Genomic DNA, 72,089 nt, shown 5'->3' on the forward strand with positions numbered 1-72,089 from the left:
AACATTGTAAATTAGTAATTAAAGGGCTCAAGCTAGCATGATGAATGAATTGCATGAATCATGAAGCAAACCACATACCCAGTTCCGCCCGAACTGATATAAGTTGGAGCTGCCTTGATGGTGTGGCACACCTTCCATTTGGGCACGTTTGTCCTTGGCCTCGTTGTGGAGGGCTAGCCATTCTTTTGAGCACCACTCATTGACCAACACCTCCCAACAATCCATCCGATCCGCACACCATCTCGGAGGCGCCTAAGTTAGCAAATAGAAACTTGAGCGCTACGGCTAAGAATTACTAAATGAAGGAACTTAAGTAGAAGGCCTTAAGAATTACCTTCATGTACTGCTCCTTACTCAGGAACTTATCGCGGCACGCTGGCTTGGTCTTCTTGATACCACGCAAGGCGTAGTAGTCTCGAACAGCCTGCACCCAAGCCTCGTGCCGTAAGTTCTGTAGTAGGCGCTTGCAGACGTTCTCGATAACATGTGCCGCGTCCTCCTTGTATCCCTCCTCACACCTGTAGAATGTCTGCAATCAAATGAGACAATATTGATTAGTACAATTAATAACTAGCTAGTTGAAGATTTTTAAATGTGTAAAGGAGAAATTACCCAGAACTTTCTGATCACCACGTCTGCCCTCGTGTCGCACAAGACACCGTCGATAATCTCATCCGGCGGGGCCGGGGCAGCCAAGTAGTGCTCCCAGCTCAATCCAAGCTCTGGAAGCCGACCCTCACCAGGCAACGTGACAAACCCCGGGAAGTTTTGCCAGCAAAGAACTCCAAGGACGAAGTTGGGCCGGCGGACACTATGATGGTGGCCCCAACCCCTGCAGCATGACAAGGCCAACGCATTAGTTATTTGAAGAGACGTGAATGCAGAAGGTACAAAAATATTAAATGCACTTACCTCTCCCCATCAGGGAAAATCAACCACCTCTGCTCGCGGGTCGCCGACACGGACGGGAGCCGTGTAGCACCACGCTGGTAGACGGTGCCCCCCTCCTCCTCAATATCAGTCGGCTCCCCGCCATCATCAGCATGGCCACTCGGCTCCTCGGGCTGATCCGGCCAGGTACCCCATCCAGACGTGTGCTCCTTCGGGGTCTCGTGGGCCGAAGGCCCATCGACCCGAGGCTCGTGGGCCCAAGACCTGTGGACCGGAGGCTCGTGGACCGGAGTCCGTGTAGCCTCCTCCTCGGACGAGTCCACCCTAGCAGTCACGTGCTCGGGTGAAACAGCTGGGGGTGGCGGCGAGGAAGGCGCCGTAGCAGTCACCCTACCTCCTCTCCCGCGACCACGTGCCCCACCTCCTCTCTTCCTACCTCGTCCCCTGCTGGGCACTGCGGTCGACGAAGAAGGGCCCGGCGGTGTCGCCATACTATCCAGCAACGCTCGGCGGAGAGGTGCGTGTGGAATGGAAGACCTCACACCACGCGCCGACGAAGAAGGGGCCTTGGCGCGCTCCCGACCACCGCCCACAATCTTTCAACACCTGCCATGTCAAACAGTAAACGAAATTAGTACAACATAAAAAAAGACTGACATGAATAATAATATGTGTATCACTTAAGTGTATCATCATCAAGTACAACATAAAAAATTTTAATACCTGACACTACTAATAATCTCGATCAGTATCATCAATAAATGCATAATCATCATCATGACTATAATCAATGATGGGCTCATAGGGTTCAGTGGCATCAACATGTGGAAGGCCACCTTGACGTAATCGGTCAAGCAATGACAGGTCATCCGCAGCAGTAACCTCTTGTTCCGGCTCTTCTTGTTCCTCCTCTGGGGTGATGTCGGATTCACTGTCGCTGTCTACTTCAATGTTTTAGGGTGAAGTATAGCGGTTCTTGAAACGCTTTTTGGAAAGACATGTCTCTTGGAAGAATTCTCCTTCATATGTGTCTTGGTTAATGTGAGGTTCATAATCCTCTTCCTTTGGGGGAGATAGTCTAGCACGTGGCGGCACTTCATAAACGACATCCCAACCTTTCAGATTTGGATTAGTTTGGCAGGCCCACGGTAGATAGAATACTTGGGTCGCCTGTTGAGCCGTAATATAGACATCAGGAACATCTAAATGGGTGCTTTGGTTGCTTTCAACTAGCCCTATATGTTCATGAGTCCTTCTAGTCTCCTTCGGCTGAAACCAATAACATTTGAAGACTACGACATTCGGTGGGTTTTCACCATAGAATAGAAGTTCATAAATTGCTTCAACTCTCCCATAATACTCGGTACCTCCTTCGCCGATAGCAGATACACAAGAATTTGTAGACTTTCGGTCGGCCATAGATAGCTCTTTGCCATAGGTACGAAAGCGATACCCGTTGATGTCGTATTTGTCAAATGAACGGACCTTATAGTCAAAACCATTAGCGACTTGTCTCAATTCGGCGTCCATCGACTCTGAATTAGCCTACAAGTTTAATATGAAAGGATTGTTGCATTACGCACAAATTAGCGAATGAAATGAAATTGTCTAATAGAAATTACCGTTTGTTTGAACCAAGAGATGAAACCGGGATAGCTGCCATCATACCAAACACACTGAACCCATCCGTGCTGATGCCGACTCGAGGATGCCTCGGATCTGCCGCTTTGTCAGCATGTAATTCATCAAACTTTTTCCACGCAAGACCATCCGATGTGTGTATGATCGTCAGATTCCCATCTGCATCTAGTTTGGTTCTTTTGCCCGTTTTGTGCCATGTCATCTGTCTGGCCGTCTCTTCGACCATGAAAAGACGTTGAAGTCTTGGTACGATTGGCATATACCGAAGAACACTAACGGGGATTTTGGTCTGTGTCTTCTCACCCATACCGTTGTCTACCACAACATACCTGGAAGACTTGCAAATGGGACAATAGTTCAAGTCCGCATAGTCAAGCCTAAACAAGACACATCCTTTCTCACAGGCATGTATCTTATCATAGGGCATCTTCAGTGCACGGAGGATTTTGTCCGACTGGTACAGGTTTGCAGGCATTACATGGCCTTTGGGTAGAAAGCGTCCAAATACTGTCATCATTGCATCGTAGCATTCTCTGCCCAAGTTGAACTGAGCCTTCAGAGCCATTACTTGTGAGATGGCATCCAACTGACAGAGCTCAGTGTACTCATGGAGCGGACGTTTTGAAGACTCCAACATTTCATTGAAGGCCTTTGCAGATTCCTCCATCTCCTCGTCCGAATCCCGAGCATCATCGAACTCTTGCACCATGTTTTCCATCCCGGTACCATGCTCGTCGGTGCAACGACGATCCACCTCAGCTCGGTCACGTTGGGCAGACTCACCATGAAATATCCACACCGTATAATCGGGCGTAAAACCACTCTTCTGCAGGTGTTTGCCCATTTCAGCCTCTGTCCTCTTTTCCCAATTGCCGCACCGTAAACAGGGGCACCAGGTTTTCCTCTGGCCATTTGCAAATGCGGCTTGCACAAACCCCTTGGTTTTTGTGAACCATTCAGTGCTTCATTTGTTCTGACCAGTGTGACCGGTGTACATCCACGCACGATCACTCATCTTGACTTTCAGAGCTACTAGACACACAACAAATATATATATATATATATAATTCACCATGTATATATTCATTAGTTGATCTACTTTGTCAATTTTATTACGTCCATGCAACCTACACTCTAATAGGTAATGATAGGTCCTAATCCCACCCGAGTATGTTTAGATTGGGTTCATTTTCCCATGCTATGCTCCGGATCCTACGCAAAATTTCGGCAGCACCTCCCCGCTGTTGTAACACCCCGAGAATCATGCTACAGTAACTCTCTGTGATTAAGCTAATCATGTTGCTAAACAGGGCTTGATCACATTTGAATCACATTTCTTTTCAAACTCCTAATTCAAACTTCAATTAAATTTAAAAGTGGAAAATAAAAGTTTTCAGAAATTTAAACAAAAATGTTCGGGCCATGCCAGAAATTGCACTGATAATTATTGTGGAGAAAACACATTTTTATAAAATGCCTAAATACTTTTAAATGAAATAAAACAGAAAAGAAAATAAACAAATAAAAAGAAAATACAACAGAAAACAGAACAGACAAAGAAAAAAAAGAAAAAGAAGAAGGAGAAGGCCCCCCCCACTGGACCCCTGGCCCAACTGGGTCGACCCCCGGCCCAGCCGGCCTAGCCCACCTCTCCCACTCGCCCTCCCCTTCCCTGTTCCCCCGACCGGGGTCGGAACAGGGGCCGGTCCCCGCCGCACCCCCTCGCCGGCGACGGGGAGGATAAGGACGCCAGCGCCCCCCGCCTCCTCGGGCCCCTCTCCCACTCGCCCCCGCTCACCTCTCGGCCTCTGCGCCTCTCTCTTCCCCCCCAGATCCACGCCGCTCCTTCCTTCCCCACGCCCGACGCGGTCGCCGCCGTTCTCCGTCGTTCACACGGCCACCGTGCCCACCTCGCCGCCCCACGGTGTCTCCAAGGACTGCCGTCGCCCGCTGCTTCGTCTGGTGCAGCCCGTTGGAGACCGAAGCCCCTACAACGAGCACACCGAGCTCGTCTTCAACTTCGGTCGCCGGCGACCCCTTTCTTCCCCGGCACCGACCTGCTGCTCCTAAGCCTCTCACCGGCCTCCGTGTGCCGCGCGGTGAGCTTCTCCCCCTCCTCCCCTGTCCTTTCGCTCTCGCGCGCCCCCTAGCTGCTTCCCCATGCGCGCCCGAACGCAGCGCCGCGGAGTTCGTCGCCGGCGGGCCTCCGGTGACCAATTGGTCATGGGCGTATGCCCGTTAGCTTGACCGCATCATGCAGCACCCGCCTAGCTGGTTAGTTTGGCCGCTCGCGCGCTCTAACGCCGCACCCGCTCCAGCCCGAACTCCGGCGCCGCTTTTGCTCGTCGCCGGCGCCGTTTCCGGCAGCTCCAGCTCCGGCCGGTCTCACCACGCGACGCGGCGGGCTCTCCCTGTTCGAACGCACCCACCCGCGCCCGTGTAGGCCCCCTGTAGACGAATCCCGACGGGGCCGAGCGCCCTCCGCCGCGTTTTCGTGCTCGCTGGCGTTCAACCGCCGGCCTGCTGAGCTGGCACACCTGGGGCCACCCTGGGTCACTGCCACTGGGCCCCGCAGGCCCCGTTGACTGGGTCAACCCAGTCAACGTGCTGACTGGGCAGGCCCAGCCACTGACATGCGGGCCCCGCCGCATAATTAACAAAAAAAAGTTTTTATAAATAAAACTAATTAATTAACCTGATCAGTCACTGACAGGTGGGCCCAGTAGTTTTACTAACTAAATTTAGATTAGTTTGAACTCTGTTTAACCCACTGTCTATGACAGGTGGGTCCCCCGTGTCAGTTTTGACCAGTCAACCGGACTGTAGACCGCTGACGTCACTCATACGTCATGTTGACGTCATATCCCTTTTCTGTTAATTAAATAATTCCAGAAATTCAAATAATCTTTGAAAATTCATATCTTTTAAACCGTAACTCGGATGAAAATGTTTTCTACATGAAAGTTGCTCAGAACGACGAGACGAATCCGAATACGCAGTCCGTTCGTCCACCACACCTCCCTAACCTATCGAACTAGCAACTTTCCCCCTCCGGTCCGTCTGTCCGAAAACGCGAAACATCGGGAATACCTCCCGGATGTTCCCCCCCTTCGCCGGTACCACCTACTGTCGCGTTAGGGCACACCTAGCACCGCTCATTGTCATGTCACGCATCGTCATGCTTATGTTTGCATTGTATTTACTGTTTCTTCCCCCTCTTCTCTCCGGTAGACTACGAGACCGACCCTGCTGCTGCCCAGTTCGACTACGGAGTTGACGACCCCTCCTACTTGCCAGAGCAACCAGGCAAGCCCCCCCCTTGATCACCAGATATCGCCTATTCTTCTCTATACTGCTTGCATTAGAGTAGTGTAGCATGTTACTGCTTTTCGATATCCTATCCTGATGCATAGCCTATCCTTGCTACTACTGTTGATACCTTTACCTGCAATCCTACATGCTTAGTATAGGATGCTAGATTTCCATCAGTGGCCCTACATTCTTGTCCGTCTGCTGTGCTATACTATCGGGCCGTGATCACCTGGGCGGTGATCACGGGTATATATTTATATACTATATACATGACACATGTGATGACTAAAGTCGGGTCGGCTCGTAGGAGTACCCGCAAGTGGATCTTTGTGGCGGAGCGACAGGGCAGGTTGAGACCGCCTAGGTGAGAGGTGGGCCTGGCCCTGGTCGGCGTTCGCGGTTACTTAACACGCTTAACGAGATCTTGGTATTTGATCTGAGTCTGGCCATTTGGTCTATACGCACTAACCATCTACGCGGGAGTAGTTATGGGTATCCCGGCGTCGTGGTATCAGCCGAAGCCTTCTTACGTCAGCGACTGAGTGGCGCACGCCGGATTGGACTGGAACGCCACTAGGCTAGGTCTGCTTCCGGCCGCGTACGCAACGTGCAGGTGTGCATAGGGCGATGGGCCCAGACCCCTGCGCGCATAGGGTTAGACCGGCGTGCTGACCTCTCTGTTGTGCTTAGGTGGGGCTGCGACGCGTTGATCTTACGAGGCCGGGCATGACCCAGAAAAGTGTGTCCGGCCAAATGGGATCGAGCGTGTTGGGTTATGTGGTGCACCCCTGCAGGGAAGTTTATCTATTCGAATAGCCGTGTCCCTCGGTAAAAGGACGACCCGGAGTTGTACCTTGACCTTATGACAACTAGAACTGGATACTGAATAAAATACACCCTTCCAAGTGCCAGATACAACCCGGTGATCGCTCTCTAACAGGGCGACGAGGAGGGGATCGCCGGGTAGGATTATGCTATGCGATGCTACTTGGAGGACTTCAATCTACTCTCTTCTACATGCTGCAAGATGGAGATGCCAGAAGCGTAGTCTTCGACAGGACTAGCTATCCCCCTTTTATTCTGGCATTCTGCAGTTCAGTCCACTGATATGCCCCTTTACACATATACCCATGCATATGTAGTGTAGCTCCTTGCTTGCGAGTACTTTGGATGAGTACTCACGGTTGCTTCTCTCCCTCTTTCCCCCTTTCCTTCTATCTGGTTGTCGCAACCAGATGTTGGAGTCCAGGAGCCAGACGCCACCGTCGACGACGACACCTACGACACTGGAGGTGCCTACTACTACGTGCAGCCCGCTGACGACGACCAGGAGTAGTTAGGAGGATCCCAGGCAGGAGGCCTGCGCCTCGTTCGATCTGTATCCCAGTTTGTGCTAGCCTTCTTAAGGCAAACTTGTTTAACTTATGTCTGTACTCAGATATTGTTGCTTCCGCTGACTCGTCTGTGATCGAGCACTTGTATTCGAGCCCTCGAGGCCCCTGGCTTGTATTATGATGCTTGTATGACTTATTTATGTTTTAGAGTTGTGTTGTGATATCTTCCCGTGAGTCCCTGATCTTGATCGTACACATTTGCGTGCATGATTAGTGTACGGTCAAATCGGGGGCGTCACAAGTTGGTATCAGAGCCGACTGCCTGTAGGAATCCCCCTTTCCACACTCCTTGGCCGAAGTCGAGTCTAGACATTACAAAACTTTTACTAACATGGCTGTGTGTCTTACGGGCCCACGTCGCCATTGGGTGGTACTAGGATCTTTTACTCCTCGACCTTTACTCTAGGACTCTGAACTCTCTTCTACTCGGGTTAAACGAATTTACTAACTTTAACACTAGGATCCCGTGACCACATTCACCCCAAAGTTGGATAAGCCATAGTTGTTTCTTAGAATAGTATTTTGAACAATTCACACACTGTCATTTGACTCCTTTGAAACGTCTTTGCTTTCAGATGGAACCCACGAGGCAGGTCGTTCGCCACACGATGGCCATTGGTGCCTCGGGATCACCTGCGGTGCTAGCTGAGATGATGACCTATCTGGGTTATCGCTGGCACCCTGAGTACACCGTCTACGAGGAGTACCAGGACTTTAACCAGGAGCAGTACCGTGCCATCGTCCACCTCTACTCTCGGGAGTACGACTCCACTACTGTGCTGCACACCGCACATGGTGTTTGTGTGACCATCGATATGGCTGTCCACAATGCTGCCTATGCTGCTCTGACACGTCTTCGTGGAGAGTATCGGGAGTTGGACACCTCCCCTTTCAGGCACATTGCTATCGCCTCTGATGTTGGTGCGGAGGGATACTATACTGCTGCCTACTCCACTGTCACCCGAGAGGCTTCTACCATCAGCACCTGGTTCTGCATGCTGATGGGCTGGATCGAGCTAACCGGGCTCTTCGCCACGAGATGTACACCACCCGTCAGCACCTTTACCGTGTTCTAACGCTGCTGCACCCCTTTGTCCGATCTGGACAGGTACCGCGTACTGCGATCTACCCAGCCAGGACCGTGATGCCCCACGGTGTCGGTTGGCCAGAGGTGGGAGGCTACTCTCCCGCACTTGGTCCTCTTCTGCCACCTGAGCGACGGGCTCTACACCTGAGTATCCGCGGCCCCCAGTCTGCTGACGTGGAGGGCTATCCGTTGCCTCACTACCAGCTGTCGGGCTACGATTACCTCCACAGTACCTCTTGGGACTCATGTAGGCTTGCTTGTAGTATTAGTTGCAGTCGCCGCGAGCCTGTGTGCTGCCTATGTTGTTTTAGTCTATGTACTGAACTCTATGTACTGAACTCTATGTACTGAACTCTATGTACTGAACTCTATGCATGACCCCTTTTGTAAGTTATGCCGCTACTATGTAGTAGCTATCGTGCTCCTTTCATTTTGCATGTTTCATCATGAATGATTCTTGTCATTGCAAATTTCTCAATGCTGAACTACCCCTGTTATATATTAGCAGGATGGTTAGACCAGGTGGTCGTGGTCATGGTGGCAATGCCCCACCACCACCTGAGTACATGGCGGGTATGATCCAACAGTTTGAACTGAACCGCCAGTTCATGGAAAATATGATGGCTCAGTTTCCTCGCCCCAATATGAACCAGCAGCCAGCTCAAGTGACTCTTCAAGATTTCATACGCCTCAACCCAACCATCTACCGCAGCTCAACTCAGCCTCTGGATGCTGATGACTGGCTCCGTGACATCACCTATGAGATGGAGTCTGCTGATGTAGCCCCTGCCAGCTATGTCACCTTTGCTTCCTTCTTCTTGAAGGGACCCGCAGCTCAATGGTGGGACAGCCACAGGCGTACTCTGCCAGCTGGAACAATCATCACATGGCCAGACTTCCAAGCATGCTTTCCGTGCCCGCTTCATTCCTCAAGGAGTCATGGACCGGAAGAAGCGTGAGTTCCGCAACCTCACCCAAGGCAACAAAACTGTCGAAGCTTATCAGCGGGAGTTTCTGGACTTGTCCCGCTATGCTGAAGAAGACATTGCAACTGATGCACGCAGACAGGAGAAGTTCCGTGATGGCCTTCAAGCTGACATCAAGCTCGCACTTCTAGTGCATGACTTTGCTGATTTCGCCACCTTGGTGAACAAGGCCATCAATGTCGAAACTGGTCTGCAGGAATACCAGAGCTCTCACAGGCGCAACCGTGACACGGGCTCATCTTCGGGCCCGCCCTCACAGAAGCGTAAGATATGGATCCCGAACAGCATGTACCGTCCAAATGCATCTGCCCCAAGGCAGACCTATGCTGCACCTCGTCTGCCTCCACCACCATCTAGGCAGTCAAGACTTCCAGCTCCACCATCCCAAGCTCCTGTTCCCACTCCGAATAATGGCTTGTGCTTCAGGTGTGGTCAACCAGGACACCGTGCTAAAGAATGCAACCAGAACCAGAATCAACTGGCCCTTCCAGCAACTGGCCGTGGTAACAATCAGCCCCGCAACAACAATGCTAAGTCTTATGGTCGTGCTCATGCCAACCACGTTGATCTCAACGAAGCTCAAGACCAGCCTGCTACTGTGATGGGTACACTCCTCGTAAATTCAGTACCAGCATCCGTTTTATTTGATACAGGTGCATCGCATTCATTCATGTCAGAAGATTTTGCATACAAGCACGACGTTAAATGTGAGGAGATGAACACTTCGGTACTGGTCAAAACCCCCGTGGGACAGTGTCAAACCTCCTTGGTTGGCATCGATGTCCCCGTGGAAATCGAAGGGCTGGAATTCTATGCCTCTCCCATTATCCTGAAGTCGTCTAACATCGACCTCATTTTGGGTATGGATTGGTTGAAAGCGCATACTGCTTCTATAGTTTGCGCCACTAAAACCGTCCATCTGCTACACCCTTCAGATGAAATAGTTGCTTACCAAGCTCATCTGGTGCAAAATGCCGAGGCAAGGCTCTATGCATTGAATGCATTGAACGCTGCACCACTCGAGGGCATTGAAAACATTCCCGTCGTGCGTGAATTCCTCGACGTCTTCCCTGAAGAACTTCCAGGGATTCCCCCTGCTAGAGCTGTCGAATTCATCATCGACTTGAAACCAGGCACCACTCCTATAGCCAAGCGACCCTACAAAATGCCGCCGCATGAACTCCTTGAGCTTAAGGAGGAAATCGACAAATCTCTTCGCAAAGGATTCATTCGCCCAAGTTGCTCTCCTTGGGGAGCACCTTCTCTCTTTGTCAAGAAGAAGGATGGGACTAACCGATTGGTTCAAGACTACCGTCCTATAAACCAAGCTACCATTCAGAATAAATACCCCCTTCCTCGGATCAATGATCTGTATGATCAACTGGCGGGTTCGTCAGTGTTCTCTAAGCTCGACTTGAGGTTGGGCTACCACCAGATCCGTGTTCGCGAAGAGGATATCCCAAAGACCGCCTTCGTGACTCGCTATGGTTCATACGAGTACACCGTCATGTCTTTCGGTTTAACCAATGCTCCAGCCACCTTCTCTCGTCTGATGAACTATATATTCATGGATTACCTCGACAAGTTCGTCGTGGTTTATCTGGATGATATCCTGGTATTTTCCAAGAACGAAGAAGAACATGCTGAACATCTTCGACTTGTGCTGGAAAAGCTACGAGAGCATCAACTATATGCCAAGTTCTCCAAATGTGAATTCTGGCTACCGGAAGTAACCTATCTTGGGCATGTCATCTCTAAGGATGGTATTGCCGTCAACCCCGAGCGAGTTCAGGCTATTCTTGATTGGACTCCTCCCAAGAACGTTAAGCAAGTCAGAAGTTTTCTCGGTCTCGCCAGCTATTGCCGTCGATTCGTCGAGAACTTCTCCAAGATCGCCAGGCCTCTGACTAACCTGTTGCATAAGGGCGTCAAGTTCCAATGGACAGACAAATGTCAGGAAAGTTTCCAGGCACTCAAAGACAAGTTGACTTCTGCTCCAGTTCTAGCTCCACCTGATACTAAGAAGGACTTCGTCATTTACTGCGACGCTTCCCGTCAAGGATTAGGCTGTGTCCTAATGCAAGACCGCAAAGTGATTGCTTATGCCTCTCGGCAATTGCGCCCTCACGAAGAGAACTACCCAGTTCACGACCTCGAACTTGCTGCTGTCATTCATGCGCTGAAGCAGTGGCGACATTACCTTCTCGGTAATCGTTGCGAGATCTTCACTGACCACCAAAGTCTGAAGTATCTGTTTACTCAGCCAGATCTGAACCTCCGTCAACAGAGATGGATGGAGCTTGTTGCAGACTTTGACTTGGGTATTTCCTATACGCCAGGCAAGGCTAATGTAATGGCTGATGCCTTGAGCCGCAAGTCTTACTGCAACCACCTCCAGGTTCATAAAGTTCAGCCCTCGCTTGTTGAAGAATTCAGGAAGCTGAACCTCCATATTGTTCCTCCGGGTGCACTCGCTCCCCCTCCTAAGGAGTTTGGCAAGGTGAACCTCCACGTTGTTACCCAGGGTTCCCTCAATACCCTAGTTGCTAAACCAGATCTCGAGGACAGCATCAAAAGGCTACAGAAGTATGACTCTGAAGCCCACAAGATTAAGCGCTACCTCGCAGAAGGAAAGCCCTCATTCTTCACCATTGCTGAAGATGGCACCCTATACTTCAAGGGCCGCCTAGTGGTGCCATGTGCAGAGAAAAACCTGGATATGACACAGGAAGTTATGAAAGAAGCTCATGATACGCCCCTATGTATCCATCCTGGTAGTACAAAGATGTACCAAGACATCCGTCAGAGATTCTGGTGGTCTAATATGAAGCAAGACATTGCTCGTTATGTTGCTGAGTGTGACGTTTGCCGTCGTATCAAAGCAGAACATCAAAGGCCTGCTGGAACTCTGCAACCTATCTCTATTCCTGAATGGAAATGGGACCATGTTGAGATGGACTTCGTCACTGGATTTCCCAAATCACAGAAAGGTAATGATGCTATTCTTGTCGTCATTGACCGGCTTTCCAAAGTTGCACATTTCCTGGCGGTCAAAGAAACGATCACTGCTAGCTAGTTGGCAACGCTCTATATGTCCAGGATTGTTTCACTCCACGGTATTCCATTGGTTATCAGTTTAGACCGTGGTAGCTTATTCACTTCAAGATTCTGGGCAAGTTTCCAAGAAGCTATGGGAACTCATCTGTCATTCAGTACTGCGTTTCATCCTCAATCGCAAGGACAAGTTGAACGCGTCAACCAAGTTCTCGAAGATATGCTTCGAGCTTGTGTTATTTCCTTCGGCAAGAAATGGGAGGAATCTCTCCCGTATGCTGAGTTCTCTTATAATAATAGCTATCAAGCTAGTCTGAAGATGGCCCCCTTCGAAGTGTTATATGGACGAAAGTGCCGAACCCCTCTGAACTGGTCAGAAACTGGGGAACGTCCACTCTTCGGTCCGGATATTATCCAAGATGCCGAAGAACAAGTCCGCATTATTCGTGAGAGTCTCAAGACTGCTCAGTCACGTCAGAAGAGTCAGTATGACCGTCATCATAAAGACATGGTCTATCAACCTGGCGAAAAGGCTTATCTTCGAGTCACACCTATGAAGGGTGCTCACCGCTTCGGGATCAAGGGCAAACTAGCTCCTCGCTATATTGGCCCATTCACTATTCTCGAAAGGCGTGGAAAAGTGGCATACCAACTGGAGCTACCGCCGAACCTTTCTCAGGTTCACGATGTGTTCCATGTGTCACAGCTCCGTCGTTGCTTCAAGGACCCAATCCGAGCTGTGGATCATGAAGTGCTCGAATTGCAGCAAGACCTCTCCTATAAGCAACATCCGGTCCGCATTCTCGACCAAGCTGAACGCCGCACCCGTCAGAAGGCGATCAAGTTTCTCAAAGTCCAGTGGTCGCACCATTCTGAAGATGAGGCCACTTGGGAACGAGAGGATCGTCTGCGCGAAGAATACCCCGCACTGTTTCCTTCTACCTCCTAAATCTCGGGACGAGATTTCTTGTAGTGGAGGAGATTTGTAACACCCCGAGAATCATGCTACAGTAACTCTCTGTGATTAAGCTAATCATGTTGCTAAACAGGGCTTGATCACATTTGAATCACATTTCCTTTCAAACTCCTAATTCAAACTTCAATTAAATTTAAAAGTGGAAAATAAAAGTTTTCAAAAATTTAAACAAAAATGTTCGGGCCATGCCAGAAATTGCACTGATAATTATTGTGGAGAAAACACATTTTTATAAAATGCCTAAATACTTTTAAATGAAATAAAACAGAAAAGAAAATAAACAAATAAAAAGAAAATACAATAGAAAACAGAACAGACAAAGAAAAAATAGAAAAAGAAGAAGGAGAAGGCCCCCCCCACAGGACCCCTGGCCCAACTGGGCCGACCCCCGGCCCAGCCGGCCTAGCCCACCTCTCCCACTCGCCCTCCCCCTTCCCTGTTCCCCCGACCGGGGTCGGAACAGGGGCCGGTCCCCGCCGCACCCCCTCGCCGGCGACGGGGAGGATAAGGACGCCAGCGCCCCCCCGCCTCCTCGGGCCCCTCTCCCACTCGCCCCCGCTCACCTCTCGGCCTCTGCGCCTCTCTCTTCCCCCCAGATCCACGCCGCTCCTTCCTTCCCCACGCCCGACGCGGTCGCCGCCGTTCTCCGTCGTTCACACGGCCACCGTGCCCACTTCGCCGCCCCACGGTGTCTCCAAGGACTGCCGTCGCCCGCTGCTTCGTCTGGTGCAGCCCGTTGGAGACCGGAGCCCCTACAACGAGCACACCGAGCTTGTCTTCAACTTCGGTCGCCGGCGACCCCTTTCTTCCCCGGCACCGACCTGCTGCTCCTAAGCCTCTCACCGGCCTCCGTGTGCCGCGCGGTGAGCTTCTCCCCCTCCTCCCCTGTCCTTTCGCTCTCGCGCGCCCCCTAGCTGCTTCCCCATGCGCGCCCGAACGCAGCGCCGCGGAGTTCGTCGCCGGCGGGCCTCCGGTGACCAATTGGTCATGGGCGTATGCCCGTTAGCTTGACCGCATCATGCAGCACCCGCCTAGCTGGTTAGTTTGGCCGCTCGCGCGCTCTAACGCCGCACCCGCTCCAGCCCGAACTCCGGCGCCGCTTTTGCTCGTCGCCGGCGCCGTTTCCGGCAGCTCCAGCTCCGGCCGGTCTCACCACGCGACGCGGCGGGCTCTCCCCGTTCGAACGCACCCACCCGCGCCCGTGTAGGCCCCCTGTAGACGAATCCCGACGGGGTCGAGCGCCCTCCGCCGCGTTTTCGTGCTCGCTGGCGTTCAACCGCCGGCCTGCTGAGCTGGCACACCTGGGGCCACCCCTGGGTCACTGCCAGCGGGCCCCGTTGACTGGGTCAACCCAGTCAACGTGCTGACTGGGCAGGCCCAGCCACTGACATGCGGGCCCCGCCGCATAATTAACAAAAAAATGTTTTTATAAATAAAACTAATTAATTAACCTGATCAGTCACTGACAGGTGGGCCCAGTAGTTTTACTAACTAAATTTAGATTAGTTTGAACTCTGTTTAACCCACTGTCTATGACAGGTGGGTCCCCCGTGTCAGTTTTGACCAGTCAACCGGACTGTTGACCGCTGACGTCACTCATACGTCATGTTGACGTCATATCCCTTTTCTGTTAATTAAATAATTCCAGAAATTCAAATAAACTTTGAAAATTCATATCTTTTAAACCGTAACTCGGATGAAAATGTTTTCTACATGAAAGTTGCTCAGAACGACGAAACGAATCCGAATACGCAGTCTGTTCGTCCAGCACACCTCCCTAACCTATCGAACTAGCAACTTCCCCCTCCGGTCCGTCTGTCCGAAAACGCGAAACATCGGGAATACCTCCCGGATGTTCCCCCCTTCGCCGGTACCACCTACTGTCGCGTTAGGGCACACCTAGCACCGCTCATTGTCATGTCACGCATCGTCATGCTTATGTTTGCATTGTATTTACTGTTTTCTTCCCCCTCTTCTCTCCGGTAGACTACGAGACCGACCCTGCTGCTGCCCAGTTCGACTACGGAGTTGACGACCCCTCCTACTTGCCAGAGCAACCAGGCAAGCCCCCCCCTTGATCACCAGATATCGCCTATTCTTCTCTATACTGCTTGCATTAGAGTAGTGTAGCATGTTACTGCTTTTCGATATCCTATCCTGATGCATAGCCTATCCTTGCTACTACTGTTGATACCTTTACCTGCAATCCTACATGCTTAGTATAGGATGCTAGATTTCCATCAGTTGCCCTACATTCTTGTCCGTCTGCTGTGCTATACTATCGGGCCGTGATCACCTGGGCGGTGATCACGGGTATATACTTATATATTATATACATGATACATGTGGTGACTAAAGTCGGGTCGGCTCGTAGGAGTACCCGCAAGTGGATCTTTGAGGCGGAGCGACAGGGCAGGTTGAGACCACCCAGGTGAGAGGTGGGCCTGGCCCTGGTCGGCGTTCGCGGTTACTTAACACGCTTAACGAGATCTTGGTATTTGATCTGAGTCTGGCCATTTGGTCTATACGCACTAACCATCTACGCGGGAGTAGTTATGGGTATCCCGGCGTCGTGGTATCAGCCGAAGCCTTCTTGACGTCAGCGACTGAGTGGCGCACGCCGGATTGGACTGGAACGCCACTAGGCTAGGTCTGCTTCCGGGCGCGTACGCAACGTGCAGGTGTGCATAGGGCGATGGGCCCAGACCCCTGCGCGCATAGGGTTAGACCGGCGTGCTGACCTCTCTGTTGTGCTTAGGTGGGGCTGCGACGTGTTGATCTTACGAGGCCGGGCATGACCCAGAAAAGTGTGTCCGGCCAAATGGGATCGAGCGTGTTGGGTTATGTGGTGCACCCCTGCAGGGAAGCTTATCTATTCGAATAGCCGTGTCCCTCGGTAAAAGGACGACCCGGAGTTGTACCTTGACCTTATGACAACTAGAACTGGATATTGAATAAAATACACCCTTCCAAGTGCCAGATACAACCCGGTGATCGCTCTCTAACAGGGCGACGAGGAGGGGATCGCCGGGTAGGATTATGCTATGCGATGCTACTTGGAGGACTTCAATCTACTCTCTTCTACATGCTGCAAGATGGAGATGTCCAGAAGCGTAGTCTTCGACAGGACTAGCTATCCCCCTCTTATTCTGGCATTCTGCAGTTCAGTCCACTGATATGCCCCTTTACACATATACCCATGCATATGTAGTGTAGCTCCTTGCTTGCGAGTACTTTGGATGAGTACTCACGGTTGCTTCTCTCCCTCTTTCCCCCTTTCCTTCCTATCTGGTTGTCGCAACCAGATGTTGGAGTCCAGGAGCCAGACGTCACCGTCGACGACGACACCTACGACACTGGAGGTGCCTACTACTACGTGCAGCCCGCTGACGACAACCAGGAGTAGTTAGGAGGATCCCAGGCAGGAGGCCTGCGCCTCGTTCGATCTGTATCCCAGTTTGTGCTAGCCTTCTTAAGGCAAACTTGTTTAACTTTTGTCTGTACTCAGATATTGTTGCTTCCGCTGACTCGTCTATGATCGAGCAATTGTATTCGAGCCCTCGAGGCCCCTGGCTTGTATTATGATGCTTGTATGACTTATTTATGTTTTAGAGTTGTGTTGTGATATCTTCCCGTGAGTCCCTGATCTTGATCGTACACATTTGCGTGCATGATTAGTGTACGGTCAAATCGGGGGCGTCACAGCTGTTCTCCTGATACACGTCTCTGCAATAAACAGAGATGATGTGTACCCGAAGAACAACAGGGGAGGCACTGACGAAACTTATGCGTCAGATCCGAAGCAAAGCATATGGGAAAACGAACCCAATCTAAACATACTCGGGTTGTCCATGGATAGCGTTGGACAATTCGAAAGAATCAAGGTTATAAATATGCAAATGCATGCATATTTATAACTATGACGCTTTCGAATGGGAGACACATATTGGTTACGCATACTGATGATTCAAGACACATATATAGCTAGCTATCAAGTTTCATCGGCACGAACACCGAAACAGAGCAAATAATTAACGGGGGAGGAGGACATGTCATTTGTGCTCACCCACGAACGAAGGGGCAGAGCTCATCAAACGCACGGCGAGGTCGTCGACCACCAAACTTCGCAGCGATGAAACAACTGCACATTTAAATCTACCCGATCAACACAATTATATATGATGTTTCATAACAAAATCGAAAAATATATGACCTAACTAATAATTCACAAATATATGACCCCATCAGCCTCTGCAAGGCCAAAGAACACCTTTTCGGGAGGTGTCGGGGGTCGGGGTGTCGTGTCGGTGTCGGGGTGTCGTGTCGGGGTCGGGGTGCTGTTTCGGGGTCGGGGGGTCGGGGTGTCGGAGTGTCGTGTCGGGGTCAGGGGGTTAGGGGGTCGGGTGTCGGGGTGGAGTCGGGGTCGGGTGTCGGGGTGTGGTGTCGGGGTTGGGGGTTCAGGGGGTCAGGGGGTCGGGTGTCGGGGTGTCGTGTCGGGGTCGGGGTGTCGGGGTGTGGTGTCGGAGTCGGGGTGTCGGGGTCAGGGGGTCAGGGGGTCGGGGGGTCGGGTGTCGGGGTGTCGTGTCAGGGTCGGGGTGTCGGGGTGTGGTGTCGGAGTCGGGGTGTTGGGGTCAGGGGGTCAGGGGGTCGGGGTGTCGTATCGGGGTCGGGGTGTGGTGTCGGGGTCGGGGTGCCGGGGTCAGGGGTCAGGGGGTGGGGGTGTCGGGGTCAAGGGGTCGGGGTGTTTCCTTCTATCCTTCTTCTTCTTTCTTTCTCTCTTCTTCTTCTTCTTCTTCTTCTTCTTCTTCTTCTTTCCTTTCTTCTTCTTCTTCTTTCATCTTTTTTCTACTTTTTTACTTCTTTTCGTTTCTTCCCTTCTTCTTCTTCTTCTTCTTCTTCTTCTTCTTCTACTTCTTCTACTTCTTTTCTTCTTCTTCTTTTTACATCTTTTTTGTACTTCTTTTCTTTTCTTCCTTTCTTCTTCTTCTACTTCTTTTCTTCTTTTTCTTTTTTCATCTTTTTCTACTTCTTCTCTTTTCTTCTTCTTCTACTTCTTCTACTCCTTCTACTTCTTCTCATTCTTTTCTAACACTAACACTAACACAATCTAGCACTAACAATTAAACAGAAAAAAATGTAAAAACAGAAAAAAAGTAGTCCCTCACCGGAGCAATGGGACGGTCGGCGGGGGCGGTGCTGGGGCGGCGCCGGGCGGCGGGTGGCGGGGCGACGGGGGCGGTGGCGGGGGCGGTGCCGGGCGGCGGGTGGCGGGGCGACGAGGCGTCGGCGGGTGGGGTGGGGGCGGAGGGGTGGTGGGGCGACGTGCCAAGCGGGGGCGGGGGCGAGGGCGGCGGCGGCGACGGCGGTGGACGTTGGATCTGGTGGCGGGGCGCGTCGGGGAGGAGAGAGGGAGAGAAGAGAGAGTAACGGGCGGGGGGGTGGGGGCCGTTACTTAGTCTGCTCTTTGCCGTCCGCTAGTCTTTGTCGTCCGCCTTTATCTCTCTTTGCCGTCTGCTAGCAGACGGCAAAGAGGTGGGGCGTTAAGTTTTTCTAAATGGGCGGGGGGGTGGGGGCCACCTCTCTCTTTGCCGCCAGCCAGCGGACGGCAAAGAGCCGACAGATGGCAAAGGCCTGTTTTGTCGTCTGCCGTTTCTTTGCCGTCTGCTTTTGGGTAGCTGATGGCAAAGAGCTTCTTTGCCGTCAGCTAGCAGACGACAAAGAGCTGGCAGATGGCAAATTAGCTGATTCCAGTAGTGTAAGGATAATCTTGACCACTGTCCAGTGATCTACTACTAGATCACTATTGTACACCCTTGTTAAACTCATGGCAAGGCACACAACAGGTCTGGTACACAGCATGGCATACTTTATAGAACCTATGGCCGAGGCATAGGGAATGACTTTCATTCTTACTCTATTTTCTATCGTGGTCGGGTTTTGAGTCTTACTCAACTTCACACCTTGTAACACAGGCAAGAACTCTTTCTTCGACTGATCTATTTTGAACTTCTTCAAAAACTTTGTCAAGGTATGTACACTGGTACAACGAAGTGCTATACACACGGTTTTTAACCCCTTTCCGCGACGGCATTTGGAACCGTCGCCAAGTGAGTGTGGGCGATAGGGGGTCCTTCCCACACGACCCAGAAACCGTTGGGGATATGGAGCCATGATCTAGAGGCCTTGCAAAATGTAATAGTGTGCGATGCAGCACACACTAAATTCTTCCGCACGTGTGGGATCAGTGATTAAACGTTTCTAATGACGCAGTGAAACCAAACGGTGTGTCGTAATGAACCACTTGGGAGACAATATGTAAGGCACACGAGCCAACATATGAACTGTGTGCGATATGTGCCCCATCGCACACGATTTTTCTGCGGAACCCATCTGCCATGCAAGACTCCATCGCACACGTTTGCCAATAATTACCGTGTGGGATAATGTTCTATAACAAACGGTTCAGGAGCCCCTTCGCACACATACTAGTGCTGCACACCGTTTGTGATTTGTTGTGTATCACCAACGGTTGTGGTAAGAGTGACTGATGTCTACTATGCAACCTTCTTCTTGTAGACGTTGTTGGGCCTCCAAGTGCAGAGGTTTTTAGGACAGTAGCAAATTTCCCTCAAGTGGATGACCTAAGGTTTATCAATCCGTGGGAGGCGTAGGATGAAGATGGTCTCTCTCAAACAACCCTTCAACCAAATAACAAAGAGTCTCTTGTGTCCCCAACACACCCAATACAATGGTAAATTGTATAGGTGCACTAGTTCGGCGAAGAGATGGTGATACAAGTGCAATATGGATGGTAGATATAGGTTTTTGTAATCTGAAAATATAAAAACAGCAAGGTAACAAGCGATAAAAGTGAGCGTAAACGGTATTGCAATGCTAGGAAACAAGGCCTAGGGTTCATACTTTCACTAGTGCAAGTTCTCTCAACAATGATAACATAATTGGATCATATAACTATCCCTCAACGTGCAACAAAGAATCACTCCAAAGTCACTAATGGCGGAGAACAAATGAAGAGATTATTGTAGGGTACGAAACCACCTCAAAGTTATCCTTCCTGATCGATCTATTCAAGAGTCCATAGTAAAATAACACGAAGCTATTCTTTCTGTTCGATCTATCCTAGAGGTCATACTAGAATAACACCTTAATACACAAATCAACCAAAACCCTAATCTCACCTAGATACTCCAATGTCACCTCAAGTATCCGTGGGTATGATTATACAATATCCATCACACAATCTCAGATTCATCTATTCAACAAACACAAAGAACTTCAAAGAGTGCCCCAAAGTATCTACTAGAGAGTCAAGACGAAAACGTGTGCCCACCCCTATGCATAAGTTCACAAGGTCACTGAACCCACAAGTTGATCACCAAAACATACATCAAGTAGATCACGTGAATATCCTATTGTCACCACAGATAAGCACATGCAAGACATACATCAAGTGTTCTCAAATCCTTAAAGACTCAATCCGATAAGATAACTTCAAAGGGAAAACTCAATCCATTACAAGAGAGTAGAGGGGGAGAAACATCATAGGATCCAACTATAATAGCAAAGCTTGCGATACATCAAGGTCGTACCACCTCAAGAACACGAGAGAGAGAGAGAGAGATCAAACACATAGCTACTGGTACATACCCTCAGCCCCGAGGGTGAACTACTCCCTCCTCGTCATGGAGAGCGCCGGGATAATGAAGATGGCCACCGGTGATGGATCCCCCCTCCGGCAGGGTGCCAAAACAGGGTCCCGATTGGTTTTTGGTGAATAAAGAGGCTTGCGGCGGCAGAACTCCCCATCTAGGTTTCTTTCTGGAAGTTTGGGGTTATATAAGAGGTATTGGAGTCGGGAACAAGTCAGGGGGTCCCCGAGGCGGCCACGAGGCAGGGGGCGCACCCAGGGGGTAGGGCGCCCCCACCCTCGTGGTGGCCTCGGGGCTCTTCTGGCCCACGTCCGGTACTCCGTGGGCTTCTTCTGGTCCAAAAATGATCTCCGTCAAATTTTAGCTCAATTGGACTCCGTTTGGTTTTCCTTTTCTGCAAAACTCAAAAACAAGGAAAAAACAGAAACTGGCACTGGGCTCTGGGTTAATAGGTTAGTCCCAAAAATCATATAAAATAGCATATAAATGCATATAAAACATCCTAGATGGATAATATAATAGCATGGAACAATCAAAAATTATAGATACGTTGGAGACGTATCAGCATCCCCAAGCTTAATTCCTGCTCGTCCTCGAGTAGGTAAATGATAAAAACAGAATTTTTGATGTGGAATGCTACCTAACATATTTATCAATGTAATTTTCTTTATTGTGGCAAGAATATTCAGATCCATAAGATTCAAAATAAAACTTTAATATTGACATAAAGCAATAATACTTCAAGCATACTAATAAAGCAATCATGTCTTCTCAAAATAACATGGCCAAAGAAAGCTATCCCTACAAAATCATATAGTCTGGCTATGCTCTATCTTCATCACACAAAATATTTAAATCATGCACAGCCCCGATGACAAGCCAAGCAATTGTTTCATACTTTTGATGTTCTCAAACTTTTTCAATCTTCACGCAATACATGAGCGTGAGCCATGGACATAACACTATAGGTGGAATAGAATGGTGGTTGTGGAGAAGACAAAAAGGAGAAGATAGTCTCACATCAACTAGGCGTATCAACGGGCTATGGAGATGCCCATTAATAGATATCAATGTGAGTGAGTAGGGATTGCCATGCAACGGATGCACAAGAGCTATAAGTGTATGAAAGCTCAAAAAGAAACTAAGTGGGTGTGCATCCAACTTGCTCGCTCACGAAGACCTAGGGCATTTGAGGAAGCCCATCATTGGAATATACAAGCCAAGTTCTATAATGAAAGATTCCCACTAGTATATGAAAGTGACAACATAGGAGACTCTCTATCATGAAGATCATGGTGCTACTTTGAAGCACAAGTGTGGTAAAAGGGTAGTAGCATTGCCCTTCTCTCTTTTTCTCTCATTTTTTTGTTTTTTTGTTGGGCCTTTTTTTATGGCCTCTTTTTTTTCTTTTCTTTTTTTTCGTCCGGAGTCTCATCCCGACTTGTGGGGGAATCATAGTCTCCATCATCCTTTCCTCGCCGGGACAATGCTCTAATAATGATGATCATCACACTTTTATTTACTTACAACTCAAGAATTACAACTCAATACTTAGAACAAAATATGACTCTATGTGAATGCCTCCGGTGGTGTACCGGGATGTGCAATGAATCAAGAGTGACATGTATGAAAGAATTATGAATGGTGGCTTTGCCACAAATACGATGTCATACGATGTCAACTACATGATCATGCAAAGCAATATGACAATGATGGAGCGTGTCATACGAAACGGAACGGTGGAAAGTTTCATGGCAATATATCTCGGAATGGCTATGGAAATGCCATAATAGGTAGGTATAGTGGCTGTTTTGAGGAAGGTATATTGTAAAGCCCGGATAATCAAGCTACAGTAACCTCTGCTAATGATGCCACGTCACTTCCGTTACTATCGCTAATCTCGCGTTAGTTCAAAACGATTCGAATTCACATTTGAATTTTTGTCAAACGTCAAAGACTTTCAAACATTAAAACAAAAACATTCGGTATGTGACTTAATTAAGTTTACTAAATTAGGTACAACCTATGTATTTTTACAAAACTAAAATGTTAGGTAAATAAAGAGAAAACAGAAAAGAAAATAAAGAAAAAGGAAAGTATAAAAAAACAGAAACAAAACTAAAAAAGAAAAAGGCCCCCTGGCCAACTGGGCCAGACGGCCCAGCTCACAGGCCAGGCCGGCCCACCTGGCCCAGCCAGCCGACCCACCCCCCTCCATATCCCCACCAAGGGAAACCCTAACCCAGTACTGCTCTCTCGCTCTCCCCACGACGCCACTCCCTCTCCCCCCTCTCCTCTCGATCCCATCTGGATCGGGGAGGGGGCCGACCCCGACGCCGCCCGGATCGACCGCGCCCACCACCGCCCGAGGACCGCGACGCCGTCGCCGAACCGCCATCTCGCCGGACTGCCTCCCCATCGTCCTCTCCGTCACCTACTCGTCCCCGTCGTCGCTCGTGTCGTCCCCGTCGTCCTCCCCGCGCCCCGCTGCCACTCCCCTACGGCCACAGTGAGCACGCGGCCCCTCCTCTCCTCCTCCTGTCTCCCTCGCGCACACGCTCACGGCCACAGCCACGTCGAGCGCACGCGCGCGCATGCACCCTCCCGCGCGCACACACCTGCAGCTCGCTACGCACCCGCCATGGCCTGCTGCTGCTGCTGCCGTTCGCTGCTGCGGCTCCCCCTTGCTGCCGTGCCCGCTCGCAGCCGGCCCCATAGTCGCCGCGCTGGCCGCCCGACTCCACACTCGTCCGCCTCTGCTCCGTCCTGCCTCCGCCCGGTGGAGGCTGCACCGCGCCCCCCATGGCCTTGTTCGGCCATCGCCGCCCCCGCACCACACCGCCCTGGCCTCGCCCCCATGCCGCGTGGCTTTTCCCGTGCCGTCCCGCGGTTGCGCGCTGCTCGCGCCCTCGCCGGTGCCGCTCTCCTCCGTGCCACGCCCGATCACCGGCGCCTGGCCTTGGCGCGCACGCCGCCCCGCACCCAGCTCCAACGGGCGAGCCCTGCCTCCCTGCGTCACCGGCGCCCCGCCGCGCCTCGCCAGTTCTGCCCCCGCAGCCTGCCTGGGCAAGCGACATAACGGGCTGGCGCCCACGCCCGCTTGCCCGTCGCCCGCTATGGCCCCTGGGGCCAATGACATGTGGGGCCAAGCCCCGAGAACGATTATATATATAAAAAAAGATTAAAAAGAATAATAATGATAATAAATTTAATTAATCAATTAATTAATTAATTAATTAAATTAACTTAATTAATCCTGTTTAATTAACCTAATTAGCTAATTAACCTACACGTCAGTTTGACCCAGTCAACGCCCTGTTGACTGCAGACGTCATGCTGACGTCATGATGACATCAGCAAACACTATTCTGGATAATGTTGATTTAAAATAATTAAATAGATTCTAAAAATAATTAAAACTTTAGAAAATCATATAAAATAAACCGTAGCTCGGATGGAAAAACTTTGTACATGAAAGTTGCTCAGAACGACGAGACGAATCCAAATACGCAGCCCGTTCGTCGGCCATACATCCCTAGTATAGCAAACACACAACTTTCATCCTCTGGTCCGTCTGTCTGAAAACGCGAAACACCGGGGATACTTTCCCGGATGTTTCACCCCTTCGCCGGTATCGCCTCTTACTGCGTTAGGACACACCTGGCACCGTTGCTTGTCATGTCATGCATCGTTATGCATCTGTTTGCATTGTATTCATCGTTATGTATTCACTGGCCTATACGCACTAACCAACTATGCGGGAACAGTTATGGGCACTCGACGTCGTGTTATCAGCCGAAGCCTTCTTTACGTCAGCGACTGAGCGGCGCGCGCCGGATTGCACTGTAAGCCTGCTCTTGTATTAAGGGGGCTAGGTCTGCTTCCGGCCGCCCATGCAACATGCAGGTGTGCAATGGGCGATGGGCCCAGACCCCTGGGCGCATAGGATTTAGACCGGCGTGCTGACCTCTCTATTGTGCCTAGGTGGGGCTGCGACGTGTTGATCTTCCGAGGCCGGGCATGACCCAGGAAAGTGTGTCTAGCCAGAGGGATCGAGCGTGTTGGGTTATGTGGTGCACCCCTGCAGGGAAGTTTATCTATTCAAATAGCCGCGTCCCTCGCCAAAAGGATGACCCGGAGTTGTACCTTGACCTTATGACAACTAGAACCGGATACTTAATAAAACACACCCTTCCAAGTGCCATGCTATGCGATGAGGGGAGGATCGCCAGGTAGGTTTATGCTATGCGATGATACTTGGTGAACTTACTATCTACTCTCTTCTACATGCTGCAAGATGGAGGCTGCCAAAAGCGTAGTCTTCGACAGGACTAGCTATCCCCCTCATATTCTGGCATTCTGCAGTTCAGTCCACTGATATTGCCCCTTTACACAGATACCCATGCATATGTAGTGTAGATCCTTGCTTTTGAGTACTTTGGTGAGTACTCACGGTTGCTTTTCTCCCTCTTTTCCCCCTTTCCTTTCCTCTCGGTTGTCGCAACCAGATGCTGGAGCCCAGGAGCCAGACGCCACTGTCGACGACGACTCCTACTACACCGGAGGTGCCTACTACTACGTGGAGGCCGCTGACGACGACCATTAGAGTAGTTTAGGAGGATCCCAGGCAGGAGGCGTGCGCGTCTTTCGATCTGTATCCCAGTTTGTGCTAGCCTTCTTAAGGCAAACTTGTTTAACTTATGTCTGTAATCAGATATTGTTGCTTCCGCTGACTCGTCTATGATCGAGCACTTGTATTCGAGCCCTCAAGGCCCCTGGCTTGTATTCTGATGCTTGTATGACTTATTTATGTTTTTAGAGTTGTGTTGTGATATCTTCCCGTGAGTCCCTGATCTTGATCGTACATGTTTGCGTGTATGATTAGTGTATGATTGAATCGGGGGCGTCACAAGTTGGTATCAGAGCCGAGTGCCTGTAGGAATCCCCCTTCAAAACTCCTTGGCTGAAGTTGAGTCTAGTCATTACAAAACTTTTACTAACATGGCTGTGCAGCTTACGGGCCCACGTCGCCGTTGGGTGGTATTAGGATCTTTTATTCCTCGTCTATACTATGGGACTCTGATCTCTCTTCTATTCGGGTTAAAATGGTTTTACTAACTCTAACATTAGGATCTCGTGATCACTTCCACCCGGAGATCCCCTTGTTACCGATGACCGTCTGCTGCACCAGAAGATTCCGAAGATACTCTATGATGTGCTCTCGAGTCTTTGTGCCATCGCATTTGCGATTTCCTTCCATAGTCAACCCCTATGAAAAAAGCATACACTTGCCATTCCTGCAATCATTCCCCGTTGATCTTGTTATTACAAGATGCCCCGAAATACTCTCTGTTGTCCCGAGAATCCTCTGAGCTTACTGCCTTACAGTTCTTTACCACATGAATACCCCTACGGATAATTCCTCACACTTATCGAGTATCCGTTCATCCACAGTTGATTCCTGTATTTCACAAATGTCTTTGAAATACCATTCGATTTTCCAAAAATCCCCAACAGCCTATTGCTCTTCAAATTCTTACTTGTCTGCATTATCATTTACCATAAGTCTGGTAATCTAATTGGCATCCTTTGTCATTATCATTTCGAGTTCCTTGATTCAATATGTTGCGAATGTCCGCAATCATCAGTTGATCCTTATAATATCTATCTGGCTCAGCAGTCATTTTTAACTGGAGCTAGTTCTCGACCAATCAAATTGCCGTCGATTGTACCCCTAAGCCGGCTCAGCTTATCCATCCTAAATCAGAGCGTTTGCTTCTGATCCCTTGATTTGGAAATCATAGTTCCTTTGCAATTAAACTTTGAATTAGTCATTTGCTTCTATAATCCAATGCCTTCGCATTGTTTCTTCCTCTGGCTGTGTGCCGATGCTCACATCAGCTCCACTATGGACCTCGGATCATTTGTTGAAATATCATCCGATAGCGTCCTTCATATACAAAAACCTCGAGAAGTTCTTTCCCTGATACATAATGCCTTAGGTAAATTGTATCCTCTGTTTTTGTCAGCCATGCTCTACTATCGAGCTTGTGTTATTTACTATTGAAGCTTGTGGTATATGTTTCCACGATACCCTGATGGGTTGAACCTATGCCTTCCTTAATATGTGTGAACTCAAAAGTTTTCACGAGTCATACTCTTCTGGTATTTTGCCAGATAAAATTTCAACACTACAAATTCTTCGAAAGTGAGAAGTGGATGAAAGGTTATGCATTGGAGAAGTGGGAGTCGACCTTGAACTTTGTGTTCATGCCCATGGACACGATGTAGATCTTATCATTAAAACTTCTCTTAAATTAATTATTCCTTTGGTATAAGTTCATCTTATATCTGGGATCTGACCTTTTTCAATCGTGGTTCCGACCATGTTCTCTTTTAAATACCATTTCTCGTGCAAGTTTAAGCACTTGTCTTCTGCAGAACAATACCTAGTCCAACCTCTATTTTGATCTGTCGTTGAGTATTACCCCCTGGTATCTCGAGATTATCACATAACTGCATAACCTCTTATGAGTTCTTCATCAAGTACTACATCCTCACTGATTCCAATTTTTCACGGGCTCCGAGTTTTTAAATACTCAAAGACACCGATAACTGAACCGAGTCCACATTACAGTTCAACAACTCTTACTAATATTCTTTACTTACGAGTTTGTACCCGATCATGACATTCCTAGCCTGATCGGCTATATCATTATTGTGCTAAATCTTAACTGTGCTACCTGGTCCTTCTTCTCGGAACACAATTTTTGATGCTGAGCTAAGCTTACGTTGATTTCCTTGTCTTATCATTCCACCTTGAACAACAAGCTTGGTTTCGAGTTTGTGTCGTACCCATGGTTCCAATAACCTCTTGCTTCATCATTCCTTCGACTTGATGTCATCGCTGATCGATTACATCTTCAGGTAATCTCTCGACAAATGTGTCGTGATCATCATCAACATTCTGAACTCTTCCAGAATATCAATCAAATTCATGATGAGAATTACCATCCTTGCCCTCGATGATTTGTGTTGTCATCGACTACTTCCTTGCCTTCTTTCCAACAACAACTTGTCCGTGCTGTGGTTGTACCTTGAGTTCCTGGAAATCCAACTTGTCTTATGTCCTACCTTGAAGTAATACCATATTATATATCAAGAATGTTGTGAGAATTTCACCACCTCTTAAGAATTCTTGGTACAAGTGCTACATCCCGCCATCTTCATTAATCTGTTGGTCCCCGTGTTGTTTCTAACCGGAATACCGACGATTGAACTATGATATGTAAAATTCAAAATTACTAGCAACCTTATTGCTTGTAAGATAATGAACGATAGTTTCATTCTTTGTGTATTGGTTATTGAATCACCATTCTAAACATTGATCATGCTACCTAAGCCCATATTATGGGTACACCTTAGACCTTCCAACCAATGGTTAATGGTGTAAGTTTTCCTCGAGCATACATCATTATACCATTTGATCAGACATATGTTATCTCCTTGTTCACATAATTGTGGAAATCCTTCTTGTTGGAAATCTCGAGAATTGTCGCTGAGACCATCAGCCACCTCCTCATCCTCTCATTGGTTTAATGATGAACTCTTGTTTTGGAACTCGCTCCCAAAGTTCATTTCCCGAGAATCTTACATTGTCATCTCGTCAATTTGTGTTGCACCTTTTCTTCTCAGGCATCCTAAGTCGGAGGTATCCTGACACCAATCGGATCTGAACCTCGGACAGATATGATGGTTGGAACATATTTCCAAGAGTTATAATATTGGTCTTTATATGGCTCGGTAAGGTGATGTCATGCCTAGCGCACCTGACCGGAGGACCTATTGTTATAATTTTCCTTTTACCAAGACTATCCATTCTTCCATGAGGAAATTGTAAAACTTATTCTACAAGTTGTTCCTGATGGATCCTTCGTGTATCCGAAGTCTGACCTTTGATTGAATACCAAGTCCATGCTATCTCAAAGCATGTATGTGGTACTCCGATTTTCTACAAGAAAATTTGAAGCCCAATGCTAAATGTTTCTTGCTCAATTATCCAAACACCATTGCATGGGTAATTTCATGAAATTTCTCTCCCCTTACCTAAAGGGTTTTCTACATTATATCCTGTCATGGATACCATGCTCTGCTTGTCCTTGGGAAGGATATACCCCTAAAATATGTGTTTAAACACATTCTCCTTTCCATTAATTTGTTTAACCTTCCTGGTGATCCATATGATCTAAGCAGTAATGTTCTTCTGCTTATGTAAACACCTTGGTGTACAACCATGTCAGTAAGACCCTGTTGCATTTGTCGATAGCATTCCGATAACCACCGATGGACGAGAACTTTGCCTATTGGTCCGCCTCGTTCAACGAGCAGGAAAATGGTTCTCTTCGTCCCTCGCCCTTGGTATCGACGTTGTTGCCGACATAACTGGCAGGCTACCCTCTGACATGCCTTGCTATCATGACCGTGCAAGATGTCACCGCTCCTCCTACTTTTAATCCACATAGTGGGCCCATAACCCACAGTTCCACAGGATCGAAACCTGACTCTCCTGTACATCCCCTTGTTCCCAAAGTTATTCCTCACGCGTGGTCTCGTATGTAATTCACGAGCCATCTTCCGAGAGATCATCAATTCTGGTATCAGACAGAATAATTATTGCCATTGCTTTGAACCCCTTTCACGCTCTGTTTCAGGCATCGAACGATTGCTTGCCCGCTAGAAACTTCCCATGATACCTCCTTACTTTGCTCTCGATATTTTCTTTAGTTTCAATTCGAGAGTTACTTCTGCCACCTTCCTCGATGTAATCGACCTCGCAGAGGTCTGTTCTCCCGGAATGCCCACCCTTTATTCTATCGTAAGTACGATGGGGTTCCCGAAGAAAGGATGCCGACTTCATCATGATGACCTGAAGAAGAGAAATGAAGACATTAATGTATTGGATCAGCCTCTTCTAGAAGAGCAAGCCAGAATGAGAAGACCCACTAGATTCCTTACCAAACCTTCCCCCTTTCACTACCTCTTCAATCTCGGGACGAGACTTCTTGTAGTGGAGGAGATTTGTAACGCCCGGATAATCAAGCTACAGTAACCTCTGCTAATGATGCCACGTCACTTCCGTTACTATCGCTAATCTCGCGTTAGTTCAATACGATTCGAATTCATATTTGAATTTTTGTCAAACGTCAAAGACTTTCAAACATTAAAACAAAACTGTTCGGTATGTGAGTTACTTAAGTTTACTAAATTAGGTACAACCTATGTATTTTTACAAAACTAAAATGTTAGGTAAATAAAGAGAAAACAGAAAAGAAAATAAAGAAAAAGGAAAGTATAAGAAAACAGAAACAAAACTAAAAAAGAAAAAGGCCTCCTGGCCAATTGGGCCAGACGGCCCAGCTCACAGGCCAGGCCGGCCCACTTGGCCCAGCCGGCCGACCCACCCCCCTCCATATCCCCACCAGGGGAAACCCTAACCCACTACCGCTCTCCCACTCCCCCCACGACGCCACTCCCTCTCCCCCTCCTCTCGATCCCATCTAGATCGGGGAGGGGCCCGACCCCAACGCCGCCCGGATCGACTGCGCCCACCGCCGCCCGAGGACCACGACGCCGTCGCCGGACCACCATCTCGCTGGACTACCTCCCCGTCGTCCTCTCCGTCACCTACTCGTCCCCGTTGTCGCTCGGGTCGTCCCCATCGTCCTTCCCGCGCCCCGCTGCCACTCCCCTACGGCCACCGTGAGCACGCTCCCCCTCCTCTCCTCCTCCTATCTCCCTTGCGCACGCGCTCACGGCCACAGCCACGTCCAGCGCACGCACCCTCCCGCGCGCGCACACCTGCAGCTCGCTGCGCGCCCGCCATGGCCTGCTGCTGCTGCTGCTGTTCGCTGCTGCGGCTCCCCCTTGATGCCGTGCCCGCTCGAAGCCGGCCCCGTAGTCGCCGCGCTCGCCGCCCGACTCCGCACTCGTCCGCCTCTGCTCCGCCACGCCTCCGCCCGGTGGAGGCTGCAACGCGCCCGCCATGGCCTTGTTCGGCCATCTCCGACCCCGCGCCACACCACCCTGGCCTCGCCCCCATGCCGCGCGGCTTTCCTCGTGCCGTCCCGCGGTTGCGCCCTGCTCGCGCCCTCGCCGGCGCTGCTCTCCTCCGTGCCGCGCCCGATCACTGGCGCCTGGCCTTGGCGTGCACGCCGCCCCGCGCCCGGCTCCAACGGGCGAGCCCTGCCTCCCTGCGTCGCCGGCGCCCCGCCGCGCCTCGCCAGTTCCGCCCCCGCGGCCTGCCTGGGCAAGCGGCATAACGGGCTGGCGCCCACGCACCCACGCCCGCTTGCCCGTCGCCCGCTATGGCCCCTGGGGCCAATGACATGTGGGGCCTAGCCCCCAGAACGATTATATATATATATAAAAGATTAAAAAGAATAATAATAATAAATTTAATTAATTAATTAATTAACTTAATTAATCTTGTTTAATTAACCTAATTAGCTGATTAACCTAATTAACTATTGTTAATTAACTAAACAATCAATGACATGCGGGACCCACACGTCAGTTTGATCCAGTCAACGCCCTGTTGACTGCTGACGTCATGCTGACGTCATGATGGCGTCAGCAAACACTATTCTGGATAATGTTGATTTAAAATAATTAAATAGATTCTAAAAATAATTAAAACGTTAGAAAATCATATGAAATAAACGGTAGCTTAGATGGAAAAACTTTGTACATGAAAGTTGCTCAGAACGACGAGACGAATCTGAATATGCAGCCCGTTCGTCCGCCATACATCCCTAGCATAGCAAACACACAACTTTCCCCCTCTGGTCCATCTGTCTGAAAACGCGAAACACCGGGGATACTTTCTCGGATGTTTCCCCCCTTCGCCAGTATCGCCTCTTACTGCGTTAGGACACACCTGGCACCGTTACTTGTCATGTCATGCATCGTTATGCATCTGTTTGCATTGTATTCATTGTTTCTTCCCCCTGTTCTCTCCGGTAGACTACGAGACTGACGCCGCTGCTGGTGCCCCGATCGACTACTGTGTTGACGACCCCTCGTTCTCGGCTGAGCTTCCAGGCAAGCCCCCCCTTGATCACCAGATATCGCCTATTCCTTCTCTCTACTCCTTGCATTAGAGAAGTCTAGCATGTTACTGGTTTCGGTTAATCCTATTATGCTGCATAGCCTGTCATTGTTGCTACAATTGTTACCCTTACCTGCAATCCTAAATGCTTAGTATAGGATGCTAGTATTCCATCAGCGGCCCTAAATTCTTGTCCGTCTGCCATGCTATACTATCGGGCCGTGATCACTCAGAAGGTGATCACGGGTATATACTTACATACATATAATATGATACATGTGGTGACTAAAGTCGGCTCGGCTCGTAAAGTACCCGCAAGTGATTCCGATGTGGGGGCTAAAAGGACAGGTGGCTCCATCTCGGTAGAGATGGGCCTGGGTTCCCGACAGCCCTCGACTGTTACTTTGTGGCGGAGCGACATGGTAGGTTGAGGCCACCTAGGTGAGAGGTGGGCCTGGCCCTGGTCGGCGTCTGCGGTTACTTTAAAATAACACACTTAACGAGATCTTGGTATTTGATCTGTCTAGCCACTGGCATATACGCACTAACCAACTACGCGGGAACAGTTATGGGCACTCGACGTCGTGGTATCAGCCGTAGCCTTCTTGACGTCAGCGACTGAGCAGCGCGTGCCAGATTGGACCGTAAGCCTGCTCTTGTATTAAGGGGGCTAGGTCTGCTTCCGGCCGCCCATGCAACGTGCAGGTGTGCAATGGGCGATGGGCCCAGACCCCTGCGCGCATAGGATTTAGACCGACATGCTGACCTCTCTGTTGTGCCTAGGTGGGGCTGCGACGTGTTGATCTTCCGAGGCCGGGCACGACCCAGGAAAGTGTGTCAGGCCAGAGGGATCGAGCGTGTTGGGTTATGTGGTGCACCCCTACAGGGAAGTTTATCTATTCGAATAGCCGTGTCCCTCGGTAAAAGGATGACCCGGAGTTGTAGCTTGACCTTATGACAACTAGAACCGGATACTTAATAAAACACACCCTTCCAAGTGCCAGATATAACCCGGTGATCGCTCTCACACAGGGCGACGAGGGGAGGATCGCCAGGTAGGTTTATGCTATGCGATGATACTTGGTGAACTTACCATCTACTCTCTTCTACATGCTGCAAGATGGAGGCTGCCAGAAGCGTAGTCTTCGACAGGACTAGCTATCCCCCTCATATTCTGGCATTCTGTAGTTCAGTCCACCGATATTGCCCCTTTACACAAATACCCATGCATATGTAGTGTAGATCCTTGCTTGCGAGTACTTTGGGTGAGTACTCACGGTTGCTTTTCTCCCTCTTTTCGTCCCTTCCTTTCCTCTCGGTTGTCGCGACCAGATGTTGGAGCCCAGGAGCCAGACGCCACTGTCGACGATGACTCCTACTACACCGGAGGTGCCTACTACTACGTGGAGGCCACTGACAACGACCATTAGAGTAGTTTAGGAGGACCCCAGGCAGGAGGCATGCGCCTCTTTCGATCTGTATCCCAGTTTGTGCTAGCCTTCTTAAGGCAAACTTGTTTAACTTATGTCTGTACTCAGATATTGTTGCCTCCGCTGACTCGTCTATGATCGAGCACTTGTATTCGAGCCCTCAAGGCCCCTGGCTTGTACTATGATGCTTGTATGACTTATTTATGTTTTTAGGGTGGTGTTGTGATATCTTCCCGTGAGTCCCTGATCTTGATCGTACATGTTTGCGTGTATGATTAGTGTATGATTGAATCGGGGGCGTCACAAGTTGGTATCTTAGCTGACTGCCTGTAGGAATCCCCCTTCCTAACTCCTTGGCCGAAGTTGAGTCTAGTCATTACAAAACTTTTACTAACATGGCTGTGCAGCTTATGGGCCCACGTCGCTGTTGGGTGGTATTAGGATCTTTTATTCCTCGTCTATACTCTGGGACTCTGATCTCTCCTCTATTCGGGTTTAAATGGTTTTACTAACTCTAACATTAGGATCTCGTGATCACTTGCACCCGAAGATCCCCTTGTTACCGATGACCGCCTGCTGCACCAGAAGATTCTGAAGATACTCTATGATGTGCTCTCGAGTCTTTGTGCCATCGCATTTGCGATTTCCTTCCACCGTCAACCCCTATGAAAACTGCATACACTTGCCATTCATACAATCATTCCCCGTTGATCTTGTTATTACAAGATGCCCCGAAATACTCTCTGTTGTCCCGAGAATCCTATGAGCTTACTGCCTTGCAGTTCTTTACCACATGAATACCCCTACGGATAATTCCTCACACTTATCGAGTATCCATTCATCCATAGTTGATTCCTGTATTTCACAAATGTCTTCGAAATACCATTCAATTTTCCAAAAATCCCCAACAGCCTATTGCTCTTCAAATTCTTACTTGTCTGCATTATGATTTACCATAAGTCTGGTAATCTAATTGGCATCCTTTGTCATTATCATTGCAAGTTCCTTGATTCAATATGTTGCGAATGTCCGCAATCATCAGTTGATCCTTATAAATTATCTTTCTGGCTCAGCCGTCATTTTTAACTGGAGCTGGTTCTCGATTAATCAAATTGCCGTCGATTGTACCCCTAAGCCGGCTCAACTTATCCATCCTAAATCAGAGTGTTTGCTTCTGATCCCTTGATTTGGAAATCATAGTTCCTTTGCAATTAAACTTTGACTTAGTCATTTGCTTCCATAATCTAATTCCTTCGCATTGTTTCTTCCTCTCGTTGTGTGCTGATGCTCACATCAGCTCCACTATGGACCGCCGAATCATTTGTTGAAATATCATCTGACAGCGTCCTTCGTATACAAAAACCTCGAGAAGTTCATTCCCTGATACATAATGCCTTAGGTAAATTGTATCCTCTGTTTTTGTCAGCCATGCTCTACTATCGAGCTTGTGTTATTTACTATTGAAGCTTGTGGTATATGTTTCCACGATACCCTGATGGGTTGAACCTATGCCTTCCTTAATATGTGTGAACTCAAAAGTTTTCACGAGTCATACTCTTCTGGTATTTTGCCAGATAAAATTTCAGCAGTACAACTTCTTCAAAAGTGAGAAGTGGATGAAAGGTTATGCATTGGAGAAGTGGGAGTCGACCTTGAACTTTGTGTTCATGCCCATGGACACGATGTAGATCTTATCATTAAAACTTCTCTTAAATTAATTATTCCTTTGGTATAAGTTCATCTTATATCTGGGAGCTGACCTTTTTCAATCGTGGTTCCGACCATGTTCTCTTTTAAATACCATTTCTCGTGCAAGTTTAAGCACTTGTCTTCTGCAGAACAATACCCAATCCAACCTCTATTTTGATCTGTCGTCGAGTATTACCCCCTGGTATCTCAAGATTATCACATAACTGCATAACCTCTTATGAGTTCTTCATCAAGTACTACATCCTCACTGATTCCAATTTTTCACGGGCTCCAAGTTTTTAAACACTCAAAGACACCGATAACTAAACCGAGTCCACATTACCATTCAACAACTCTTACTAATATTCTTTACTTACGAGTTTGTACCCGATCATGTCATTCCTAGCCTGATTGGCTATATCATTATTGTGCTAAATCTTAACTGTGCTACCTCGTCCTTCTTCCCGGAACACAATTTTTGACGCTGAGCTAAGCTTACGTTGATTCCCTTGTCTTATCATTCCACCTCGAACAACAAGCTTGGTTTCAAGTTCGTGTCGTACCCATGGTTCCAATAACCTCTTGCTTCATCATTCCTTCGACTTGATGTCATCACTGATCTATTACATCTTCAGGTAATCTCTCGACAAATGTGTTGTGATCATCATCAACATTCCGAACTCTTCCAGAATATCAATCAAATTCATGATGAGAATTACCATCCTTGCCCCTCGATGATTTGTGTTGTCATCGACTACTTCCTTGCCTTCTTTCCAACACCAACTTGTTCGTGTTGTGGTTGTACCTTGAGTTCCTGGCAATCCAACTTGTCTTATGTCCTACCTTGAAGTAATACCATATTATATATCAAGAATGTTGTGAGAATTTCACCACCTCTTAATAATTCTTGGTACAAGTGATACATCCCGCCATCTTCATTAATCTCTTGGTCCCCGTGTTGTTTCCAACCGGAATACCGACGATTGAACTATGATGTGTAAAATTCAAAATTACTAGCAACCTTATTGCTTGTAAGATAATGAACGATAGTTTCATTCTTTGTGTATTGGTTATTGAATCACCATTCTAAACATTGATCATGCTACCTAAGCCCATATTGTGGGTACACCTTACACCTTCCAACCAATGGTTAATGGTGTATGTTTTCCTCGAGCATACATCATTATAACATTTGATCTGACAAATGTTATCTCCTTGTTCACATAATTGTGGAAATCCTTCTTGTTGGAAATCTCGAGAATTGTCGCTGAGACCATCAGCCACCTCGTCATCCTCTCCTTGGTTTAATGATGAACTCTTGTTTTGGAACTCGCTCCCATAGTTCATTTCCCGAGAATCTTACATTGTCATCTCGTCAGGCATCCTAAGTCAGAGGTATCCTGACACCAATCGGATCTGAACCTCGGACAGATATGATGGTTGGAACATATTTCCAAGAGTTATAACATTGGTCTTTATATGGCTCGGTAAGGTGATGTCATGCCTAGCACACCTGACCGGAGGACCTATTGTTATAATTTTCCTTTTAGCAAGACTATCCATTCTTCCATGAGGAAATTGTAAAACTTATTCTACAAGTTGATCCTGATGGATCCTTCGTGTATCCGAAGTCTGACCTTTGCTTGAATACCATGTCAATGCCATCTCGAAGCATGTATGTGGTACTCCAATTTTCTACAAGAACATTTGAAGCCCAATGCTAAATGTTTCTTGCTCAATTATCCAAACACCGTTGCATGGGTAATGTCATGAAATTTCTCTCCCCTCACCTAAAGGGTTTTCTACATTATATCCTGTCATGGATATCATGCTCTGCTTGTCCTTGGGAAGGATATTCCCCTAAAATATGTGTTCTAACACATTCTCGTTTCCATTAATTTGTTTAACCTTCCTGGTGATCCATATGATCTAAGCAGTAATGTTCTTCTGCTTATGTAAACACCTTGGTGTACAACCGTGTCAGTAAGACCCTGTTGCTTTTGTCGATAGCATTCCGGTAACCACCGATGGACGAGAACTTTGCCTATTGGTCCGCCTCGTTCAACGAGCAGGAAAATGGTTCTCTTCGTCCCTCGCCCTTGGTACCGACGTTGTTGCCAACATAACAGGCAGGCTACCCTCTGACATGCCTTGCTATCATGACCGTGCAAGATGTCACTGCTCCTCCTACTTTTAATCCACATAGTGGGCCCATAACCCACAGTTCCACAGGATCGAAACCTGACTCTCCTGTACATCCCCTTGTTCCCAATGTTATTCCTCACGCGTGGTCTCATATGTAATTCACGAGTCATCTTCCGAGAGATCATCAATTCCGGTATCAGATAGAATAATTATTGCCATTGCTTTGAACCCCTTTCACGCTCTGTTTCAGGCATCGAACGATTGCTTGCCCACTAGAAACTTCCCATGATACCTCCTTACTTTGCTCTCGATATTTTCTTTAGTTTCAATTCAAGAGTTACTTCCGCCACCTTCCTCGATGTAATCGACCTCGCAGAGATCTGTTCCCCCGGAATGCCCACCCTTTATTCTATCGTAAGTACGATAGAGTTCCCGAAGAAAGGATGCCGACTTCATCATGATGACCTGAAGCAGAGAAATGAAGACATTAATGTATTGGATCAGCCTCTTCTAGAAGAGCAAGCCAGAATGAGAAGACCCACTAGATTCGTTACCAAACCTTCCCCCTTTCACTACGTCTTAAATCTCGGGACGAGATTTCTTGTAGCGGAGGAGATTTGTAACGCCCGGATAATCAAGCTACAGTAACCTCTGCTAATGATGCCACATCACCTCCGTTGCTATTTCTTGTAGCGGAGGAGATTTGTAACGCCCGGATAATCAAGCTACAGGTCACGAGGAGAGGATTCTCGGGTAGGATTATGCTATGCGATGCTACTTGGTGAACTTCAATCTACTCTCTTCTACATGCTGCAAGATGGAGGCTGCCAGAAGCGTAGTCTTCGACAGGACTAGCTATCCCTCTTATTCTGGCATTCTGCAGTTCAGTCCACCGATATTGCCCCTTTACACAGATACCCATGCATATGTAGTGTAGATCCTTGCTTGCGAGTACTTTGGGTGAGTACTCACGGTTACTTTTCTCCCTCTTTCCCCCCTTTCCTTTCCTCTCGATTGTCGCAACCTGATGCTGGAGCCCAGGAGCCAGACGCCACTGTCGATGACGACTCCTACTACACCGGAGGTGCCTAATATTACGTGGAGGCCGCCGACGACGACCATTAGAGTAGTTTAGGAGGATCCCAGGCAGGAGGCCTGCGCCTCTTTCGATCTGTATCCCAGTTTGTGCTAGCCTTCTTAAGGAAAACTTGTTTAACTTATGTCTGTACTCAGATATTGTTGCTTCCGCTGACTCGTCTATGATCGAGCACTTGTATTCGAGCCCTCGAAGCCCCTGGCTTGTATTATGATGCTTGTATGACTTATTTATGTTTTTAGAGTTGTGTTGTGATATCTTCCCGTGAGTCCCTGATGTTGATCGTACACGTTTGCGTGTATATTAGTGTACGATTGAATCGGGGGCGTCACATATATGGTGGGTGTATGATTCCGGCGAAAGGTGCGCGGTATTAGAGAGGCTAGCAATGGTGGAAGGGTGAGAGTGCGTATAATCCATGGACTCAACATTAGTCCTAAAGAACGCACATACTTATTGCAAAAATCTATTAGTTATTGAAACGAAGTACTACGTGCATGCTCCTAGGGGGATAGATTGGTAGGAAAAGACCATAGCTCGTCCCCGACCCGCCACTCATAAGGAAGACAATCAATAAATAAATCATGCTCTGACTTCATCACATAACGGTTCACCATACGTGCATGCTACGGGAATCACAAAATTTAACACAAGTATCATTCAAATTCACAACTACTCAACTAGCATGACTCTAGTATCACCATCTTCATATCTCTAAACAATCATAAGGAATCAAACTTCTCATAGTATTCAATGCACTTTATATGAAAGTTTTTATTATATCCCTCTTGGATGCCTATCATATAAGGACTAAATTTATAACCCAAGAAAATTACCATGCTGTTCTAAAGACTCTCAAAATAATATAAGTGAAGCATGAGAGTTCATCTATTTCTTCAAAATAAAACCACCATCGTGCTCTAAAAGATATAAGTGAAACACTAGAGCAAATGACAAACTACTCCGAAAGATATAAGTGAAGATCAATGAGTAGTCGAATAATCATGCAACTATGTGAAGACTCTCTAACATTTAAGAATTTCAGATCTTGGTATTTTATTCAAACAGCAAGCAAAACAAAAGAAAATAAAATTACGCACCAAGCAAAACACATATCATGTGGTGAATAAAAATATAGCTCCAAGTAAAGTTACCGATGAACGAAGACGAAAGAGGGGATGCCATATGGGGCATCCCCAAGCTTAGGCTTTTTGTTGTCCTTGAATTTTACCTTGGGGTGCCTTGGGCATCCCCAATCTTAGGCTCTTGCCACTCCTTATTCCATAGTCCATCAAATCTTTACCCAAAACTTTCACAACACAAAACTTAACAGAAAACTCGTAAGCTCCGTTAGTATAAGAAAATAAATCACCACTTAGGTACTGTTATGAACTCATTCTAAATTCATATTGGTGTAATATCTACTGTATTCCAACTTCTCTATGGTTCATACCCTCCGATACTACTCATAGATTCATCAAAATAAGCAAACAACACAAGGAAAACAGAATCTGTCAAAAACAGAACAGTCTGTAGTAATCTGTATCAAACGTAAACTTCTGGAACTCAGAAAAATCTGCCAAAATAGGAAGACCTAGATAATTTTATTATTGATCTACTTAAATTGGAATCATTATTTTATCACTTTCTGGTGATTCTTAACAATTGTTTTCACGAGCAGAAAGTTTCTGTCTTTTTCAGCAAGATCAAATAATTATCATCCAAGAAGATCCTATAGGTCTTACTTGGCACAAACACTAATTAAAACATAAAACCACATCTAACCAGAGGCTAGATGAATTATTTATTAATAAACAGGAACAAAAAGAAAGGAACAAAAATAAAATTGGGTTGCCTCCCAACAAGCGCTAACGTTTAACGCCCCTAGCTAGGCATGATGATTTCAATGATGCTCACCTAAAAGATAAGAATTGAAACATAAAGAGAGCATCATGAATAATATGACTAGAACATTTAATTCTAACCCACTTCCTATGCATAGGGATTTTGTGAGCAAACAACTTATGGGAACAATAATCAACTAGCATAGGAAGGCAAAACAAGCATAACTTCAAGATTTTAAGAACATAGAGAGGAAACTTGAAATTATTGCAATTCCTACAAGCATATATTCCTACCTCATAATAATTTTCAGTAGAATAATGAATAAATTCAACAATATAACCATCACATAAAGCATTCTTTTCATGATCTACAAGCATAGAAAATTTACTACTCTCTACATAAGCAAAATTCTTCTCAATCGGAATAGTGGGAGTATCATAAGAAACTCGAATACTATAAATTGTTTCCACATTAAAAGAGTAATGTTCAGAAAAAGGGTAATAATAATCATGGCAAGTTTTATAAATACAATCATCACTACTTTTTATTGCATAAGTGTCATCACAATAATCATCATAAGTAGCAACTTTGTTCTCATCATAATCGATTGAAACCTCTTCCAAGATAGTGGAATCATTACTAAATAAAGTCATGACCTCTCCAAATCCACTTTCATAATTGTCAAAATAAGATTCAACACCCTCCAAAATAGTGGGATCATTACTTCCTAAATTGACACTCTTCCAAATCCACTTTCATCAATATAACCATCATAAATAGGAGGCATGCTATCATCATAATAAATTTGCTCTTCAAAACTTGGGAGGCTAAAAATATCATCTTCATTAAACATAGCATCCCCAAGCTTGGGAAAAACATTAATTGCAGCAAATATATTCTCAAACTTGTCATTATCATCAAACATAGCATCCCCAAGCTTGGGACTTTCCATATCATAAGCATAATCACTCTCATCATTAACAGTATGGATAGCACCAATAGTATAGCAATTATCATCATCAAAATGAGTAATAGGAGCAACATCATTTAGGAGGGATACCTTTTCACCTTTGCTTCTCCGTCTTTTCTTTTTCTTCTTCACATTATGTGTGGGTTTAATCCTCCTTTTGGAGCTCCTTATTAATGAGATTGGTTGAATAGAAGGCTCCTCCTCGTTACCTGATTCATCATAAGAAATAATAGGAGGATATTGGGAAGTCTCTTCCCTTTCATTAGTATTCTCTTCATCTTCTATTTGTTTTCTTGCTTTGTGTAAGTGGCAATATAAGGATTTTCAATGCAATTCACCGCACAATACATAAAAATTTCTTCTAGATCAAAATCAAGAAATCTATCAAGATTAAATTTTGCAATACCCTCAGTTATACGTTTCATTTCTTCATACCCCAAAAGAAGACTAAGCTCTTTATGATGCTCAAGGGTAATCAAGTTATCACAATTTTTGGACACGATTGATCATGAAACAAATAACATTGGAACTTTAAATGACCATGTTCATTGCAAAGTTCACAAGGATGGCAATAAATATTGAATCTTTCAGCACAATCATCTAGCCTTTCTTGCAACCATTTAGTTTCCAAATACTCATGCCTCTTGCAAAATCTATCTTCCCTATTTGGTGTGCACTTGCAAGCTCTATGTATTCCACAAAAGTTGAGATGCTTATAAGAGACATTTTCATCATGACTAGTGCAATCATCATTAGTACTACGGATATTCAAGGAATTGATACTAACAACATTGCAATCATGCTCATCATTCAAATATTTAGTGCCAAACATTCTAATGCATTCTTCTTCTAGCACTTGAGCACAATATTCCTTTCCATCATTTTCATGAAAGATACTAAAAATATGAAGCATATGAGGCACCCTCAATTCCATTTTTTTTGTAATTTTCTTTTATAAACTAAACTAGTGATAAAACTAGAAACCAAAAGATTCGATTGCAAGATCTAAAGATATACCTTCAAGCACTCACCTCCCCGGCAACGGCGCCAGAAAAGAGCTTGATGTCTACTATGCAACCTTCTTCTTGTAGACGTTGTTGGGCCTCCAAGTGCAGAGGTTTGTAGGACAGTAGCAAATTTCCCTCAAGTGGATGACCTAAGGTTTATCAATCCGTGGGAAGCATAGGATGAAGATGGTCTCTCTCAAACAACCCTGCAACCAAATAACAAAGAGTCTCTTGTGTCCCCAACACACCCAATACAATGGTAAATTGTATAGGTGCACTAGTTCGGTGAAGAGATGGTGATACAAGTGCAATATGGATGGTAGATATAGGTTTTTGTAATCTGAAAATATAAAAACAGCAAGGTAACAAGCGATAAAAGTGAGCATAAACGGTATTGCAATGCTAGGAAACAAGGCCTAAGGTTCATACTTTCACTAGTGCAAGTTCTCTCAACAACGATAACATAATTGGATCATATAACTATCCCTCAACGTGCAACAAAGAGTCACTCCAAAGTCACTAATAGCGGAGAACAAACGAAGAGATTATTGTAGGATACAAAACCACCTCAAAGTTATCCTTTCTGATCGATCTATTCCAGAGTCCGTAGTAAAATAACACGAAGCTATTCTTTTCGTTCGATCTATCCTAGAGTTCATACTAGAATAATACCTTAGGACACAAATCAACTAAAACCCTAATGTCACCTAGATACTCCAATGTCACCTCAAGTATCCGTGGTTATGATTATACGATATGCATCACACAATCTTAGATTCATCTATTCAACCAACACAAAGAACTTCAAAGAGTGCCCCAAAGTTTCTACCGGAGAGTCAAGACGAAAACGTGTGCCCACCCCTATGCATAAGTTCACAAGGTCTCTGAACCCGCAAGTTGATCACCAAAACATACATCAAGTAGATCACGTGAATATCCTATTGTCACCACAGATAAGCACATGCAAGAGATAGATCAAGTGTTCTCAAATCCTTAAAGACTCAATCCGATAAGATAACTTCAAAGGGAAAACTCAATCCATTACAAGAGAGTAGAGGGGGAGAAACATCATAGGATCCAACTATAATAGCAAAGCTCGCGATACATGAAGATCGTACAACCTCAAGAACACGAGAGAGAGAGATCAAACACATAGCTACTGGTACATACCCTCAGCCCCGAGGGTGAACTACTCCCTCCTCGTCATGGAGAGCGCCTGGATGATGAAGATGGCCACCGGTGATGGATCCGCCCTCCGGCAGGGTGCCGGAACAGGGTCCCGATTGGTTTTTGGTGACTACAGATGCTTGCGGCGGCGGAACTCCCGATCTAGGTTTCTTTCTGGAAGTTTGGGGTTATATAAGAGGTGTTCGAGTCGGGAACAAGTCAGGGGGTCCTCGAGGCGGCCACGAGGCAGGGGCGTGCCCAGGGGGTAGGGCGGGCCCCACCCTTGTGGTGGCCTCGGGGCTCTTCTGGCCCACTTCCGGTACTCCGTGGGCTTCTTCTGGTCCAAAAATGATCTCCGTCAAATTTAAGCTCAATTGGACTCCGTTTGGTTTTCCTTTTCTGCAAAACTCAAAAACAAGGAAAAAACAGGAACTGGCACTGGGCTCTGGGTTAATAGGTTAGTCCCAAAAATCATATAAAATAGCATATAAATGCATATAAAACATCCTAGATGGATAATATAATAGCATGGAACAATAAAAAATTATAGATACCTTGGAGACGTATCAGTGACGTGTGCTTTTCGTTTGGGATCCCACACGTTTCCTGAGGAATTTACAACTGGGATTGTATTTTACATTGGGCACGGTTTACTCTGAGCTCTCGTGTGTGATAACGTGATATCACAAATGGTTCCAGAGAGCCTACGCACACGTAGTAGCGCTGCAAATCGTTTGCGATCTGCTGTGTATCACCGACGGTTCCGCTACGATTAACGTATGCTTTCTGATGTGGATTGCACACACTCATTTAGTTGAACCGTGTGTGGAGCAATTGCCAGGTTAAAACAAAAATATCCCATTTTGAATCGGCATGCAAAAATCAAATTCGCCACATTATTCAATTGAACAAATAGTGTCCACAGGAAGAACATTCATTAGATTTCGCAACAATTGCAATTGAACATATGGTAGCTAAATTACAATGATTTGTCGACACATATATGCATGACATAATTAATCATAGTGTACGAAATACGAAGACCTCATCAGATGGAAAACAATGGATCCATTCGTATATGTTTAGCGGCTAACTCTTACTCAGTGTTTCAGGAGAACGCATGCTCAAATCTTTATTATCACCTGTGGGATTGATGTAGTGATTCAGGAAGAAGTTGCTGATAAATCTCTAAACCATCAGCAATTAACCAGCAGGGAGCGGTTCAGGGGTCCTCGGTTCTAAGATGAGCTACAGTATTTTTAAGATCAGAATGTGCCATATGAGTGGAGTACAAGATATTAATTAAGATAGACTTACTGGTACTAATTCGTGAGGATCTTCACAACTATCAACAGATTTGCAGATGGAGATCATGTGTCTACAAATATAGTATCCACAAAGGTTGGTCCCTGCTTGTTGCTGAGGACAGTGAATTTTTTTATATAGAATTAGTCATGTATTTGTCCTGTTAGGAACAACCTAATCGGTGTTAGATGTATTTTTTTTCTTTGGACACAAAGAGAAAGAGGTTTATTTAGAAGCTTGAACATTTGACTAGCATAAGAAAAGGTATTTGCAGACTATTGGATAAATTTTCCAAAAGTAACAGATTTCGGTGTGTTACTAGAGAAACGATCTCGTGCTGCAGAGGTAGTTCTCTCTTGAACAGGTACCCTGGTTTAGTTTTCCACAATGCAAGCACACTGCAAATGAAGATGAATTTTGACATCATCAATTATTGAACCAGATATGAATGCAAATTAATTTCAACATCATAGAATTCAATACCTATCGATGAATTGCTGAAGATGCGTCAGATCTTGAGAGTTTGTTGACTCTCTGAGAGAATCCATGTAGTAAACTATGTTCTTGTTTGGAACAATGAATACCAATATCCGATGATTGCTACATATTAAGAAAGCTGTGAACTTACGAATTATGTCGAAATCTGAAAGACAATCAGTGTATGTGTGGTTGTTTACTTGACTTTCTGTTCATGATATGGCCAGAGAAATGATTCTACATGGGACGTGTTTTCGAAGATACGGACGACCGTGTTCATGGCCCAGCCCCGTAGGTCCTTACCATCTAATGTTGTGCCATTTGCTAATCCAGGATCTATGAAATACACACTCTCCCTTTTTCTTCTCTGCGCGTTCAATCCCCTGAGAGGAATAAAATGCAGTTAGCTGTTTATCATTTACAACCTTGTATGGAGAAGTTGATCAGTGTTTGTTAAGTACTTACAAAATCAGGCATCTAACAAGACTGGCATCGAGCTCGTTGAAGTTGAAGAAGAGATGTAAGTCCTCGAAACTCACATTGATGGAACCAGCATCATGTCAGAAATGATCTTTGTTGTAGTGGACTAGCAGACCATGATGACCTGCTGACATCTGATCCATGCAATATTCATGTAACTCGCAGCAACTGGAGCTGCACTCATTAGAGTATTCGCCAACAAGAAATGGCTGGCCATGGACGTAATTGCGTGCTTCAAGTACATCTGCTTTATTTTTAGCAAGCTGCAAATCTATTTCTTCATCATCCATGCCGTCAGAAATAATATTACTCCCCGATTCAAACAACCTGCTGTTAATTTGGTTCTAGGCGATGAGTGCTTTAAGTAAGAGGCAATCGTTCTCTTTCCTCTTCGCTCTCCCGTCGCGCTTCCTCACAGGTGCAGCCTTTTTGGCTGCTTCCTTCTTGGTACTTGAAGCATTTCTGCTAGAACGTCTGGTTGGCTACAAGGTAGACTGCTGAGCAGACGGTGAAGCTTCGATGGACTGCTTAGCAGACGGTTTATCTATGCCAGACCGCTGAGCTGGCGGTGCTGCTGTGACGGACTACTGGGCTATAGGAGCAGAGGCATCGGACTGCTGACCATGCGTTGAAGCTATGTCGGGTTTCTGCGCAGGTGGTGCCAACTTGTCGGTGTGCTGAGGAGGCCGTGCCAACGCATTGGTTTGCTGAGGAGGAAGTGCTGATGCATTGGTATGTTGATCACGCGGCTGCGGACCGACGGATTGATGAGTAGTTGGTTGTGGACCTACAGACTGCTTAGCAGGCGGTTCCGAAGCATCAGGCTGCTTAGAAGCCCGTTCCACCAGGTTGGTCTGCTGAGCATGTGCTGCAGCTAGGTTTCCCCCCAGTGCTTTAGCGGCCGGCATCTGAACCGGTGGTGCGTCTTCAGCAGTTGAAGGCCTTGCCACTGGCTGCTCTGGGGCGGAAGATGACATGGCCTGGACGGCACAAAGTTGGGCCAGCTGATCACAGGTTGATGCATCAGCCGTCGGATTAGGAGTATTAGGTTCTTTGGGGGAAGCACGCGAGAGTTGCTGTGGCAAGGAGAGCATCACCGGTTGAGGGGCGACATTGGTTGCTCTTAGCGGGGCTTCAGGGATCTCATCGATGAACTCTATTTCCTTTCGTGGCCACTGGATGTGATGTAACAGTGTTTCTCCCAAGGTCCTTTGCTCATCAAAGTCTCCTAGGACATTCTTCAGGGAAAATTCATTGAATCCAGGCTTTACTTCAGTCATGTAGCACTTCACACAACCCCGCTTTAATGGCACATTGTCCAACAAGAGGCCCTCTTCCAAGAAGGGTGGGCAAACCCAGGCTGTTGCACATTTTAATGTACCTTCATAATGTGTAAGCACGCCCTTCAGTCCGTCTTCCATTCCGATAGATCAGATATAGCATCATCATGAGTAGCTGCAGTCTCAGTGTCACTGGGGTCAGCTAATGCACAGCTACCCTTGTGCGGTGTTGTTGCGCAATAAGAAGCATCCTCCATGCCCGCCTCCCCTCCCATCTGCTGGCTATCTGTTAGTGTTAGAGTCTTCTGCATCATCATTGACTCCTCAATATCATTTTGAACAGCTGGATACATGTCCTTCCTCAACCTTTCATACAATTCATTCTGCTTCATTTCACTCCTCGCTTTTTTCATGCTGAGCCTCTCTTCTTTGCTGAGTGTGAAAGCCCTCTTGTGCGGGACATTAACACCTATACCCCTTGGATAGCCAGGGGGCTCTCTTGTTTCCAGAGCATTGGACAAAATGTCACATGGCCCCGAGTTCCTATAGAACCTTCCAGGGATCTTGGAAGCCTTTAACATCACTTGATACAGTTCTTCGTCACGTGAGTTTTCAAAGTAATAAGTTCCGTCATCACGCCTCCTTGCACGTGCCCACAAGTAGTCTCTGGCGCGTTCGCCCCTGATTTCACTAAAGGTCGGTTTCCCACCCGCCGGTACTGCTTCTTTGTCCTCCTGGTCCCATATCGGTTTCATGTCGTAGTATCCTGCCACACCCATATGGTGGGGGTGTGTGTTCTTCTTCTGAACTTCCGATTGCTTGGCACTCTTCTCAGCAAACTCTTTAATTGCCCTGACCCTTTTGAATTCTGCCCAGTCTGCCTTTGTAATTTGGTGGTATGCGGGGATTGGGTCCTTGCATTCACTCAAGTACTTCTTGTACAACACGTGCTTCCAGTTTCTCCAAGCATCCCTAGCCTTCTTGAGTGCAGCGTGTTCCTCTGGAACGTTGAAGTGATCCATGATCTCCCGGACTATCCTTTGACGTGTTTCTGTGTCAGCCTTCTGAAACCCCGACAGATTAATGTTGGGCCTTGCCCTGCCAACAAATCCACACACACTCCTGAACCTTGTGCGTTCTTTATCTGGTTTAGTTGGAGCTCAATACTTTAAATCAATCTCAGTTACTTCATATACACCTTTAGGCTGGTGTGTGGGATTCCTTGGAGCGTTCCTCCGTGTCCTGACTGGAAGGGTAATTGCTGCAGCTCTATCCCGTTCAAGATTACTTGATCCCTCAGCATCTGCTGAAGACCTAGGGTTGTCGGAATCAGATGAAGATACATCGCCTGAAGCATGAGTGTTGTCGCTGCTATTCGGCATCTATAGAGAACACATGCGAATCTCAGGAAAAGAGGATAAGCATAAAACTAACAACTTGGTATCAAGCTTTCTAAACATGTCATGCAATAATTTAGAAAATGTACGACTTATTTGTTAAGTTTGTGTGACTCGGGCGCCCGCGATCTATAAATCGGCAGTAACTTATTGGAACAAATACAGCTTATATGTACTAGTTAGGAAGGTAGATAATGAACATCTATACACTCTCCATTATTTTATAGCCAATTTGGGAACATACGGAACGAAATAGGAAGAGGGATTGCGAGGAAATATGCCTCGCCCCGATGGAGAGCAGTAACTAACAGGTTTCTTAATGCAAACCCGGTCGGACCACATGAGAGGCGAGGGTTACAGGATCAATATGCTCGAGGGTGGCTTGCGAGAAAACGAAGACGGCGAGGCGCGGGCAGCCGCGTGTTGGGAACGACAGTGGAGGTAGGCTTGACGCCGAAGAGTGGGCACACGGCCGGGGTGAGCACGTCGGCGACGGAGAGGGTTCTGCTATGGATCTGGGGGAGGGGGAGCTGGCGATGGAGATTTGGTGGACTAGTTGAGTGAAACGTGGGTGGGCGGTGGGGTGGTGTTGGCGGGCTAGGTGAAAAGGGTGAAAAATCCCCGGTCGCCGTGCGGAAAGGCCTATGCAAACGGTTGCCTCTAAGTGCTCGTGTGCACAAAGAGAACAATTTCGTTTGAAATGAAGGTGTACTAATTTTGAAATGAAGACGTGAGTTCATTGTTTCGCCTCTAAATTGCCCCCAGTTAAGAAATCACCATTATACCAAGGGTTTGATTTGCTGGCGCATTTCAAGTCTCATGTGCTATATTTAAGACATTTTTTGGCATTGCCCGTGCATTTTGGCATGTAAATCAAATCCTAGCCGGACTGCATTTCCTGTCGAAAGGGATGAGGATTGCCGTTCGATCTGGGAGCAACCAATGATGCAGACATACGATCCGTGGGGTTTGGGTTCTGACCAATCAGAACGCATGACTCGGATCGCACGCGTAGCAAGGGGGGCATCGGCCATGGTTTGGTAGTCACACAGCTTTCGTGAGTGAACCGTGTGCTATTTGAAAATACATGAACTAACATCATATTTTCGTTTGAATGAAAACAAGAGTTCATCGTTTCGCCTCTAAATTGTTTTCCACAGTAAGAAATCACCATTGTAGCCTATGGTTCGATTTTATCATGCATTTGAGGTATCGTTTGCTATAGTCGCAACTACACGTGGGTGCTAGCTAGCAAGATCATTTGTGTGTCGCTTTGGGAGTTTTCATTCATTGTTGGAGAAACAGGAAAAAATTCAAACAGTTCGGCCGTAGGGTGCGGCCAGAGGCGCAAGCCTGATTGGTATTCTAATTACAGGAAATGCATATAAAGTCTGGAAATAACGAAAATCGGTGTGTCACTGTGGCGTGCTCTCAGGATCACATGGATTTTTTGGTAAAGATGGCACAAGTTTTGATGCTCACACCTTTCAAATCGGAGCATCTCACAAGAAGGATCATAGTTTCCAAAAGGAGACGTGGCACTTCGGACTCCAATCGTCAGTGACTACATCGTTCCGCCTCAATTGTTTTCATGGTAAACAATCACGTATATACCCTAGGTTTGATTTTCTGGCCCATTTCAGGTCTCGTTGCTATATTTAAGTCATTTTTGCACTTACCTAGCATTTAGTGCATATAATTAAATTCAAAACCGTTCTACAACTATATCCGGGTGTTATTTAGCAAAAAAGGTGTACAAATCATTTGTGTGGCGCTTTGCGAGTTTTCATCCTTTGTCCGAGAAACGGGGAGAAGTTTCAAACATTTCGGCTGCGAGGTGCGGCCACCGGTGTAGGCCTAGTTGGTATTTTAATTACTTGGAATTCAGATGGAGTCTAGGCATCATCAAAATAGGTGTGTGCTCGTGGCGTGCTCTCACGACCCCGGGGAAAATAATTGGTAAAGTTTGGCACAAGTTGTGATGATCGCTCCTTCCAACCCGGAGAATCTCACATGAAGGACCATGGTTTCCAAAAGGCGACGTGTCAATTCAAACTCTAGTGGTTGGTGACTTCATCGTTTGGTCTCATAACAATTTCCACGGTACGCAATCACCATTATACCACGGGTTTGATTCTCTAATGCATTTTAGGTATCGTTTGCTATAATTAAGACATTTTTTGAATTTAACGTGCAATTTGTGGATATAAATAAAATCACAACCGGAACTACATGTGCTGTCGAAAGGGATGAGGATCGCCGTTCGATCAAGGAGAATCCAACGGTGCAGACGTACGATCCATGAGGTTTGGGTTCTGGCCAATCAGAACACACGACTCAGATCGCGCGCGTGGCAGGGGGGCATCGGCCATGGTTTAGTGGACACACGGCTTTACATTAACTAATAGCATATTTTCGTTTGAGTGAAAACATGAGTTCATCGTTTCGCCTCCATTTTTTTCCACGGTAAGAAATCACGATGATACCCTATGATTCGATTTTCTAGTACATTTTACCAGGTGGCAGGCCTGGCTAGCCATCTCAAACTTTGAATATGCAAAAAAAAGAGATCTCGTTCGCTATATTTGAGTCATTTTTTGCACACACACACACACGCACACACACACATACACTCACACACACACACACATATATATATAGTCGCAACTACACATGGGTGTTAGCAAGATCATTTGTGTGCCGCTTTGCGAGTTTTCATTCATTGTCCGAGAAACGGGAAAGAACTTCAAACAGTTCGGCCACAGGGTGCGGCCACAGGCGTAGGCCTTGTTGGTATTTTAATTTCAGAAAATGCATATAGAGTTCGGAAAATAATGAAAATCATTACGTCATTGTGGCGTGCTCTCATGATCGCATGGAAAATTTTTGGTAAAGTTTGGCACAAGTTTTGGTGCTCGCACCTTCCATACGGGAGAATCACACAAGAAGGATCATAGTTTCCAAAAGGAGACGCAACACTTCAGACTCCAACTCGTTAGTTACTACATCGTTCTGCCTCAAAAAAATCATGGTAAACAATCGCGGACATACCATTGGTTTGATTTTCCGGCCCATTTCAGGTCTTGTCTGCTATGTTTAAGTCATTCTACGCACTTACCTTTCATTTTAGTGCATATAAAGTCAAAAGCCCTACTACAACTACATGTGGGTGTTTTAGTTAGGCTATACTTAGGCTACTCATAGTGAAGAGTATCATATACTAGTATCATGCATATATATGATACTAGTGTATGATACTACCTTTAATTATAGTGCATAGTATAATAGAGTAGTATCATAGATGATCATATTTATTGCCATGCATGACAAAAATTAGCATCACATTTAACATGATACGGTATCTACCTATATGTTACTCTAACCCTCTCTATCTTCTTTAATTCTTTGCCACATCAGCAGACTTGCTATTTCCGAGTGCATGATACCGGCTATGATACCACCACTATGGCCAGCCTTATAGTGGGGAGTATCATATACTAGTATCATATATTTGATACTAGTGTATGATACTACGTACGTACCTTCATAGTGCATAGTATCATAGATGACCGTATTTATAGCCATGCATGACAAAGAGTAGTATAGAATTTATTATGTTATGGTATCTACCTCTGTTACTCTAACCCACTCTCCCTTCTTTAATTCCTTGCCACATCATCATATTTGCTATTCCTGAGTGCATGATACCGGCTATGTTACCCCCACTATGGCCACCCTTAGCAAAGAAGGTGTACAAATCATTTGTGCATCGCTTTGCAAGTTTTCATCCGTTTGTTCGAGAAGCAGGGAGAAGTTTCAAACATTTCGGCCGCGAGGTGCGGCCACTAGCGTAGGCCTAGTTGGAATTTTAATTACAGGAAATTCAGATGGAGTCCGGACATCATCAAAATCGATGTGTGCCCGTGGCGTGCTCTCAGGACCCCGTGGAAAAAAGGTAAAGTTTGGCACAAGTTTTGATGATCGCTCCTTCCAAACCGGAGCATCTCACATGCAGGATCATGGTTTCCAAAAGGAGACGTGTCAATTCAAACTCCAGTGGCCGGTGACTTCATCATTTGGCCTCATAAAAATTTCGTACGCAATCACCATTATACCATGGGTTTGATTTTCTGGCACATTTCAGGTATCGTTAGCTATATTTAAGACATTTTTTGAGTTTAACGTGCATTTTGTGCATAAAAATAAAATTACAACCGGAACTGCATGTGATGTCAAAAGAGATGAGGATCGCCGTTCTATCTGGGAGCATCCAACGGTGCAGACGTACGATCCGTGGGGTTTGGGTTCTGGCCAATCAGAAAGCACGACTCAGATCGTGCGCGGGGTTTGGTCGGCACACGGTTTTCATGAACGAACCGTGTGCTATTCACAAACCAGATTGCATATTTTTGTTCGCACATACTCTAGTGAGATCAATTGAGAGTGTTACCTCTATGATATAATAATAATAATAATAATAAACAGTTCATATTCATTGCCTGAGCTGACAGCATATCAAGGTCAAAATATTAATGGTTCTCACATCAACAGAAAACTAGGTATAACTCACAAATTCAATACACGCGACAGTTCTAAATTGAACGAATTAAGTTGTAGGGTAGGCATAAAGACTAGTCTTACGGCTTAATTCTCATGTACATGGGGGAACTGGGATCATTACGTTGACCCAGAATTAATTTTGGTTTTCTGATGATTTTACGCTTCTCTGTTACACGGGTGTGTGATCGCTTGGCTGGCAACTTAGCAAATTCATCGTACTCGTCCTCATCGGCAACATCCTCGACACCCAGTACCCTCCTCTTCCCATGCATCACTACATGGCAGTTCTTACGCAAGGGGTCTTCCGCAAAGAAAATCTGGGTAGCATCGCTGGCAAGAATGAACGGGTTCGTGTGATATGCCATCGTTGTCCTGGTTAACATAGGTCTTCCTGTAATCATCAACCTTTACATGACCAAGATGGATCCATGCTCACCTGAATAATGCCACCTTAGCTTTCACATAGTCAAGCTCACAAATCTCTTTGATGGTTCCATAGTATACCCTTTTATCAGCTTCATCTACAGTCATGCATTTTATTCGAACAGAGTTGTTCTGATATGAGGTCTTCTCACCATGTTCCTCAGTGTAGAACATGTATCCATTTATGTCATATGCTTGGTACGTCAAGACCATAGGTGATGGCTTTTGTGCCAACCACGTAGAAATGTCATCGATGGATCCTTGGGCCAAACGATTCTTCAGCCAGTCGGCGTAGTTCTTAGTGTGCTCCTTCATCGCCACATCTGATGAAGGCACCATTGGTAAGAAGCTTTGGCGTATCTCCGCCAAGTGTTCTCTGGCATAAGCACCGAGAACTGGGCTGTTAAGCAGTACCGTCAAATGGGCTTTCTCTGCCAATTCTCCGGGTGCAGCCATTTGGGTGCCAGCAAGGACTAGCTTACCTTTCGGCCTCCCCTCGTGGTGAGAGAGGGCAAAACCATAGCTCTCTGTTTCATGTATTCGGTGCAAAACTCAACCAGCTCCTCCGCGCTATAACCTTGTAGGATGCTTGCCTCTGGATGGTTTCAGTTCCGACAAAAGTGCTTCAGTATTCCCTTGAACCACTCGAAGGGATACATGTTGCGAAGAAACAGAGGACCACAATACTTTATCTCGTCGACAAGGTGCACAGTGAGATGGACCATGACATCAAAGAATGACGGTGGGAAAAACATCTCTAGGTTGGACAATATTCTTGCAATATCATCTTGCATATGATCCAACTCTTCAGGATCCACAACTTTCTGCCATAGTTGGTTGAAGAAATCACAGAGCTCAATGAGTGTGTTTCTTATATCTTTGTCCAAAAGATTCTTGATGGCCACCGGGAGGATTTGTGTCGACATTACGTGGCAATCATGTGACTTCATGTGTCCCAACTTCATTTTACCTGAGCTCACATCCACGAGACTTCTGATGTTTGCGGAGTAGGAAGAGGGTGTCTTAACTGAGAACAAATAGGTGAAGAACTGTGTTGCTTCTTTTGTACTGAAATTGTAACTCTGACGAGCTTTGATGAATTTGTCATCATCTTTTGCTTCACTCTTGCGTTTTGATTGATGAGCAAGCAAATCGAGCCGTAAACTGTACCATCCTTTCTTTTACCATTAATCTTGAGCAGAGTACCAAGGATGCTTTCACATACGTTCTTCTCTATGTGCATGACATCGATGCAGTGACGTACCCATAGAATCTCCCAATAAGGTAATTTCCAGAACACCGATTTCTTATTAAACACTTGACCCTTGGGTGTTTGTTTCACCATCAAAGCGTGCTTCTTGCTAAGCACAACATTAATTTGTTTAGCCATGTTGTGGACCACCTCCCCATCATAGGGTCTTGGGCCCACACCTACCTCTGCCGTACCATCAAATTCAGCTTTCATCTTTCAGTATGGGTGATTTCTCCGTAAGAACCTACGATGATGCAAATACACGGTTTTGCGCGAGTTAGGAAGAAATTTTCTAGTTTTCCTATCCATGCATGTGACACACCCTACATCTCCCTTTGTTTTCTGCCCCGATGTGTCGCCTAATGCCGGCATATCTTGAATGGTGTGCACCAGCATCGCATGTAGATCGAAAATTTCCTTTCGGTAAGCATCATAACATTTTACAGCAGGCGCATCTATCCACACTGTCAGCAGTTCTTCTACCAATAGCTGAAAGTAAATGTCGATTTCATTTCCAGGTTGCTTCGGGCCTTGGATAATCATTGACATCATAATGTATTTTTTCTTCATACACAACCAAGGAGCTAGTTATATATGCAAAGAAGCACCGGCCATGTGCTATGATTGGTGCTCATATCACCAAAAGGATTCATCCCGTCAGTACACTCCCTGAGCCTTATACTTCTAGGATCCTTGGCGAAGTCTTGAAACTTGTTGTCGATTAATTCCCATTGAGCACCATCTTTCGGGTGCCTCATATACTTATCTACAATTCACTAATCATGATGCCACCACAACATCTTTGCCTCTCTAGGTATGCAAACAAATGCCTCAACCTTAGAATTAAAGGCAAGTACCAAACAACCTTGAACGGGATTCCTGTCTTGATCTCGTCGTCCAATTTGTACTTGTCCTTTTCTCTCCTGCGCTTGTATTGTGCATGCTTGCATGTGGGACATGCACGCAAATCTTTGTACTCACCACGGTACAATATACAATCATTCACACAAGCATGTATCTTCAGTACTTCAAGTTCCAATGGGAAAACAATTTTCTTCGCTTCATTCATGATTCCGGGAGCACATTATCTTCTGGAAGAATTTCTTTGAAAAGACCTAACATCTGTATGAAGCCCTTGTTTGATAGACCGTTTGCTGCTTTAAATCTAAGAAGCGTCAGGGTGGCACTCAACTTGGAATATTTCTTTTTGCAACCTGGATACAATTCTTTCTTGGAGTCCACATCAATGGTTGGCAGATCCTTGTACCCAATCATATCCGTTTTTGGGCCCTCGAAATCTGCAATCATATATAGCAGCAAAATCTGGCATATGAAGATCAACATCATCTGCATCGATGTCTTGGTTTTCCAGTGGGCGTTTTGGCTTTTCGGTGTTCCATTGGTAGCTTGATGCCTCTGCCTTGATGTTAGATTCAACATCCATGTGACACTGATCGAGGTTTGGCATCTTGCAACCCTGGGTATCTTCATCCATGACCACCTCTTCATCGTGTCTGGTCCAACGTGTATATCCATCCATGAATCCCCGAGAGACTAACACTACTAGGGAAAACCTTATACACAGAACTTTAGCAGTAGCACTTGTTAAAAAAGCACGCTAGTGCTAACTAGCAGTAGCGTGTTGGCGAAAACCACGCTACAGATATATTTGTAGCAGTAGCGCGTCTATAGATAAAAGCGCTACTACTCAAATTCCCACTTCTAAGCCGATAGGCTACACATAGTAGTAGCGATCTAATAGAAATAGCGCTACCGCTACTAGTTTTGTAGCAGCGCGTTTACGTAGAAAGGCACTACTGCTAACTAAAATAAAATTAAATGGAAAGCAAATAGAAAAGTAAATGAAAATGAAAGAAATATAAAAAGGAGAAAGGAAAAAACATAAAATGTAAAGAAAAATAAATGAAAAAGGGAAAAAAGAGAAAGGAATAGCAGTAGCGCATGTTCGGAAACGCGCTATAGCTAACTTAGCAGTAGCGCGCTTCCTGGAATGCGCTACTGCTACTTTCGACTTAACCGCGCGGTTCGTTCTTCCCCATGACCACTTCCCCCAAATCCCAACTCCTCCGCTGTCACCGCCGTCATCGCCCTGCATCGGCGTCGTCGTCGCCCTGCATCGGCGTCGTCGTCGCCCTACATCGCTGCCGTTATTGCCCTGCATTGCCGCCCTCTGCCGCATGCTCTCCCGTCGCTCTCCGCACACCCTTGACGCCGCCCCGACCCCGGATTCGATGTTGCCCCCGACCCTGACCTCGACGCCGCCCTCCGCCGCGCTCCCGAGCCCCGACCCCGACCTCGACGCTGCCTGCCCCTCCCTCGCCGCAGGCACCCGAGGTGAGCACACCTTCTCCCCCCCTCCCATACCTCTGCCTAGGGTTCTTCATATTTTAGATCGAATCAAATTAGTTAGGGTTCATCAAATTAGATGGTAATTAGGGCAGTAGTTCCTAGGTACTAATTAGTTAGTAAGAACCAGGGCAGTAGTGTTTAATAGAATTAGTAAGAAATTTAATAGAACTAGTTGAACTAGTTTTTTTAGTAAGAACTAGTTGAATTAATTGAACACGTGTATTTTTAGTAAGAAAGTTAATATAACTAGTTGAACTAGTTTATTTTTAGTAAGAACTAGTTTATTTTTATTTATAGTAAGTTTATTTTTAGTAAGAACTAGTTGAACATGTCACATTTGTTGTTATTTTTTAGTTAAATCAATTATTCCCGCATCAACGTCGACCATGCCTATCCCGCATCCTCCTCGTCGACTCGATGGAGGACACCTGCTTGACCAGATGGGCCATGTCCGGGACTGGGCTCCGCCGGGCTGGTACTGGGAGGCGCTACCTACCGGCGGGCGCAGCTTGGTCAGGAGCCAGCCCGTCGTTGACCCGAACCTTCTTTGGTGGCGGTCGCGTGGGCCAGTGACGGTCCAGAGGCTTGAGGACCCCGCGGAGGTGGTACGTCACCATGTCAGCGAGGAGGACGCGCATGTCCGTCACTGCTTGGTTGCTTTGGAGCACAGGTTCTCCAAGGATCTCACTGGAGCTATGATCCTGTGATGGTTCCTTCTCTTTGGGTGTCCACCGCACGTGCCGATACCCGTCGTTCACTAGGGTTTTAGTTGTATTAGTGGTGTTATATGTATGATACTATTCGGGATGTATTAGTGGTAATATTAGATGATGTACGGACGCAAGAGATGATTTACTTTTGCCTATTGAATGCATGCTAATTTGAATACTTATTTATTTTACGATTTGGTTTTGCTTATTGAATGCTCAAATTGGAGAAGTACTCCTATTTTGAATGCTCAAATTGGACCCCACTATGCAAGGCGTATGCATTTGATTAGTTGATAGCTTATAGGGTTTTTGTTTTTGCAGAAATCTAGGAGCCCCTCCATCATCCCTGCTGTTGTCCACGTCACCGACCCCCTCCGACCTCGAGGTGAGACCAGCCAAATCTCCATGTCAATATGAGTCCTATAAGATATTTGGAAATGTTTTTCTCATATTTTCAACCATTGAAATGCAATGACCATCAAGTTTGAATGCTCATATGATGTAGATAAAAACATGTATATCTTGTGTTGCTCAAATAGGATATGTGCTTGTCCAAGTGGCCAGTCATGTTTGCAGGTTACACCTCCGGGTGGCCTATGTTTTGCCGGAGTGTTGATTCATTTCCGTTCCGGCAAATTTCAGGCGCTCGATATGTCCTATTTTAGCAAAGGTCATGCTGGATTTTTCCATGAATTTTGGCATGACTTGTGCTAGAATATGTAGGAAATATCGAGTGCCCCAGATTTGCGTGTTGACTATCCTAGTAGTTGCCTTTGATCAATTTTAAATTAATGTTTCAACTATGAACATAGGAAATGTCTGACGATGAAAGGATGTCGGTATTTACGAATACTGCAAAGACGAGCGTGGCCTGTGCGACAGAATCTTCCTAGATGATGATAGGCGCTTCAGCATCAAGCTAGACGAGAGCTTCAAAGTGGATACAGTAAGTCACAACGACAAGTCTTTTTTCGTAATTAAGCATGGCATCTGCTTCATTTGCTTCAACTTATAATTTAATTTTTTACTATGCTACTAGCGTATCCCCTGCCATGCAAGAGTTTTTTTGTCTTGGATAATATAGGTTTCAGTCCTATGAAAACTATGGAGGTAAAGAGAGTTTACTTGAAGACCAAGCATGGTTATACTTTCCATGCAAAATTATACAACGCCGACACCTACACCTATTTTGAATGCAAAACTTGGCAAGCACTATGCAAGACTTATGCATTTGAGCCTGATATGGTTATCACCTTTGATATTCGTCCGGAAGATGATATTGACGGTAATATCGACATCTGGATCGATATGCAGATACCTCCAGTTATACCATTATGTGAGTTTCTCAACCATATTTATGTCTTTGATATTGTTTATTCAAAAATAGTTGACAGCTAATTTCTATTGACAGCTTATTTCCATTCAAGCAAACATGTCCGGTGCTTGGTAGACATGACCGTCCATTGTCCCGGGGCTGAATTAAATTGCGAGGAGATAAGTCATTATGTTTCATGGCTTGAGGATCTTGATGCTGTCAAGACAAAGTACTCAAAACATGCGACCAACAGTGATCGTATTGAACTATGGTGACATCTATTTACGAATGATGGTAAGATTTTTACTATTAGTCCTCAGTGCATCTTTTGCATACATTATTTTTTAAGCTAAACTTCATTGCTAAGTATGTTACTATACAATGTTCTTCAACAGGGACTCCCGATGACAGTTGTGCCTCAGTGGATCGAGACTAAAGGTTGCATGGCAATGATTAGCTTACGGCTAAGACATTCTACATTGCACATGAGTGCATTCAAGATTTCTAGAATCAAGGAATGCTTAATAGTGCAAGAATGGAGCAGAATTGTGAATGATCGCAAAGAAGTACTAGGAGGCAGCAATCAAAAGCGCACCCCACGATTAGGAGACAGGTTCATCTGCATGCTCCAACATGATGAAGCAGGAGCGCTACACATGTTCTGTGCTATTTTACCTGAGAGAGCAACAAGAGTGATTTGCTAGCTAGAATAAGTTTGAAGATGATGATGTGCTACACTATGACTATGATGATTAAATAGCTAGTGTTGGTGGTAATGAATATGATGATTAATATTAGCTAGTGTTGGTGGTGATTAGATAGCTACACTATGACTATGATGATTAAATAGTGGTAATGACTATGATGATTATTAGCTAGCAGTACTAGGGAAAACCCTAGCAGTAGCGCGGATATTTTGCCTATCAGTAGCGCGGGAGGACGCGCTACTGATAAGGTGCTACAGCTATTCCTTAGAAATAGCGCGTGCTACACGCGCTGCTGCAAAGACATATAGCAGCATCGTTTGTTCACCCCAGCGCTACTGCTAATATAGCTAGTAGTAGCGTGTTTACTCTCCATCGCTACTAGTATTCTTTTTCTCATTTTTTTAATTTTTAGTGTATTTATACGCCATTATACAAATTTTGGTACAATACCAATTATGAGGTTGTTATATCAATATGTCCATAACAGTGTGTCAAATGAAGGTGTATTAGGTTTAAGTGGAGGGAACATGTGGTGCATGTCAAAAGTATACTACTAATCCAAACTTGATCTAGTTTGGACTAGTAGTACTTTCGATGTGCACCGCATGTTGCCTCCACTTGAATCTAATCCACCAACACAAGCTATTTAATCATCATCATAGTCATTACCACCAAAAGTAGCTATTTAATCATCATCGTAGTTATTACCACCAACTTTACACATCATCATCTTCAAACTCATTCTAGCTAGCTAATCACCACCAAACACTAGCTGCGGTAGCTATCTAATCACCACCAACACTAGCTAATAATAATCATCATAGTCATTACCACCAACACTAGCTATTTAATCATCATAACTCATTTCTAGCTAGCTAATCACTCCTGCTGCTCTCTCTCAGGTAAAATAGCATAAAACATGTGTAGCACTCCTGCTTCATCAAGTTGGAGCATGCAGATGAACCTGTCTCCTAATCGTGGGCCGCGCTTCTGATTGCTGCCCCCTAGTACTTCTCTGCAATCATTCACAATTTTGCTCCAGTCTTTCACTATTAAGCATTCCTCGCTATTAGAAATCCTGTATGCACTAAAGTGCATTGTAGGATATCTTGGCCGTAAGCTAACAATTCTCATGCGACCTTTAGTCTCGATCCAATGAGGCACAACATTCATGGGAGTCCCTGTTGACGAACATCGTATAGTAACATACTTAGCAATGAAGTTTAGCTTAAAAAATAATGTATGCAAAAGATGCACTGAGGACAAATAGTAAAAATCTTACCATCTTTCCTAAATAGATGTTACCGTAGTTCAGTACGAACACTATTGGTCGCACGTTTTGAGTACTAAGATTTTTAAGTCCAGAAAAATAATTTGTCTTGACAGTATGAAGATCCTCAAGCCATGAAACATAATGACCTATCTCCTCGCAGTTTAGTTCAGCCCCGGGACAGTGGACGGTCATGTCTACCAAGCGCCGGACATGTTTGCTTGAATGGAAATAAGCTGTCAATAGAAATTAGTTGTCAACTATTTTTGAATAAACAATATCGAAGACATAAATATGGTTGAGAAACTCACATAATGGTATAACTGGAGGCGTCTGCACATGGACCCAGATGTCTCTATTACCTTCAATATCATCTTCGGGACGAATATCAAAGGTGATAAACATATCAGGCTCAAATGCATAAGCCTTGCATAGTGCTTGCCAAGTTTTGCATTCAAAATAGGTGTAGGTGTCCGCGTTGTATAATTTTGCGTGGAAAGTATAACCATGCTCAGTCTTCAAGTTAACTCTCTTTACCTCCGTAGTAGTTTGCATAGGACTGAAACCTATCTTATCCAAGACAAAAACTCTTGCATGGCAGGGGATACACTAGTAGAATAGTAAAAAAATTAAATTATTAGTTGAAGCAAATGAAGCAGATGTCATGCTTAATTACGAAAAAAGACTTGTCGTTGTGACTTACTGTATCCACTTTGAAGTTCTCGTCCAGCTTGATGCTGAAGCGCCTATCATCATCTAGGAAGATTCTGTCGCATAGGTCGTGATCGTCTGTGCAGTATTCACAAATACCGAAATCCTTTTCGTCGTCAGACATTTCCTATGTTCATAGTTGAAACATTAATTGAAAATCGATCGAAGGTAACTACCAGGATACTCAACACACAAATCAGGGGCACTCGATATTTCCTACATATTCTGGCACAAGTCATGCCAAAATTCACGGAAAAATCCGGCATGAACTTTGCTAAAATAGGACATATCGAGCGCCTGAAATTTGCCGGAACGGAAATGAATCAACACTCCGGCAAAACATAGGCCACTCGGAGGTGTAACCTGCAAACATGACCAGCCACTTGGGCAAGCACATATCCTATTTGAGCAACACAAGATATACATTTCAAAATATCTTATAGGACTCATATGGACATGAGCATTCAATAAGCAAACCAAATCGTAAAATAAATAAGTATTCAAATTAGCATGCATTCAATAAGAAAAAGTAAATCATCTCATGCGTCCATACATCGTCGAATATTATCACTAATACATCCCGAATAGTATCATACATATAACATCACTAATACAACTAAAACCCTAGCGCACGACGGGTATCGGCGCGGGCGGTGGACACCCACAGAGAAGGAACCATCACAGGATCATAGCTCCAGTGAGATCCCTGGAGAACCTGCCAGGTATTGGAGAACCTGTGCTCCAACGCAAACAAGTAGCGACGGACGTGCGCATCCTCCTCACTGACACGATGACGCACCACCTCCGCGGGGTCCTCGAGCCTCTGGACCGTCACTGGCCCACGCGACCACCACCAAAGAAGGTTCAGGTCAACGACGGGCTGACTCCTCACCAACCTGCGCCCCCGGTAGGTAGCGCCTCCCAGTACCACCCCGGCGGAGCCCAGTCCCGGACATGGCCCATCTGGTGACGCAGGTGTCCTCCGCCGACTCGACGACGAGGATGTGGGATAGGCATCGTCGACGTCGATGTGGGAATAATTGCTTTAACTAAAAAAGTAAACTAGTTCTATTAATTTTCATACTAAAAATAAAATAGTTGTATTAACTCAACTAGTTCAATTAAGCACTTACTATAAATAAAAATAAACTAGTTTTTACTAAAAATAAACTAGTTCAACTAGTTATATTATTTTTCTTACTAATTCTATTAAACACTTACTAAAAAACAGTAAAAAAACTAGTTAGATGAAGTCTAAAATTTAACCCTAACTAATTTGATGAACTCTAAAATTTAATGAACCCTAACTAATTTGATGAACTCTGAAATTTAACCCTAACTAATTTGATGAACTCTGAAATTTAACCCTAACTAATTTGATGAACTCTGAAATTTAACTCTAACTAATTTGATGAACTCTAAAACTAATTCTATTTAACAACTACTGCCATAATTAGCATCTAATTTGATGAACCCTAACTAATTAGATGAACTCTGAAATTTAACCCTAAGAACCCTAGCTAGGCAGAGGTAGGGGAGGAGGAGGAGGAGGGCGTTCTCACCTCGGGCGCCGGCGGAGTTAGGGAGACGGGCACGCGGCGTCGAGGTCGGGGACGGGGTCGGGGTCGGGGCGGCGGGCGCACGGCGGAGGGCGGCGATGTAGGAGGGTGTCGAGGTCGGGGTCGGGGTCGGGGGCGGCGTCGACGGCGTGCGGATGGCGACGGGAGAGCGCGCAGCGGCCGGGCGATGACGGCAGCGACAGCAGACGCACGCGTGTTGGATTTTGGGGAAGTGGGCATTCGGGAGGAAGAACGGTTGGTTAAGTGGAAAGTAGCAGCAGCGTGTTCCACGGAAAGCGCTACTGCTACATTGGCTATAGCGCCTGTCCATAAAGCCCGCTGCTGCTACGCATTTCTCCTTTATTTTTCTTTTTCATTTATTTTCATTCATATTTTCTTTTTTACCTTCCCCTTTTTCTATTTCTTTCATTTTCATTCACTTTTCTATATGTTTTCATTTTATTTTCCTTTCCTTAGCAGTAGCGCTTCCTGCGCGAAACACGCTACTACAACAATCTTAGCTGCAGCGCGTTTCCTTAGGCACGCTACTACTATAGGTAGCCTGGCAAGAATAGTAAGGGGAATTGTAGTAGTAGCGCCTCTATAGTTAGACGCGCTACTGCTATGATCTTAGCTGCAGCGCGTTTGGATAACATGCGCTAGTGGTAAATTGTAGTAGCGCTTCTTTTTGTCCCGCGCTACTGGTAAGTTTCTGTGTATAAGGTTTTCCCTAGTAGTGTAGTGTTGTTGGTGATGATATGATGCAAGATTTTTTATATTAATATGGTGATGATGATGATCGTGATTATCATGATGATTTGTTATTATGATCATGATTAGTTACTATATCATTGGTGGAAGGAACGAGGATTAGATTCATGTGGATGGATTAAAAGTTGAATTAGTAGGATTGTCATCCTAATTCAACTTTTGATTCATCCAAATGGATCTAATCTATGTTTCTTCCTCACAATGATATATTAATTCATCATGGACATAATGATATAACAACCTCTTAATTGGTACTATATCAAAATTTGTATAACGGCGTATAAATACACTAAAAAATAGAATACCAGTAGCGCTGGTGAGCGAACACGCTGCTGCTAGTTATATTAGCAGTAGCGCTGGAAACAACACATGCTACGGCTATGTGTATTAGCAGTAGCGTTTGTCACATGCACTACTGTTAAGGAATAGCTGTAGCGCCTTACTAGTAGCACGGTGATCCATGCTACTAGTAGGCCTTAAACCCGCGCTACTACTAGGGTTTTCCCTAGTAGTGTAAGTGCCACTGGACATCTGCAAATTCACGTGACTCTGTATTGGCACAATCAGAACATGGACACATGATGTAATCCGCATCACCAACTCTCCTCTTTGTACTTTCATCCAAATTCATGAACTCTGTCATGCCACTAATAAAATCTGCGGTTCTCTGATGCTTCATCCATCGAGATCGTTCCATCTACACCACACGAATGGTAATTAAAAACAAAACAAGAACATTAATACACGGATTAACTGCGGCCCAAAGATTCATGCATAAATCACAAGGTTTTATTTTTCTAATTACCGAGGGTGCTCCATATTGTTATCCAGATGTGCAATGAAAAAAATTAATGGCGAGTCAATTTACACGTAGAGTACTAGTACATCACTACCCTTAGGAATTGAATACCTTAATTAAGCCAATCACGAAAAGAATACCTTAATTAATTAGCCATGCAGCGACCTCCACCCACTAGACAGAGAAGCGCGATGCGGCAGCATGCCAAGACAGTAGGGTCGAGGAGCAAAGCTTAGTGCAGCTGCCGCCTGAAGTTCGACCTCCACTATCCCGCCATCGACCGCGATGGATGTGCTCGAATCACGCCGCCGCCGACCTCGATGGTTGAGCTCCTCCTATGACGCCACCACCGCCCACTGACCGAGGATTGACCTCTTCTTCGGTAGCCGCTGCCTAGGCCACCGCCGCCATCTCTATATGCAGAGCAGCTATTTTTTTTGAAGGATATCCGTAGAGCAGCTGTTTACACGGTATCACTGTAACTCAATTATATGCACAAGGTAATACATCACATACGGTTATGTAACGGCAACCGTGTCTCACCTACGATGTCTTCTCACACGGTTTGGTGTGGAAATCGTGTGTGGCGTTGTAATACCTAACACAAACAACATGTATAAACAGTGTGCCATAAACAACCTATAGTGCCATAAGTAGTTCCCGACCGTTAGCTTATCCCCACAGTTTCCTCATTTCCCCCAAATCCCTAGATAGCCTCCAAATCCCCTCGCGTGGCGCATACATTGGGGGAATGCGGATGAGTGGTGCTGATGGTTGCTACCTCTTGAGCATGCGTTGGTTTCCCTTGAAGAGGAAAGGGTGATGCAGCAAAGTAGCGTAAGTATTTCCCTTAGTTTTTGAGAACCAAGGTATCAATCCAGTAGGAGATACACGCAAGTCACCTTGTACCTACACAAACAAATAAGAACCTTGGAACCAACGCAATAAAGGGGTTGTCAATCCCTTCACGGCCACTTGCAAAAGTGAGATCTGATAGAGATAATAAGATAAATATTTTTGGTATTTTTATAATATAGATTGGCAAGTAAAGATTGCAAAATAAAATAGATCGGAAACTTACATGATGGAAAATAGACCCGGGGCCATAGGTTTCACTAGTGGCTTCTCTCAAGATAGCATAAGTATTACGGTGGGTGAACAAATTACTGTCGAGCAATTGATAGAAAAGCGCATAGTTATGAGAATATCTAGGAATGATCATGTATATAGGCATCACGTCCGCGATAGGTAGACTGAAACGATTCTGCATCTACTACTATTACTCCACACATCGACCGCTATCCAGCATTCATCTAGAGTATTAAGTTCATAAGAACAGAGTAACGCATTAGGCAAGATGACATGATGTAGAGGGATAAACTCAAGCAATACGATATAAACCCCATTTTTTATCCTCGATGGCAACAATACAATACGTGCCTTGCTGCCCCTGCTGTCACTGGGAAAGGACACCGCAAGATTGAACCCAAAGCTAAGACTTCTCCCATTGCAAGAAAGATCAATCTAGTAGGCCAAACCAAATTGATAATTCGAAGAGACTTGCAAAGATAACAAATCATACATATAAGAATTCAGAAAAGAACCAAATATTGTTCATAGATAATCTTGATCATAAACCCACAATTCATCGGATCTCGACAAACACACCACAAAAAGAATTACATCGAATAGATCTCCAAGAGAATCGAGGAGAACTTTGTATTCAGTTCCAAAGAGAGAGAGAGAGAGAGAAGAAGCCATCTAGCTAATAACTATGGACCTGAAGGTCTGTGGTAAACTACTCACACATCATCGGAGAGGCTATGGTGTTGATGTAGAAGCCCTCCGTGATCGACTCCCCCTCCGGCGGAGCGCCAAAAAAGGCCCCAAGATGGGACCTCAAGGGTACAGAAGGTTGCGGCGGTGGAAATAGGGTTTCGTGGTGCTCTCGGATGTTTTCGGGGTATATGAGTATATATAGGCGAAAGAAGTAGGTCAGTGGAGCCACGAGGGGCCCACGAGGGTGGGGGCGCGCCTCCCTACCTCATGACCGCCTCGTTGCTTCCCTGGCGTCCACTCCAAGTCTCCTGGATTGCGTTCGTTCCAAAAATAACTCTCTCGAAGGTTTCATTCCGTTTGGATTCCGTTTGATAATCCTTTTCTACGACACACTGAAATAGGAAAAAAACAGCAATTTGCACTGGGCCTTTGGTTAGTAGGTTAGTCCCAAAAATAATATAAAAGTGTATAATAAAGCCCATTAAACATCCAAAACAGATAATATAATAGCATGGAACAATCAAAAATTATAGATATGTTGGAGATGTATCAAGCATCCCCAAGCTTAATTCCTGCTCGTCCTTGAGTAGGTAAATGATAAAAACAGAATTTTTGATGTGGAATGCTTCCTAGCATAATCTTCAATGTAATTTTCTTTATTGTGGCATGAATGTTCAGATCTGAAAGATTCAAGATAAAAGTTTAATATTGACATAAAAATAATAATACTTCAAGCATACTAACTAAGCAATCATGTCTTCTCAAAATAACATGGCCGAAGAAAGTTCATCCCTACAAAATCATATAGTTTGGTCATGCTCCATTTTCGTCACACAAGAATGCTCTCATCATGCACAACCCCGATGACAAGCCAAGCAATTTTTTCATACTTTAGTAATCTCAAACTTTTTCAACCTTCACGCAATACATGAGCGTGAGCCATGGATATAACACTATGGGTGGAATAGAATATGATGATGGGGGTTATGTGGAGAAGACAAAAAAGGAGAAAGTCTCACATTGACGCGGCTAATCAATGGGCTAGGGAGATGCCCATGAATTGATGTCAATGCAAGGAGTAGGGATTGCCATGCAACGGATTCACTAGAGCTATAAATGTATGAAAGCTCAACAAAAGAAACTAAGTGGGTGTCCATCCAACTTGCTTGCTCACGAAGACCTAGGGCATTTGAGGAAGCCCATTGTTGTAATATACAAGCCAAGTTCTATAATGAAAAATTCCCACTAGTATATGAAAGTGACAAAATAAGAGACTCTCTATCATGAAGATCATGGTGCTACTTTGAAGCACAAGTGTGGAAAAGGATAGTAACATTGTCCCTTTTTATTTTTTTATTTTTTGGGCCTTTCTTAATTTATTTGGCCTTTCTTTTCCTTTTTTTGGGACAATGCTCTAATAATGATGATCATCACACTTCTATTTATTTACAACTCAAAGATTACAACTCGATACTTAGAACAAAATATGACTCTACATGGATGCCTCCGGCGGTGTACCGGGATGGGCAATGAATCAAGAGTGACATGTATGATGAATTATGCATGGTGGCTTTGCCACAAATACGGTGTCAACTACATGATCATGCAAGGCAATATGACAATGATGAAGCGTGTCATAATAAATGAAACGGTGGAAAGTTGCATGGCAATATATCTCGGAATGGCTATGGAAATGCCATAATAGGTAGGTATGGTGGCTGTTTTGAGGAATATATAAGGAGGTTTATGTGTTATAGAGCGTATCATATCACGGGGGTTGGATGCACCGGCGAAGTTTGCACCAACTCTAAAGGTGAGAAAGGGCAATGCACGGTACCGAAGAGGCTAGCAATGATGGAAGGGTGAGAGTGCTTATAATCCATGGACTCAACATTAGTCATAAAGAACTCACCTACGTATTGCAAAAATCTACAAGTCATCAAAAACCAAGCACTACGCACATGCTCCTCGGGGGATAGATTGGTAGGAAAAGACCATCGCTCATCCCCGACCGCCACTCATAAGGATGACAGTCAAAGAACACCTCATATTTCAAATTTGTTACACAACGGTTACCATACGTGCATGCTATGGGACTTGCAAACTCTAACACAATTATTTCTCAAATTCACAATTACTCAACTAGCACAACTTTAATATCACCACCTTCATATCTCAAAACAATCATCATGTATCAAACTTCTCATAGTATTCAATGCACTCTATATGAAAGTTTTTATTATATCCATCTTGGATGCCTATCATATTAGGACTAATTTTATAGCCAAAGCAAATTACCATGCTGTTCTAAAGGACTCTCAAAATATTATAAGTGAAGCATGAGAGATCAATAATTTCTATAAAATAAAACCACCACCATGCTCTAAAAAGATATAAGTGAAGCACTAGAGCAAAATTATCTAGCTCAAAAGATATAAGTGAAGCACATAGAGTATTCTAATAAATTCCGATTCATGTGTGTCTCTCCCAAAAGGTGTGTATAGCAAGGATGATTGTGGTAAACTAAAAAGCAAAGACTTAAATCATACAAGACGCTCCAAGCAAAACACATATCATGTGGTGAATATAGCATCAAGTAAAGTTACCGAGAGACGAAGACGAAAGAGGGGATGCCTTCCGGGGAATCCCCAAGCTTAGGCTTTTGGTTGTCCTTGAATTTTACCTTGGGGTGCCTTGGGCATCCCCAAGATTAGGCTCTTGCCACTCCTTATTCCATATTCCATCAAATCTTTACCCAAAACATGAAAACTTCACAACACAAAACTCAACAGAAAATCTCGTGAGCTCCGTTAGCGAAATAAAACAAACCACCACTTTAAGGTACTGTAATGAACTCATTCTTTATTTCTATTGGTTTTAAACCTACTGTATTCCAACTTATCTATGGTTCATACCCCCCGATACTAGCCATAGATTCATCAAAATAAGCAAACAACACACGAAAAACAGAATCTGTCAAAAATAGAAGAGTTGTAGTAATCTGTATCAAACGCAAACTTTCTGTAACTCAAAGATTCTACCAAAATAGGATGACTTAATTAAAACATAAAACCACATCTAACCAGAGGCTAGATAAATTATTTATTACTAAACAAAAATAAAAAGCAAGAAAAAATATAAAATTGGGTTGCCTCCCAACAAGCGCTATCGTTTAACGCCCCTAGCTAGGCATAAAGGCAAGAATAGATCTAGGTATTATCATCTTTGGTATGCAATCCACAAGTGGATCTCATAATAGATTCATAGGGTAATTTAATTTTCTTCCTAGGAAAGTGTTCCATGCCTTTCCTTAACGGAAATTGGAATCTAATATTTCCTTCTTTCATATCAATAATTGCACCAATTGTTCTAAGGAAAGGTGTACCAAGAATAATAGGACATGTAGGATTGCAATCTACATCAAGAACAATGAAATCTACGGGCACATAATTCCTATTTGCAACAATAAGAACATCATTAATCCTTCCCATAGGTTTCTTAATGGTGGAATCCGCAAGATCCAAGTTTAAAGAACAATCATCAACTTCACATCCATAGATTCATTATTATTCTCTTCTATCGCATGAACCTTTTTACTAGTAGATCTTTCGGTGTGCCATTGAGAACAATTAACCATAATTATCTAGGAGTTTAGTAGCTTCTCCTAAAGTGATTTCCAGAAAAGTGCCTCCTGCGGCCGAATCTAAAAGATTTCTAGAAGCAAAATTCAATCCGACATAAATTTTTTGTATAATCATCCATAAATTCAAACCATGTGTAGGGCAATTACGTATCATTAATTTCATCCTCTCCCAAGCTTGTGCAACATGCTCATGATCAAGTTGCTTAAAATTCATAATATCGTTTCTAAGAGAGATGATCTTAGCGGGAGGAAAGTACTTATAGATAAAAGCATCTTTGCACTTATTCCAAGAATCAATACTATTTTTGGGCAAAGACGAAAACCAAGTTTTAGCACGATCTCTAAGCGAAAACGGGAATAACTTCAATTTAACAATATCATTCTCCACATCTTTCTTCTTTTGCATATCACACAAATCAACAAAGTTGTTTAGATGGGTAGCGGCATCTTCACTAGGAAGGCCAGGGAATTGATCTTTCATGACAAGATTCAGCAAAGCAGCATTAATTTCACAAGATTCAGCATCGGTAATAGGAGCAATCGGAGTGCTAAGAAAATCATTGTTGTTGGTATTGGAAAATTCACACAATTTAGTATTGTCTTGAGCCATTGTGACAAACAATCCAACACACAAGCAGACAAAAGGCAAGCGAAAAGAGGTGAACGGAAAAAGAGGGCGAATAAAACGGCAAAGGTGACGTAGACTAAGGCATAGCCTAGTGGTGGGAAGGGGCTGATGCCTTCCCACCCACCCAGGTTCAAGGCATGGTACTTGCAATTTGGGGTTGTTGCACCAATTATACTGTAGGGGGTTCCCTTACAGTCTTTCTGTCAAAAAAAACGGCAAAGGTGAAGTAGGGGAGAGAAAACGAGAGGCAAATGGCAAATCATGTAATGCGAGGGATAAGATTTTGTGACGGGTACTTGGTATGTCTTGACTTTTGCGTAGATCTCCCCATTAACGTTGCCAGAGATGGCTAGTTGCTGGGAGATCAAATCTTGACTTGACTTGGTGTAAGCCTCCACGGCAACGGCGCCAGAAATCCTTCTTGCTACCTCTTGAGCATGCGTTGGTTTTCCCTTGAAGAGGAAAGCGTGATGCAGCAAAGTAGCATAAGTATTTCCCTCAGTTTTTGAGAACCAAGGTATCAATCCAGTAGGAGGATACACGCAAGTCGCCATGCACCTACACAAACAAATAAGAACCTTGCAACCAACACGATAAAGGGGTTGTCAATCCCTTCATGGCCACTTGCAAAAGTGAGATCTGATAGAGATAATAAGATAAATATTTTTGGTATTTTTATAATATAGATTGGAAAGTAAAGATTGCAAAATAAAATAGATCGGAAACTTATATGATGGAAAATAGACCCGGGGGCCATAAGTTTCAGTAGTATCTTCTCTCAAGATAGCATAATCTACGGTGGGTGAACAAATTACTATCGAGCAATTGATAGAAAAGCGCATAGGCATAATCATGTATATAGGCATCACGTTCGCGACAAGTAGACCGAAACGATTCTGCATCTACTACTATTACTCCACATATCGACCTCTATCCAGCATGCATCTAGAGTATCAAGTTCATAAGAACAGAGTAACGCATTAGGCAAGATGACATGATGTAGAGGGATAAACTCAAGCAATATGATATAAACCCCATCTTTTTATCCTCGATGGCAACAATACAATACGTGCCTTGCTGCCCCTGCTGTCACTGGGATCGAGCAACGCAAGATTGAACCCAAAGCTAAGAACTTCTCCCATTGCAAGAAAGATCAATCTAGTAGGCCAAACCAAACTGATAATTC

Source organism: Triticum aestivum, chromosome 2D (assembly GCF_018294505.1).
Source record: "Triticum aestivum cultivar Chinese Spring chromosome 2D, IWGSC CS RefSeq v2.1, whole genome shotgun sequence".
Classification (NCBI taxonomy): Eukaryota; Viridiplantae; Streptophyta; class Magnoliopsida; order Poales; family Poaceae; genus Triticum; species Triticum aestivum.